A 72,089-nucleotide genomic window follows, 5' to 3' on the forward strand; every position below is an offset into this window, starting at 1 on the left:
TGTGAAATTTAATAGAAGTTTTAAGAAGCGTCCAGACCAAATTTAAAAAATCGCCTATCCACGTCCTCCTGGAGAAGCTGTCTGACCCGCTGAGTTTCTCCAACACTTTGTATTTTCCTTTGAAAAGAAGGTTAAGGCTGGTATTTTTTTCACTTTTCAGGACTTGGACTTCGCTGGCATTTGATTGCCCTCGATAGGAACTCATTTGATTGCCCTCGATAGATGCCCTCACGTGGAACCACTGCAAACTATCTGGTGAAGGTAGATGCGGAGGCGAGCATAAAGACCGGCTCATTGATGGACTCGGGGCGAATGGACATCTGCCTCGCGGTCTATACTATGCAGAACGACCAAAGAATGACTTATTGCAATTAAACGTTGCCACTCCCATCTTGGACAGAGGCTGGTTTCTTTGCACAACTTACCCCCGGATCACTCATTTGAGTATTTCAAGTGGTTTTTATTCAAGAGAAAGCGCATCTTCCCAGGTGCCTGGTCTTTTCGAAGAAACCGGCACAGGGTAGTGGGGTTTCGTGCACAGCAAGAGGAAGAAGAATGGACATGCTTTCAGGCACTTGATCTCATGACACAGTCTCGCATTTCCTTTCTTTGATCTGCCTCTCTCTCTCTCTCTCTCTCTCTCTCTCTCTTCCTGTTCTTTCAGTAGCAGCCGGGGTGTCAATGAATTGCGAGGGCTGAACCTGTGATGCGTTGGGAATTAAGTGCAACTAGTACAGGAAGCCCCTGTCACTTGCCGGCTGAGGGGAGGAGGAAGATGCACACTTTTGCGCTTCAGTGAGTCGAGTCGCAGATCAAGAGAGGGAAGAGAGAAGAGAGGGAAGGAGCACAGTCCCGGGGCCGGGACCATGTTCATGTCCAAGGCTGTCAGCCGGCTCAGCCGCAAGCGGCCGCCTTCAGGTAGGTGCCAGTCTCCGGGCGCTGCAGCCGCCGCTGCTTCTTTGCTTCAGCTGCCGGCGCCCCGTTCGGCTCCGGGGCTCCTGTCAGCCGGCGGGTGGGCGGGCGGCTGATGCGCCCCTGCCCGGGACACACGCGGGAGCGCGCCTCCCCCTCACCCCTGCCCGGGACACACGCGGGAGCGCGCCTCCCCCCCCTCACTCCCCGGGACACGCGCGCTCCCGCCCTCACTAACTCCCCGGGACACGCGCGCTCCCTCACCTCCACCCTGCAACCCCCCTTCCCTTCCCCCTCCCCGCGGTGCTCGGGGCAGCCAGAGTCTCTCCTCCGGGCATCTGGACCGGACCGGGCACCAAAGCACACAAGCAGCGAGAGAAGAAGCTCCAGTGAAGAGCAGCCGCTGCCAACCAAAGATACTAGAGGAGCTCCTCTATAATCTTTGCTGCCAACTTCCTCCCAACACTTGACGGGCTCCAGCCGTTTAACTTTATGTGCTGACTCCCCCGCCTCGTCTTGTGCACGGAGCCAGCGAGCTTGCTAACTGACTCCCGATAGAGAAAGAAAGCATTTACTTAAACATAGGGGCACAAAATAAAACGGACTGTTACTGGCATGGGAAGAGTTTGCTATCACTTGTTTTAAAAGTAATCTTTGTAACAAATACTTTTTTCCCCAAAACAATACAGTTTGGGGAGACAAAACGCATTCCTATGCACAGTTAATCCCCAGCAGTTTTGTGTTGCTTTTTTTGTGAGATCACAGCTAGACCTGTCTCACCATGTGGACAGGCACACTGAGCGAACAGCCATTTTAAACTGACTTGACTGATTGACTCACGCACAGCAACTAACTGTGATGAAAGTGGTTCCTTCAAAAAAACTTGGGCTCTGGGCAACTCGTTCTTTGGGAACCAAATGTGCAGCTGTCGCATCAAAGTCACAGAGTGAAAAGGGCAACCAGTCTGTTTTGCATTAGCAGGCTCCTTAATGAGTACGCCAAACACCAGCCCTTAGTTAACGGTTATACTTTTTACTGATGAAGATTATTTGATTAATACATCGCTTCATCCTGAATTGCTGAAGCACCATAGACTGGATTGAGTGAATGTGTTGCCATCACTCAAGTATGGAAAGAGTAACCATGTATTTCCAAATTTCATGCCTGTTTTCACCAGTTGTAGCATAAACCATGCCCCTCGAATTTATAGGTTTTTGGGTGTCACATTTTATTGAATAATAAAATATGTAGATTTAGTTCGGGTTGATCATTTGCATCCAGTTTATGTATGATTATAAAGTAACGTTGCTCAGCATTTAAGCTTGAGGAATCACTCTTGTATGTAGCTCTGTGATGGTACAAAAGACAGCGTACATACATGGAACTGTAGTTGCCGGTTATTTAAAAAAGGACACAAAGCGCGGGGGTAACTCAGCCTGTCAGGCAGAATCTCTGGATAACGTGGACAGATAATGTTTTCGGTTGGAACCCGTCAGATTGATTGTAAGGGGGGTGGGGGTGGGGGAGAAGGCTGGAAGAGCGAATGGGGCACGACAAGGCCTGTAGGAAGAAACTGCAGATGATGGTTTACACCGAAGATAGACAGAAAATGCTGGAGTAACTCAGCGGGACAGGCAGCATCTCTGGAGAGAAGATATGGGTGACGTTTTGGGTCGAGATCCTTCTTCAGACGCTTCTTCTGAAGACCTTTTGAAGAAGGGTCTTGGCCTGTAACGTCACCCATTTCTTCTACCCAGAGAAGCTGCCTGTCCCGCTGAGTTACTCCAGCATTTTGTGTCCATCTGCAGGACAAAGTCTGGCATGTCATAGGTTGATACATGCGAGGGGGATTTTTGATAGGCAGATGGTGGACAAAGGCCAGGGATGAAATGACAGAAGCAAAGATCCTATAGCGGAGCAAGATAGGCTACTCCTGCGAAATGCAATGGACTGACGTGTAGTACGCTATGGAGGGGATCATGGGCATTTTTCCACGCCCATTTTAGTAACCTGAGCCTGACCCGACCCGACTCGCAGTGTAATCAATGTTGTGGGGCAACAGTTTGTGTGGGTTAGATTCATAAATCTGTCAGTTCATACTTCTTGTCAACAATAAAATTTGATTCTGGTAATTGTCTTTTTTAATGTTTTTTAAATTATTTATTTTTAAATGGTTCACAAGCAGTGTTTGAGTTGATTTTGTAGTAACCGGAACCGACCCGACTCGCAGGGTGATTGACATTGCGGGGGAAGTTTGTGTGCGTGATATATAGGGTTAGATTCATAATTCTGTTAGTTCATAATTCTGTTAATTTTTGTTAAAGAATAAAATGTTTATAAACACACATACATGAAAATTATATAAATGTATATAATCATATAACACACACAGAAGGTGTGACACAAGAGGATTGAAGAGTTTCTAATTGTGAAGGAATGTGGGTGGAAGGGGAGGGTGGGGGCGGATAGGGGCAAGTCCAGATGGGGCACAGCGGAGGCGGGGGGGTTGTTAAAGAGGTTAGTTAAAGAGAACATGCTGTTTCATTTTGCTCTCCATTCAATAAACCATAGAGTTGAGTTTGAAATCAAATGTTATAATTCAAGATAGTGCAAAATAAAAATATTGAACGTTTTATTGAAACCTAAATTCTGTTTCAAATACTAAATTATAATTTTCTTTGGGATAGTGTTATTTCATCATATTACTACATCATTGTACATTCAGGAAAGATGAATTGAAGTTCCCTCTTTTGATGCAATTTGTTTTTTGTAAATTAGCACACACTATATAAAAAAAAGGAGAAAATCCAAAGCCATTAGCCTTCTGTTGTTAAAGCTAAAGCCCTACTTAAATTTCAGGATGCACTCCAAAAATTGCTGAATTGCCAACAAGTCAGATACAATTGCAGTAAAGTAATATTTGTTTTGGTTTTAATAATTGTATTAGATTTCTTGAATCAATAGAAAGTGAAGCCAGAGCTTAGTAATGCCCAGAGACCCCAGGAGAAGAAATGTTCTTGACCTTTCTATTGACCCTTTAAATATGCCTAGCAAAATATACTGGAGTTTTTTTTTTGAGGATGTTACTAATATAATATAATGGGAGAACTAGTGGAAGAAGAAGAGTGCAAACAGGCCCTTCAACCCACAATGTCTATGCTGAACATGATGCCAAGTTTAACAAATTTCCTCTGCCTGCATGTGATCCAGATCCCAAGATCCTTGAATATCCGCATGTCTATCTAAAAGTTTCGGCAAATGTGCTTCCACCACCACCCCTGAGAGCGTTCCAGATACCCTCCACTCTGTGAAAAAAATGCTGCCCTACACATTTCCTTTAAACTTTGTTCCTCTAATCTTAAAGTTACCCCCTCTAGTCTTCGACATTTCCATACTGGTGAAGGTGTTCTGACTGTCAATTCTTATCAATGCCTCTCCTAATTTAATATACTTCTATCAGGTCTTCCCACAACTTCTGACATTCCAGAGAAAACAATCCAAGTTTGTTCAGCCTCCTTATAGCTAATACCCTCTAATACAGGCAGCATACTGGTAAACTTCTCAGTAACCTGGGATAGATCCCATGTTGTTCTAGGAATATATCTATCTTAATGCTTTAAGAGACCCATCACCACCTCATCCTTGATGTCAGACTGCCATGATATATTAGTATACCCCACACCAATCTCACTATGTTCTATGTCCTTCTCCTTGTAGAATACATATTCAAATACCCATTTAGTACTTTGCCTACATCTTCTACCTCCAGGTATAGATTTCCTCCTTTATCCTTGAATGGTTCAATTTATTTCCGAGTTACTCTCTAATTTTTTGCGTACGCAACAAAAGCTTTGGGATTTTCTTTAATCAAGATTGTTTTATTGTCATATGTACTAAAGCAGAGCAATATAATTCTTTCTTGTAGCAGAACAACAGATATGTGAATATAATACTCTGTAAACACCATAATAAACAACAAAAAGAAGTTGAGTGTATAAAAAAACAAACAAACAATAATAGTGCAAAGATAAATAAAACAATGTTTACAAAGTCTATGTAGCCTAGTTGTAGGCTGTAGTGTTTAATAGCCCCGATGGTTGTTGGGAAGGCGTTACAGTTTTCAGGCTCCTGTACTTTCTTCCCACTGGCAGAGGTGAAATGAGTGCATTGCCAGGGTATTGTGGGTCCCTGATCATGCTGGCTCCCCATTTGAGGCAGCAACTCCTGTAGATCCCTTCAATGGTGAGGAGGTCAGTACCCGTGATTGTCGAGGCAGTGTTCACTACTTTTTTTTTATTTTCTTCGTTCCTGGGCCGAATCAGGTCGTGATGCAATCAGTCAATATGGTCTCGACTGTACCCAATAGACAATAGACAATAGGTGCAGGAGTAGGCCAGTCGGCCCTTCGAGCCAGCAGCACCATTCAATGTGATCATGGCTGATCATCCCCAATCAGTACCCCGTTCCTGCCTTCTCCTCATATTCCCTGACTCCGCTATCTTTAAGAGCCCTATCTAGCTTAGAAGTTCAAGACATGCCAAATATCCTGAATCTTCTAAGGAAGTAGAGGCATTGTTGGGCTTTCATTATGATTGCATCAATGTTCTGGGCCCATGACAGATCTTCAGAGATATACACACTCAGGAATTTGAAGTTTTTGACTCTCTCCACCACCGTCCCATCGAAGACAGTTTGGTGGATCTTTGGCCTTTCTCTACTAAAGTCAACAATCAGTTCCTTGGATATACTGACGTTGGGAGCAACATTGTTGTTCTGGCACCGTTCAGTCACTCAATTGATCTCCCCCCCCCCCCCCAATACTCTGACTATTCATCATGCGTAATCCGTCCAATAACAGTGGTGTTGTTGGAGAATTTGAAGAATGAGCTGGAACTGTGTCGTGCTACCCAGCCTTGGGTATGGAGTGAATAGAGCTGGGGACTGACCACATGGCCTTGAGGTGCTCTTGTGCTGATGGCTATCGAACAGGAAGTGTTGCTGACAATTCGTACAGATTGTGTTCTGTTGATGAGGAAGTTGAGAAATTCAACTTGCCAATGACCCTTCATGTGCCTTCTTTATGTTGCTCAAAGGGCCTGTCTAATTTCATCTTCCTTAAATCTTACATTTCCTTTTTGACCAAATTTAGAACCTTCCTGATCGTCCAGAGTTCCCTTGTCCAACCCCGACTCGAATTTAATAATTCACCCGTTCTTATAGAGGCTTGATATTGTAGAGTTCACAATTTAAGCAGTGTCTTTATCAGATATTAAATAGCTAGCCAGTCAAGACCAAATTACACAAAACATGTTGTTTTACTGTGACTAAACATAATACAATCAACTGATCACTTTGAACAGAGCCAGCTTTAAATTGCAACCAGATTCTTACATACATATTTGAAACAAAGGCTGAATATTTATTTAAGACTTTTGTGTTACTCACTTTCTGAAGTCAGTTAAGTCATGCTGTTTCGAATGTTTAAATTGTCTAATGCCATATTTCAATTTTTTAAGGATTTTTTTTTTTTATAACGGAATAAAACTGCAACGGTTGGATGTTATGAATCCAATTATTTTTCAGGAGAGCAAAACCAAAGTTTTAGAATTTGTAATCTTACTAATTAGTCCTTGATCATGTCATGCTTTCATTCCAATGGGATTTGCATTCAAACATAGTTGTTATTTTGCAGTTAATTGTACATTTTGATTCTCAATACTATTGTTTGTATCACTTTTTAATGTTAATTCAAAGGTCCAAGCACGTTTGAGTTTTTTTAACTATAGTTTGGCGAAACATCTTCTACATATTTTAACATAATTTTCCATTATTAATGTTTGATGTGCTTAATGAACAGAGTAGAGTAACATAATATCAAATTGAAATGAGCAAGTGTATAATCTGAATACCAGATTTACTTGATAAATAATGACCCTGGTTTACCTCTGAATGTATTGAGGTTACAGCTACAATAATTGGATGGTGGCAAATTAAAATTCATAGTATCATAAAATAATTATCAGACATAATACCCAAATTTATTAGAACACTTTCAATTTCAATTTTATCTTTGGTACATATTGTTTATAAATAATCCAGTTTTACGCTTTGCAAGACTAATTCCAATGTGGCAAGCATGGACTGAGTAATATTTTTACAAAAATCTCCTAAACTGATCAAATCTTAAGCAGAATTTTTGAAAAGTGGGATACTTCTCACATTTGGTTTCAACAGTGCTCATTTCAAAGAATAAAGCCTTAATCCTCTTAAATGTAATTATTTTCCATTGTAACCGATTATCATTCAGAATGCAATATTCATAAGGAATATATGTCAGTCAAGATTTCAGAAACAATAAGTAGTAAAGGGTTGAAGAAAGATGAACCAACGGTACCAGTACAGAGAAAATAAACGTAACTGATGAAAAACAGTAGCATTTGTGGAATGTTGCCATGCACACTACTAAGTGCCTTCTTGTAGAGAGGGTAACGATTCTCTGGAATTATCTACCCTGGAGGTGTGGAGGCTGGATCATTGGGGGTATCTAAATGGAAGTAGATACATTCTTGAAGCATCAGAGTGTTGAGTGCTATGGGAAATGGCACAGAAAGATGAGGCCTGGCACAGAGCAGCCATTATCACTTTGAACAATGGGAAGGTGTGAGGTGAACAGTGGCCCACTCCTGATTCCTGGTCCCATTTTCTTATGTTCTTTAGCATCTTCTATTGCTAACTTAGACATTACTTATTACCTTATATATTAGGCCTGTTAATTTTTATAACCACATTCTGAGAGTTGTAACTTTTTCCTATTATTTTTCTCAAAGTACGATTTTTATGAGGTAGCCTTTGTAAATTAGCTATTTTGAGAGACATCCCATTTTAAAAGACACCCCATTTTATGAGGGTTTATATGAAGGAAAACTCAACACCAACATCTGTAATTAGGGCATTCACTTTAGTGCTATCTACATTCACTGAAATGTTTTATTATATTCATTCATAGATATGGACATGTTGCATGGGAGCAACAATTATTGTCCACTCCTACTTACTGTCAACTGAGGAGATGATTAAGAAAATTGATGGGTCTACAGTGACATAAAATACCAGGAAAGAATGACAGATTTCCTTGACAGAAATTTAAATTTGAAATTAAGATGAAATACAACAATTACACTCCAAATTGAATTGTTCCCAACATAGTCCTGAGACTAATCAGATTCATTAGACAGTAATGCCTTAATATTTATATATTATATATTTCTTTAATTGAACTTAATTTGTTATACTTTTACTTTCAGATTACTCCTTGTCCCTTCACATTTTGCACATTGTGTTACAAGAGTTTAAACATGTTCTACTTGGCATAATAAGATATAATTGCAGTGTTGAAAGGGAGTCACTAAATTGACACTGGTTCATTACCAATTTTATAGAAAGTCTTACATAGAAACATAGAAACATAGAAATTAGGTGCAGGAGTAGGCCATTCGGCCCTTCGAGCCTGCACCGCCATTCAATATGATCATGGCTGATCATCCAACTCAGTATCCCGTACCTGCCTTCTCTCCATACCCTCTGATCCCCTTAGCCACAAGGGCCACATCTAACTCCCTCTTAAATATAGCCAATGAACTGGCCTCGACTACCCTCTGTGGCAGAGAGTTCCAGAGATTCATCACTCTCTGTGTGAAAAAAGTTCTTCTCATCTCGGTTTTAAAGGATTTCCCCCTTATCCTTAAGCTGTGACCCCTTGTCCTGGACTTCCCCAACATCGGGAGCAATCTTCCTGCATCTAGCCTGTCCAACCCCTTAAGAATTTTGTAAGTTTCTATAAGATCCCCTCTCAATCTCCTAAATTCTAGAGAGTATAAACCAAGTCTATCCAGTCTTTCTTCATAAGACAGTCCTGACATCCCAGGAATCAGTCTGGTGAACCTTCTCTGCACTCCCTCTATGGCAATAATGTCCTTCCTCAGATTTGATGACTTGATGAAATTGTGCTAGGATGGCAACAGCAAAAGAAAACTTTGAATGCATAATAACCAACACGTGTAACTATGAACATAACATAATTGCAACATTCACGTCGAAAAACGTGCTCTCCAGAATAAGCTGAACTTCTGATCAAGCTGTTCATGTACAGTTACAACACTGGCATCCATCTGACATGCTGGAAAATTGCCCAGGTATGTCCCGTTCACAAAAAGCAGGTCACTCCGATTAATTATTGCCCAATCAATCAATTCTCTCATCAGCAAGCGACGGAAGGAATAATGACAGTGCTGTTACACAGAATCTATCGATAATTTGTTCAGCGGTACCCAGTTTAGCAAGATCTATTCTGCTCCAGACGTTATCACAGTCCTGGCCCAAACTTGGACCAAAGAACTGTTTCCAAAGATAAAGTGACAGTGAATGCTCTTGACATCAAGCCAGTCTTTGATTAAGTGTTGCATCACGGAACCCTATTAAAATTAAGTTATCAGGCATCAGGGAAAAAAACTCCAGTGGTTAGAGTTATTACCTAAGAGAGAAGTTATGGTTATTGGAGGTTTATTATTCCAGCTCCAGGATACCACTGCAGAGGTTATTCAGGGTAGTGTCCTGGGCCTGACCATCTCTGCCTATTTTTTTAAATGACCTTTCATCCATTGCGGCATAGGATGGCACACTGGTGCAGCTGGTAGAGTTGCTGCCTCACCCGTGTTCGATCTTGAGCTTGGGTGCTGTCAATGTGGAGTTTGCATGTTCTCCCCGTGACCGCATGGGTTTCCTCCAGGTGCTCCGGTTTCCTCCCACCTCCCAAAGATGAGTGAGTAAATGTAGGTGAATTGGCCATCTGAAAGTTGCCCCTAGTGTGTAGGGAGTGGATGGAAAGTGGGATAACATAGTGTCACAGTGAATGGGTGATCAATACTTGGCATGGAATCCATGGGCCAAAAATAAGATCATTATCTTTTGCAGAGAGATGTTGAATTGTAGAGGGGATGTGTAGCTTTGATATGTTTGCTGACAGTTACAGAATGTTTAATTCCATTCCCAACTCAGCGAACAAAGCAGCTCATCTTTACACACAGCAAGACCCAGACTACATTGAAGTATGGGGTGATGAATGGCAAGTACCATAGGCAATGCAGTGGTTTGTGCAGCTGCAGCACATTCCTGTGGCCTGTTGCCCCGTGTGTGTGGAGCTTACACTGTGTAGGTTTCCTTTGGGTTTTCTCCAAATCTCCCAAATGTCCCACAAGGTTAATTGACTACTGTAAATTACCCCTAGTGTGGGTGGGTGCCAAGAGAATTGATAAGAGGAATAGATTACTGGGAAATAAGTGGGGAATTGGGACTGATTGAAATAAAAGAGCTGGCATAGACTAACTAGGATAATGTTGTTAAAATAATATGGGAATGCATTTACACCACAAAGGTGCCAGGCAATGATCACTTCCAACAGTAAAGTTTCTAGGTACCTACCCTGCCATTCAATGGCTTGACATTCAATGACATTCATTGCTGAATCCCTCACCATCAACATCCTAGGTGCCATCACTGATCAGAAGCTCCTCTGGACCAGCTATGTAAATACTAAAGCACCAACTGCTGTCAAGCTGTACAGAGGTGGTGAGTGCAGCTCCAACAACTCTCGATAAGTTCTGCATATCCAGGACAACGCAATCAGTTTCAAAGTTGCTCTAAATCCTGGAACCTTGACTTAATAGCAGTATGGGAGTGTCATCTTCAGACAGACTGCAGCAATTTCAAAATATGACACATCATGACCTTATTATGAGCAAGATGGTGTGCGGTATAAATGCAGGGCTTACCATTGACATCCAGACCCAGATAAAAACAAATCAGTTATATGTTGAGAAGATGTTAATAAGTAGGATGCTTTTTTTCGTTCCGATTTCACAGTGGGGTAAATGTGTCTTTATCTGTAATTAATCATTTGATGTGGCTTTTTGTAAATTGGATGTATTGAGGGAAATAGTAATAAATACTTGAGAACATCTTTCCTTTAAATTAATTTAAGCAACACAAATTAGGCCTTTACATTTAATTTCCTATTCAAAAAAGAGAAGGCTATTAAAATGAGGAAAGCATACTATTGACTTCTATGGTGCCATTTCAAAAGCAAACAAAATCCAAATCAGTGCTAAAATGCTATAAATAGAATAACAACTTAGAATGTGTTAAAAGATTCATTGTTAAGAATATCACCATTGCTTGCTGCATATGATCTGCACCTCTGACAGCAGGTATTACTTTGACCTGTTTTTTTGCGTTTTGCAATTTTTATGTTAGTTGATATAAATTGGATACTAAAATCAACTTAAATTTTTCATATAGTAAACAAAAGGATCGGTGTCTTTCTAATCTGGATCATTATCTTTTGCAGAGAGATGTTGAATTGTAGAGGGGAGATGTAGCTTTGGTATTACATACCTGTGAAGCCCCTCGCTGAATTGGTGGGGTTTGGGCATCTGGTTGTGAAATGGTCATACAGCATAAACCTTTAGTAACATAGTATCGGTGTAACTCTGAAGCCAGATATTTGGCTTCTGTAGCTAGTGCAAGACTAGTTTAAACCAATGCCATTCCTTAGCCCTTGCCCTGTAGCTCATCAATTCTTTTTGGACCCCAAACAATTGTTCAGGTTAGGAGTGTCAATTTGTATTTGCAACATATTAGAACATATCGAGATGCTTCATAATTTGAGAAGCACGCAAAAGTTATATAATAGTATCCTTTAAAAAAAACCCACCAGCAGCCAGAGGCAGGTATTCATTCTTTATTTGTGTTTTAGACTACCAATATGAGTCTAAATTTTCATTGAGTTACAAGGAAATAATAAGGTTGCTGCTTGCATTTGCAATACTGTGAAGTTGCACTGACTCTGCTGCTTGGCCTAAATAAAGACAACTTGGTTAGGATATCATTTATTAATTCCTATGATTCATGTCCCAATTACCACTATAACTCACTCAACTGATGCAAAATTGCTGTATATTGTTTGTGCTGCCAAAATGTTTCACAGTGTATGGTGTATTTACAGTTTTACAAAATTGACATAAAAATAGCGTATTTGAAAAAATCTTAGATACAGAGAAAATAGGTGCAGGAGTGGGTCATTTGACCCTTCCAGCCAGCGCTGCCATTCAATGTGATCATGGCTGATCATCCAAAATCAATACCTCTTTCCTGTTTTCTCCGCATATCCCTTGATTCCGCAGAATCCTTGATTCTCTTATTTGTGAGTTGAAATATTCTCCAAGTTTTTAAAGTTGCCCAGGACTTTTTAAATTATTTCTGCCTCAAGTAGACAGTAGATGATGTTCAGGTCCAACTCTAGCGACGTTAGGATAAAATTCTCGATTAACAATCCAACGTGTTACTGAAGGAGTGCTGCATTGTCAGTCTTTTGTCACATCAGCTATTAAACTGAAGCCTTGTTTGATTTCTCGTGCATATGCTAACAAATGTGTAACATATTTTGAAAGCAAGTTAACCAACATCACTCAATTTTATCATAAGTCTGTTGTTTGGGAGTTCCTGTGCATGTTAGCAGTTGGATTTAGCATATTACAATGGCGACTACATCTTAAAAGTATTTAAAAGATAGACATAAAATTCCGAAGTAACTCAGTGGGTCAGGCAGCATTCCTGGAACGTCATAGAGCCAGAGAGCAGTAGGAATCACAGAGGGGGAGCAGTGAGAGAAGGTCTCAAAGAGCTCCCTTCAGAGAGAGGAGAACTTCTTCAAAATAGGCGTACCCTGAAGAAATTTTCCAGTGGAACAGTTAAAATGTAATAATAAGGAACTGCAGATGCTGGTTTATATCGAAGATAGACACAAAATGCTGGAGCAACTCTGCGGAACTCCCTGAAGTTTATTTGATTAAAAGTATTTTAAAGGCTGCATTACAGTTTTATACATTCTGCAATTAGGGAGAGCATTGCACATATGCAATTGCCAAAGTGACAAATGTGTTGATTAGTTCCAGTTTGCTCTGCCCTTTTGTTACATCTATTCACTTTTTTAAAGGGCTTTGCATTGGATTATCAAATAAGCACAGCTACATGACATCGAAGAACTGTGTACACAGGTACAGCAATTATGCCACGGTGTGCAGGTTGTGCAGTGCACCAGTGCAGAAAAAGGTGTACATGCAAGTGGAGAGATAATGGAGGAGGCAGAGGCAGACACACAGAGAGAGTGACAGGCTCAAGGGGTGGAGGTGGTGTGGCTAACAATTATGATCTCAGTATGTCTGGAGATGGTGGAGATTATTAGATTATTCTAAGTATGTCTGGAGATGGTGGAGATGGCGCAAGTAAGATGAAACTAATGGAGTAGGAAGCAGCAGAAGGGAAGAGAGTTCTCTCCTCAGATACTGGTTCCTCTTTTTCTAAGTCTGTTGCCATCACTGGTCTCAAAGAATTAATTTTTGCCTCTTCCATCCATCCAAGCGACCTGTCTCCAGACTGTGTTTTCTATCCAAAGTTCTTAAATGTGTTCTATCCTCCAATTTAGCTGCATTCTTACTTGGAACAATTCTGTCTTGCTACACAAGCAGCGCAAACCTAAATCACAAATTATGTCCTATGTGATTGTGATTGTGTGCTTGCTTGTCATTATTAATTACTTTGCAGCCTTAGACAAGATTGACCACTCCACCGTGCTGCTATATTTTACAGCAACTTACTGTTCATCTGGATGGGACTGCACTGACATGATTGTATTCAATCTTATTGTTGTAGCAAGAGTATTGTCAGCAATGACACTACTTCAAGTATCCACAGTGTTCCACCTGGTGTTCCACAGGGATCTAAATTTGATGCCTTCCTATTGCTAATCTACATGCTCGCTTCATGGCCCATTAAAAAAACACGTCTTTTTTTTGCATGTGCAGCAATGTTACCTCACCACCACTTCTTTTCACCCCAATACCGACCAAGATGCCCCATCTAAGATAGTCCCATTTGCCTGTGTTTGGCCATTATTCCTCAGAACCTTTTATGTACCATTATGTACCTGTCCAATTGTCTTTTAAATGTTGCTATAGTACCTGCCTCAACTACCTCATCTGGCAGCTCAGTCCATATACCCAGCACCCTCTGTGTGAAAAAGTTGTTATTAAATTATTCCTATTAAATCTTTTCCCTCTCAATTTATACCTATGTACGTGATTCCCCTACCCTGGGAAAATACCATGTGCATTTATTCTATCTAGTTCTATCTATTAACGGTGTAATTCTTTGGCTGACATTCAGAACTATATGAGCGGAGATTTCCTCCAGTTAGATTGGGAAGACGGAGGCTGTCATCTTAGTCCCCCACTCTATTTGCCAATGGCTAACATCATCCCTCTCCCTGGCATAGTATGAAACTTAAGCAGACTCTTCACAGACTTGTGGACACGTTTGGCCCTGGTTCAGTTTTGGACATTGTAGCTGTGCTGTTTCTACAACTATATAGTTCTCTAGCCACTATGAAATCACCAAGTTCAGTCCTTGCCTTTACAGCATGAGCTGCCAATATACCTCAGTCACGTAATGGGTTTTTTTCCGGACTAGAGTATTCTGATCCTGGCTTGCCTCCCTGCTACACATTCCATGCAATTGAGGCCCTCTAAAACGCTGTTACCATGTCATGACTCATAAAGAGTCTCATTCACCCAACAACCATTCTTGCTGACCTAACATACTCCCTCAAAAGCAATGCCCTGATTTTAAAACAACTGCCATTTTGCAGATTTTAACTGTAAGCTATTTTATTTTTATTTTATTTTTATTTTTTTTGCTGCAGCAGCAGCAGCAGCAAAAAAATGTTTAGTTGTCAGAAGTATTAGCAGGCATAAAATGTTTATGTAGCTGTTTCACCTCCAAGAATCACATATGCCTACTGCCTTCAACAAATTACTTCAATTAATAGAAAATCATCATCCATTTTCTGTAATTTAGCCTGAGTACACCACAGTTTTTTTAACGTTAATCTTGCACTTTAGCTGGAGCTTATTTAAACTTTGTACATTCTCTAATGCACATTATTTACAGAAAATATTTTAACTTATTCATGAAAATCAGCTTTTGCCTGGTGAGATTTCTTGAAGAAAGCACTTTGCATTTGTAAAATAAGAATCCTTGTATAATACAGTATTATCGGATAATTTTCAATGTGCTGTTCGTTATTGGAATGCAGGTGGTGTTTCAGTTTTGAAGCAAATAGCTTGCCATACTACAAACAGGAAATGCTGTAGATACTCAGCAGCTCAGGCAGCATCTGTGGGAAGAGAAACAGAATTCAAGTTTGTCAAAGACCCTTCATCAGGACTGACGATGGAGCTCTGATGAAGGGCCTTTGACATGAAACATTAACTCTGTTTCTCATCCAACAATGATGGCTGGGCCTTCTCAGTATCCCCAGCATTGTCTGATTTTTCTTTAGATTTCTAGAATCTGCAGTGATTTTTTATTTTCACAGCCCTCCTGAATGTACCAGAGTTTGAAACAATACTGAATATTTAATAACGACAGATGGAAAATGTATGTAGCGGCAAGGAACTGGAGATGCTGCTTTACACAAAAGACACCGTGACACCAAGTAACTAATTTGTCACTATCTCTGCATACGTTATAGGAGCAGAATTAGGCCGTTCAGCCCATTTAGTTGAGACGACAGATGGCACAATGGGCTAAGTGTTCGGCTGGCGACCGGAAGGTAGCCGGTTCGAATCCCGCTTGGAGTCCATACTGTCGTTGTGTCCTTGGGCAAGACACTTCACCCACCTTTGCCTGTGTGTGAATGTGTGTGAATGTGTGTGAGTGATTGGTGGTGGTCGGAGGGGCCGTAGGCGCAGAATGGCAGCCACGCTTCCGTCAGTCTGCCCCAGGGCAGCTGTGGCTACAGAAGTAGCTTACCACCACCGAGTGTGACTGAGGAGTGAATTAATAATTGTATTAGAAGTATTAGAAAGGCGCTATATAAATCCCATCCATTATTATTATTATCTAGTCTACTCTGCCATTCAATCATGGCTGAACTATCTTTCCCTCTCAACCCCGCCTGCCTTCTCCCCATAACTCCTGACACTTAATAATTGAGAATCTGTCAATCTCCGCATAAAAATATCCATTGACTTGGCCTTCACAGCCATCTGTGGCAATGAATTCCACAGATTCACCACCCTCTGACTAAAATAACTCCTCCTCAACTTTCTAAAGGTACATCCTTTATTCTGAAGTTATGCCCTCTGGTTCTAGAGTCTCCCACTAGTGGAAACATCCTCTCCACATCCACTCTATCCATGCCTTTCATTTATAATGAGGTCCCTCATGCAGAACGTGAACAGTTGACATTTCTGGTTGGGACCCTACTTTAGACTGAAATTTATAAGAATTGCTTTATAAATATTTGGCTGATGTATTATTAGGCTGATCGATTGAGGACAGAACATTCACTGAAGTTCTCCATCTGTCAATAGACACGGAGTGATTGACTTGTGCACCATTAACTATCTACTAAGAGCGGGACAGTAATATTCAGCTGTTCATGTTTCATTTACTTCATATAAACCCATGACTATGTTTGTGTGTTTGGATCGAGGAGTACAGGTGCATGGTTCCTTGAAGGTCGAGTCGCAGGTACATAAGATGGTCAAAAAGGCTTTTGGCACTTTGGCCTTCATCAGTCAGAGTATTGAGTATAGAAGTTGGGAGGTCATGTTGCAGTTGTATAAGACGTTGGTGAGACCGCATATAGAATATTGTGTTCAGTTCTGGGCACCATGTTATAGGAAAGATATTGTCAAGCTTGAAAGGGTTCAGAAAAGATTTACGGGGATGTTACCAGGACTACAGGGTGTGAGTTATAGTGAGAGGTTGAGTAGGCTGGGTCTCTATTCCATGATGCGCAGGAGGATGAGGAGGGATCTTATACAAAATCATGAGAGGAATAGATTGGGTAGATGCACAGAGTCTTTTACCCAGAATTGGGGAATTGAGGACCAGAGGACGTAGGATCAAGGTGAAGGGGAAAAGATTTAATAGGAATCCGAGGGGTAACCTTTTCACACAGGGTGTATGGAACAAGCTGCCAGAGGAGGTAGTTGAGGCTGGGACTATCCCATCGTTTAAGAAACAGTTGGACAGGTTCATGGATATGACAGGTTTGGAGGGTTATGGACCAAGCGCAGGCAAGTGGGACTAGGTTAGCTGGGACATTGTTGGCCAGTGTGGGCGTGTTGGGCCGAAGGGCCTGTTTCCACACTGTATCACTTTATGACTCTATGAATGTGGAGTGCTGCCAGTTTGGAGTGGTCAATTTAGAATTCTCAAGCGAGCATAATGGAACTCTGAAATAATTTCAGCAAAGCAGAATGATAATTTTTGACAACTTAATTGATAGATTATGTTAAAACAGGCAAGACACTATATTATACATTTGTTGATCTAGTTACATTGAGGAAATATGCCTGCCATTTTTTCTGCGTTTGATGTAAAAGCAACCAGAAAATAAGGGTGAATTTAACACAACATATTTGACATATTTACAGGTTTACAGTTTATAAATGAAAATAGATAGCATTTGACCATCTTAAGGTCACTCAATCTTTTTTTTTCTAAAAATAATTTTCTGAAACATGATTTTAATATTGTTTTGAAGTTAAACCCTCACGTCAACTTTATCTGTTATATAATATAAATATTTTAATTTTCATTCATTTCAGTTTATCCTCTTTACTCTTCCCTGAGGCATGCACTTTCAGCCAGGAACAACAAAAAGAAGCAGCAAATTACACTATGCATAAGTTTCCTTTTATTTGCACTGGTCTGGAAGGAGTTGCAAAGATTAGGGGGCTCAGTCAAAGTTAATCAAGAAGTCACAATGTATTGTCACTAGGAAATGTTTAAGCAAAATAGGTGTTGTGTTAATGCCCAGGGTAAAAAAAAAACGGAGTTAGATTTGGGACAGTGCTTTGAGCCTTGATTTCGACATAGCCAAGATGCGGAAAGGAAAATGCCGACATGTTTGCGATTTAAGTAGAAATAACATAAAAGTGGTGGCCGCAGTACGAACAGTTAAATATAAAGCCGTCAAAGATTCTGTGCCCACAAAGTCCTCCTTTGAAGTGGCAGTACATTAGTTTTGACAAGCATGAGGAAGGATAGTTTAATGTGGTTGCACTCGGATAGAAGGTGGCAGTTTTGTGAGCTGTTTTTTATGGTTAAAAAATGGCCTCCCTTCCTCTTTTGAGAATGCTGACTCGTTGTGTAGATTGATAGGCTGTGTCTAGAAATCAGGTGCTAGCAAGCCATATTCTGGGTTGGAAAGAAATCTGAAGCCTGAATGTTTTTGCATTGTCCCTTATATACAGTTTGCATTTATTTATTTATTATTTTTTTTGGTTTATTTTATTAGAAGTTAATACAATACAAAACAATACAGTGGCACCTAATTTTAGGTGCCAACTATGTCATACCGTAATCCATTCCATGTACAACCTCTGGGTTTATGTTATGAGAAGGAAGTAAGCAAGACAAGAAAAAGAAAACAATAGAAAGGGGAAAGAGTGGAAAAATAGATGGTAGAGAGTAGAAAAATGTGAAGTGTGTATATAAAAAAAAAATAAATAAAAATAAAAGAAAAAAGAAAAGGTGGAAAGTAGAAATAGAAGAGAAGGCCCCTTAAAAGAGAATTTTTCAAATCTATATTCGGAGATGTAGATCTATCCACGTCATGAACTGAAATCAGCAATCCTTATGGTACCGCTGCATCACATGATTCCAAAAAGTCGATGAAAGGAGACCAACTCCTTAAGAATTGGTCATATTTATCTATTAGTCGGAGTCTCATTTCTTCAAGGCGTGCTATGTCCATCATATTCCTAACCCACATTTTAACAGTTGGTATGGCTGTATTTTTCCAAAATTTAAGTATCAATTTCTTTCCAATTATTAACCCATAATTAAAAAAAACATTTTGGTCTTTATTTAAATTGGTATCTTCTCCTATTATTCCAAATATAATCCATTCCATTTTGGGTTCTATTCTTGACTTGAAGAGCTTTGTAAATATATCAAATATATCACTCCAAAATTTATTCAACTTTGTACATCCTACAAATGAATGTGTTATATTAGCGTTTTGAAACAAACATTTATCGCATCTGGGAGAGACGTTTGGATAAAATTTATTCAACCTCGTTTTTGAATAATATAGTCTATGTAATAATTTGAATTGAATTAAATTATGTTTTGTATTAATAGAACAGTTATGTGTGTTCATCAAATACTTTTCCCATCTATCCTTCGAGATCTTTATCATTAGCTCCTGTTCCCAATCTTCCCTTAGTGCTTCTGTTGAGGGTGATTCTCTATATAATATATTATTATAAAAGTATGATATTAATTTTTGTGAATCAGCCTTAATATTCATTGCTTCTTCTAAAGGGTCTAAAAATATAGTTTGAAATCTATGTGTATATTTCTTCATAAAGTCACATACCTGCATATATTTAAAATATTGATTATCCTTCAATTAAAATTTTAATTTTAATTGTTGAAATGATAACAGTTTACCCAATTCATACATATCCCCTACTTTCCTAATCCCCAGTCTATCCCATTGTTGATATGTGTTGTCGATGAGAGAAGGTTTGAATGCGGTATTGTTCACTAGTGGAGTTAGTACTGATAGATTATTTAATTTCAAGGATACTTTTATTTGTTTCCAAATTCTTATTATATTGTGAATAATTGGGTTCTTCTTATATATTATACTATTCAATTTTATCGGTGAGAGCAGGATCGTTCCTATATCGTGCGGATAGCACTCCTCTTTCTCCATTCTTATCCACTCCAACTGCTGAGTGGAACTATCCAGCCAGTACATTATGTTCTTAATATGCACTGCCCAGTAGTAATACATAAAATTAGGTAATGATAAACCCCCAACTTCTTTAGATTTGCACAAATGCTTTCGTTGAATTCTATGTGTTCTGTAATCCCATATAAAATTAGTGATAGTGGAATCTAGTTTTTTGAAAAAATATTTTGGAATATATATTGGGATCGCTTGAAACAAATATATTAATTGTGGTAAGAAAGTCATTTTTATAGCGTTAATTCTACCTATCAATGAGAGCGGAAGTGTTTTCCAAAATTTAATCATATCATTCAGTTTATTTAATAGTGGTATAAAATTGGCACTAAATAATGATTTGTGTCTTCTCGTAATTTGAATACCCAGATACTTGAATTTTTCTGTTGCAATTTTGAAGGGGAATTTTAGTAAATGTCTCGAATCCTGTGGTTTTAAAGACATAATTTCGCTTTTATTCCAATTTATTCTATATCCTGAAAAAGAGCCGAATTCCTCAATTAGTGTTAATAAGGTGGGTATACTCGTGTGTATTAGTAATATATAGAAGAATATCATCAGCATATAGTGAAATTTTATTCTTTGAATCCTTAGTGTTATATCCGTGAATATTCGGGTGATTTCTAATCCTTTCGGCCAACGGTTCTATCATAAGGGCAAATAGCAATGGTGATAAGGCACACCCTTGCCTATTACCCCTTGATAAGTAAAATTTTGGAGATAGCGTATTGTTAGTTAATATTCTTGCCGTAGGTCTATCGTAAAGTAGTTTAACCCATCTAATAAAATTCTCTCCCATATTGAATTTTTGGAGTACCTTGTATAAATACTGCCATTCTACTTGATCAAATGCCTACTCTGCATCCAGCGTGACAACTGAAATATCTTCATTGTCCTCATTATGAGAGTACATTATATTGAAAAGCCTTCTCAAATTATTAAATGATTGTCTTTTGGGTATAAATCCCGTTTGATCCGTATTTATTCAATTGTTAATATAATTATTTAGCCTTCTAGCTAGAATCTTTGCTAAAATTTTCTGATCCGTATTTAGTAGTGAAATAGCTCTATAAAAACCCGGTTCATCTAAATCTTTATCTTTTTTTGGTATAAGTGTTATTGTTGCTTCTGCTAGGGTTTCTGGTAGTTTATTTTCGGTATAAGCCTGCGTGTATAAATTGAATAATCTTGGTATAATTAACTCCTGAAATCTTTTATAAAATTCATTACTAAAACCGTCTGGTCCTGGGGTCTTCCCATTTTTCAGTGAGTTTATTATTTGTTTTATTTCTTCACTAGTAATCCGTGCTCCTAATTGCTCTTGTTCTAAACTATCCAATTTTGGGAGCTTGCAATTATCTAAAAAATTTGTAATTTTACTTACATCTGTATTTATTTTAGATGTATATAAATTGTGATAAAATTGGGCAAACCTCTTATTAATATCCTTAGGCAGTGTTAAAAACTCACCCTTATCCGATTTAATTTTAGTAATAGTTTTTTCCTTTTCTCGTTGCCTCAGTTGCCTCGCAAGTAGTTTATGTGGCTTATCCCCAAATTCGAAGTGTGCTTGTTTTGTAATTTGGAATAATCTTATTACTCTAGCCGATAGTTTGCATTTATATAACATGTTTTGTCAAGGCACTTTGAAGGCCTGACATCTAGCAAAATTTGAGAACAAATATTAAATATTCGGACAGACAACTAAATCTAATTAGGAAGATAGGTTTTGAGGAGTTCCTTAAATGAAGAGAGAGGGGCCGAGAGGTTTTGGGTGGAGACATGAAGCCTGGAAACTAGGCAACTGTAGATATGTGTAGAATTGCTAGAAAATGAAACTCAGAAATGTGCCAAACAAGAATTGGAGCAGTACAAACATCTAGGAAAATAATTTGAATGGAGGAGAAATACTGACGAGGAAGGGTGAGATCATAAAGGTATTTGAAAGCAAGGAAGGAAGCTTTTAAATTCCAAGTGTTACTGAACCAGGAGCCAGTGATAGTGAAGTGATAACAGGTGATCTTCTGGTTGTGACTGGATGGATGTGAATAGAACAAGGCAATGGCACTCAGCTGGATAATTGCAGAGGATGAAGAGGATGTTGACGCCTACAGATGGATTCAAAAGTGTGGGGGAAAAGAGTTTCCTGTAAATTTAATAATAGCCACTACAACGCTGAGACACTGTTGAGGCAGAGTTGGAAATCTGACTACTAAATATTGACTTTCATGAACGATTTGCAATAGGTCACATGTGGAAAAAAATCAGGGCAGAAAGGACGTTTGACAAGTGGGGTTTATTCATAAGAATTGAGAGATTGCATTTTGGAGGAAGGGTGCACATTTGCAGGAGGGCAGGTAGCTGAGCAGGGATAAGAAGGGTAATAGAAAGGCCAGTAGTTTGGTCGGAAAGGACAGGAAGTGGATTTTATAAATAATACCGTTCAGATAGGCAACAAAGCTAGATAGAGGAACATGGAAAGATGCGAGCTCAGTGCTGGGCTTATGGGAAAGAACCTTTGAGGGGTGCATGGTCTGATGGATTAACGGAGGAGACAGACACAAAATGCTGAAGTAACTCAGCGAGACAGATAGCATCTCTGGAGAGAAGGAATGGGAGATCTTAAACCAGCATCTGCAGCTCCTTCCTACATGAGCTGGTGAAGAAGAAGAAGGAAATAAACGAGGCAGCTGAACCAGGTGTAATTCTTAGTGACAAAGTGTTGATATGCTCATTGGGAAAGGCAGTGCGTAGTTTCAGCGAAAGCTTTTGTGTTTGAAAGAAAAGGCTGTATTAGGAGAGCCTTTCACTGTTGTTCTTTTGGAAGCATGTGAAATTGAAGCCCTGAGCTATTCTTCAAAGGGCATGAGATTTCTATTTGTGTTCTGACCAACATATTCTTTTTTACCAACACCAAAACAGAGCTATTTCACTATTTGTATAATTGTTGGACAATGTTGTACATGTGTTAACTTCCACATTTGCTAACACTCAAATGTATTTCAGTGGCAGTGAATCAATCTACAACATCCTGAGGAGGTTGGAGACATGTAACCACAAGTTCAAATAGCATATATTTTCTTTATGTGAAAAAGCCTTGAAAATGTTAAATAAATGCCAACTCTAAAGTAGTAAATCTGTCCCATCCCACATACAATGGACTTTAATTAAATTTGACCTTTCTATGGATATGGCACAATTATTCGCAATTAAATATATTTGCTCTTTAAATTCTATGCTTCTGAACAGTTGAAAGATATTCTGATCTGCCTTTTTGATCTTTCAGGAACTGTATAACGTTGCAGACATGATTTGTAAACTCACTTTTTTGTAAAGATTCTAGTCATTGGACTGCCACTGGATATTAAGGTGTTGTGGGGTTGGATAATGACCAGGAAGAGTTGTTTAGGAATACTAAACTGTAAGCGGATACTGGCTTACACTGAAGAGACACAAAATGGTGGAGTAATTCAGCGGGACAGGCCGCAACTCTGGGAATAGTAGTTGTTCAGACTGAACTGTTCCAAGCACAGGATTGTTCAGGCCATTTGTAGTCTCACACACTGGTCTGTCGGCTCAATACAGACGAGTGACTGAAATGAAATCTCTCTGGTTTGTCAGTCAGTACCTTGAGCACAATAAACTTTGCTACAATGGTCCCACAAGGAGCTCCACCACTATTGATCAAATACCACCTACCATATACTGTCTTGCATTCCAGATTCTTTCCCTCATCTAGATTCATCTCCCTTCAGTCAGACAGTGAAGGGCCTGTTGCGTAAGGGCCTTGCGCAATTTTTTTCGGCGACTTGCCGGCACCCGTCATAGTCGCAGCAGGTCTCCGAAAATGTTCAACATGTTGAAAATCCAGCGGCGACCAGAATAAGGTACGACTCTTTGGGCGACTACTCACGACCATACAGGCTTCACCCCGCGACATGACGGATGCCGACAGTCGCCGAAAATGGCGTGTAAGTGGGACAGGCCCATCAGTGATTATGCTGCTGGTTTCCTGGGTGGGGATTCTCAGATATGGAAGCTGGTGTAATCTCCTGCCAAGTTCTATGCCCCAGCAGATCGTCTCCCCCCCCCCCCCCCCCTGTACCAACACACAAAAATTCCTTCGCACTTCTTGATGAGAATATCGGGTCCCCCATGTGACTGCCATAATGTACATTGCTGCTATATGGTTGCCATGGGGATTGTGGTTCTAAGGCCTGATGTACTTCTCAGACTAGTGCACAGTTACAGTAAAAGTTATAAGCTGCATTTAATTGGGCCTGCGTCCATCAGGTGATTTGGGGTACAACCTACCATTTTAGGATGATTGGTTTACTCTTACAACTATGTTTCCATAAGATTTTGATCCCGTTTCACAATTTTTTGCAGGGGATCTGACCGGGTGTTGCCACTATGTGCAGCACAGGTTTAGCATATCTAAAAAAAAGGCGGTCAAAACTCCAGGCATTTATGCCATGGTAATATTCATTGTTAAGCTTTGTGTCTTTTTGTTTTACAGAAATACATGATAATGTTGTGCGTGCCTGCTCTAGCCAGCCGAATACATCAGGATTCTCAAAGTGGGCCATTTCACTAGAAAATCTCCTTGAAGATCCAGAAGGAGTAAAGCTTTTCAGGGTCTGTCTGTTTTTAATTTACTAAATTGATTTGTTAGCACTTTTAATATCTGTAGTGAAAAATTTCAGATAAATTTCAATCAACTGGTAGTCTTGATAGGATTAAATTCAACACAAAAAATATTTATCTTATGTTCTTATGCTTTCTGTCTCACCTTTTTTCCTTTATTCTCCTGTTTTACAGTGTCTTCCTCTCCCTTGTTTTACTTTCTTCCCTTCCATTTCATGGTTTGCAGGTATTTCAGAACGACCAAACACTTGGATTGGAAGTTTAAGTTTAACGTGACCATAGACACATTTCCGTTCTTTCTAGTGGACTTATGACAAGAACATAGAATGTTCTGGTGATCCATCATTAATGGAGATGTGTTTTTTTTAACTGTACAAAATAGCAGCACTAGCATAGTTACAAATGGTATTATGTAAGTGGTCACATGCCATACTCCACAAATCTTGAATATCTGATCTGAGAAAAAAAAAATCCCAACTTCTATTTTTATTTTTAAGCCTTTATTGAAAATCCCCTCTTTGTTAAAGTTGTTAACCTTCAAAGGGTAGAGCTTAGAGATACAGCCTGGAAGCAGGGCCTTCGGCGACCATCTATCGCCCGTACACTGGTTCCACGCTATCCCATCCTACACACTAGGGGCAATTTACAGAAGACAATTAACCTACAAACCTGAAAATAGACACAAAATGCTGGATTAACCCAGCGGGACCGGCAGCATCTCTGGAGATAAGGAATGGGTGACGATCTGGGGTCGAGACCCTTCTTCAGACTGGAGAATGGTCTCGACCTGAAACATCATTCATTTCTTCTCTCCAGAGATGCTGCCAGTCTCGCTGGGTTAATCCAGCATTTTGTGTCTATCTTCGGTTTAAACCAACATCTGCAGTTCCTTCCGATACAACCTACAAACCTGCACGTCTTTGGAATATGGGAGGAAACTGGAGCACCTAGAGAAAACCCATGCGATCACAAGGAGAATGCACAAACTGCGCGCAGGCATCACCCGTAGTTAGGATTAAGCCCAAAACTCTGGCGCTGTGAGACGGCAGCTCTACCACTGTGCTACTCTGCCGTAATTAAGGGATTTTATGGACTGGAGTCATAAATGAATTGTACTAGATAAGAGAAGCAAGTTTATTTTCCAAAATGGCATGATTTGAATCAGTTGGAATTTTATGGTGATTTGGCAGCTAATTGAGATCAGCGGTCTCCATTGGATTACATTTTCGGATGAATTTAAAAGTCTTAAACTGCAGTAGGATTGATGTGTATATTCTAGTGGATTATTAGTTCAGGTATCGGTACAAATTGTTGGAGTAACTCAGCGGGTCTGACAACATCTCTGGAGGACAGATACACAATATTTCGGGTCACGTACCTTCATAATTTTGCTCTATGCAAGATTCCAGAATCTGCAGTTACCTGTGTCTATATTAGTTCAGGCATCTAGTTTATTAATCTTAAAGGATTATTACAGTTCAGGACCATTGATATCATTGAGGAGTTGTGTTCAGGAAGTGTCATCTAGAAGGATGATGAAGTATTTGAAATTTGACATTTTTCATAGAAATAAGTAGGTGACGTGATGGACAAGTTGCATGAGTGAGCTAAACTCTAGCTCTGAATGTTATATCTCATTTGATGCCGTTTTCATCTCTGGGTTGGATGATTATTGTACCATTATGATGACTTGAGCACAGAAATTACTGATATCTTAATGAAGTACTGAGGAAGTGTGACACTGGTGTTCACTGGCACTTTTGATTAGACTTTAAGTTGATGTCCTCTCTGCTCTCTCAGGAAGACCATAGGTACGTCATTTAAGAGCTGTTTGCAAAGGCACTGTATGTCATGTTGTCACTTGCGAGTGGAGCACCAAGCCAAATTCCTTGTATGTGAACATACTTGGCCAATAAACTTATTCATTCATTCATTCATTCATTCATTCATTCATTCATTCACATGGATAAACAGGAATGGAGGGATATGGATCATGTGCAGACAAATAAGAGTTCAAGAGTCAAGAGTGTTTTATTGTCATATGTCCCAGATAGAACAATGAAATTCTTACTTGCTGCAGCACAACAGAATATGTAAACATAGTACACTGTGAACAATAAACGAGAGAGAGAGAGAGGAAAAAAAAGTTCATTGTGTATATATACACATATTCACAATATATGTATATATATATATATATATATACACACACACACATACTCAAAAAACAAACAATAACAGTGCAATAATAATAATAGTCTATTATAGTTCAGAGCTTATATGAGGTTGTGTTTAATAGCCTGATGGCTGTAGGGAAGAAGCTGTTCCTGAACCCGGACATTACAGTTTTCAGGCTCCTGTACCTTTTTCCCGATGGCAGTGGTGAAATGAGTGTGTGGCCAGGATGGTGTGGGTCTTTGTTGATGCTGGCTGCCTTTTTGAGGCAGCAACTCCGATAAATCCCTTCGATGGAGGGGAGGTCAAAGCCGGTGATGGACTGGGCAGTGTTCACAACATTTTGCAGTCTTTTCCGCTCCTGGACATTCAAGTTGTCGAACCATGCCATGATGCAACAAGTCAGTATGCTCTCCACTGTGCACCTGTAGAAGTTCAAGAGAATCCGAGCATCATGCTCAGCACAGACATTGTGGGCCGTGGGGCCAGTTCCTGTGCTGCACTATTCTATGTTCTACTTCCCCGCACATTTTCAAAGAAGCAAGTAGGAATTCAGTGTTCTACTGCACATTTGTCCTTCATTTAACATCATAAGCAAGCAGAGTAATTGATCATTATCACATTGTTATTCACAAGAGTTTGCTGGGCTGGTGCAGTGGCTGCTGCATTTTCTACATAGCATTAGTGACGACATATCCAGAATACCGAATTTGGTTCAATGACCTGAGGTATCAGAGATATTATGCACATGCAAGTCTTTATTTTTCAACATTATTTTTTTGCTTATTAATTGCTTGCCCACTATGTTTATACGGGTGCATTTTTCTTTAACGTTAGGCCCAGACTTTTCCCTAGAACATGTAATTTCCTTTTATTTTTCAAGCTATGCTATAAATAGAGCCCTTATTGTGGCTGTTCTTTGGAATAGTGTGCAATTCCTGAGGGCAGTGATTTTGAAAACTGCTGGCAGAAAACACATTTTCTCAGATTCTAAAATATCTGCCTTGAAAGCGTTACGGATTAATGCTGAATAGTTAATTAGTGTCTGGCTATATATGGATAATCCTTTCAATTGTTATGGGTTGATCTGATAAGTGGGGATTTTGATTAATGGATTTTAATTCGATAAGGAGTATTTCTTTTCACTTGGATTGAGAAGCCTAAACATTGACTATGAACTGGGCATGTTTGAAGTCGCGGAAGCTTGTGGTGAGTGAGGTGGCATGACCAAACTTTCTCAAGTCAACCACTCCCTACACTCACTTCTTTCTATATCCTGTTGATGAGACAGCTAGTGCACAAAAATAAACTCTGCAAGTCATACAAAAGAAAACGACTGCTCAGCTCCAGCCAAGCAAATATAAGAACATGAACAGAATGAACTATATCCATGGGACAATGACAGTACCAAAAGCAGCTTCATCTTTTTAGTTCTTCATTGGGTCCAGCTGTAACTGCTCACTTTCTGCAGTCATTTAGAAATCAACTAGATGGTATAAATTATTGTGGTATTGTTATATTTTCATGTTTCTTTTTCATTCCCAAGGTGTAAATGCACCCATTTTACTTCATCTCTTGTTTGTTCCTATGTTAGCTATAAAATGGTATATAATTCTGTGTGGGTGTGAGGAGTGGTTTTATTCATCTGTAGTTAAATTATCTGGTTTGAGAGAGTCAAGAGTGTTTTACTGTCACAAGTCCCAAAATGGAACAACGAAATTCTTACTGACAAATCATAAGAGGCCATTGAAAAATATGCTTTATAAAGACTCAAAGTGCTGGAGTAACTCAGCAGGTCAGGCAGCATCATTGGAGAACATAAATAGGTGACGTTTCGGTTTGGGACCTTTATTCAGACTGACTGTTAGGTTTAGTATGTTGAGTCTTGATTTTTACCATTTGGAGCTGGGGAGGTTTGGAGATCAAATTGCAAAGTGCATGAAGTGAGATCCTAACCTATTGTACAAGTGCTTGCTGTGGTTTTCATAGCACCCGATATCTTGGCAACATTATGTAAAACTCATGTAGGATCAGTGAGTTCTCATCACAAAAGGCAAGAAACCCGACAATGAAAAGCCTGGCTGGAGCTGACAGCTCCACAAGATAATTCCTTTTTCAGCACTCTTTGTGAGTCAGGAGGGTTAAACGTTTTCACTCAGACTTTTCACAGAAACATTTGCAGTCTCGAATCCACCCTATCAATCATGGTCAGCAGTGGCCTTATTCTACAGGCCTCTGCAACCTGGATGGGAAATTAATTAAAAAATGTTCTGGAGACTGCAAGTTCATTCAACCATTTTATCCTTGTGTATTAGAGCTAAACTTCCCTCATTCACTCTGGTTTCTCTGATTATTCTCAGCTAGATTGCTGAAGCTCTCCATACAGAGTCTCAGGGAAATTAGACTTCATTAGAAATTAGAAATTTAAATACTTTAAATCATTCCTCTTTTTCAATATGGATTGAGTACAACTGATGAAAACAATTGCTCCAATCATAGGTTAACTTTTATCTGTGAAGGTGAAATGAAAGAAGAGGTCAAAATGAGACTTGATTTTGTAAGGAACTTTTCAAAATAAAATTACAACCAGATTAGATTATTATTGAAGTAAGGCATATTTGAAAATTGTTTCTTTTAGCACTTTTTAGCAGTGGGCCTGTATTCGCTGGAGTTTAGAAGAATGAGGGGGGGACCTCATTGAAATGTACAGAATAGTGAATTGCTTGGATAGCGTGGATGTGGAGAGGATGTTTCCACTAGCTGGAGATACTAGGACTAGTGGTCATAGCCTCAGAATTAAAGGTCGTTTTTTTAGGAAGGAGGTGAGGAGGAATTTCTTTAGTCAGAGGGTGGTGCATCAATGGAATTCTTTGCCACAAAGGGCTGTGGAGGCCAAGTCAGTGGATATTTTTAAGGCAGAGATAGATAGATTCTTGATTAGTATGGGTGTCAGAGGTTATGGGTAGAAGGCAGGAGAGTGGGGTTAGGAGGGAGGGAGAGATAGATCAGCCATGATTGAATGGCGGAGTAGACTTGATGGGCCTATTTCTGCTCCTATCACATGATCTTATGATCTTAAAGCAATTGAACAAACATTACAATTATACTGCAGATGAATGGGATTTTGCATAGGTGAATAAGGAGGTTGCCAGGATACTGAATGAGATTTCAAAAATAAAGTACTAGAAAGGCTGGTGGTAGTTAAAGTGAATAATTTTCCTGGCACAGATGCAATGTGACCTCATTTGCTGAGGCTTATAAAACAGGAGATTGTGGAAATTCTGGCCATAATCTTTCAATTACCCATCTTGGTAGAAGTGGTGCCAAAGGATCGGAGGGCTATCAATATTGTATGCTTGTACAAATAAGATAAACCTGCTAATTCCAGACGACTCCATTTAATGTCAGTTCATGGATATTCAGTGTCTCTATGTTACAGTATTGCATTATTACCATGTCAGCAAAATTGGAGTCTGTGGAATAAAAAGGGAAGCGGGAACATAGATATAAAAGAGGCTGAGTAATAGAAAACATCATTGTACAAGTTCTGTTTTTTAGGGAGTGTTCAGTCAAGCTCCTGAGACTTGGTTTACATTTGATCAAGTACTTAGATTTGAGGGCTAAAGGGCATGTTTTTAAACTTACAGGCTACACATAACTTGAAAAAAAAACACAAAGTACTGGAGGAACTCAGTGGGTTATTTTTTATTTTTATTTAACCTTTATTTAACCAGGAGAAGTCTCATTGAGATTAAAAATCTATTTTACAAGAGAGTCCTGGCCAAGACAGGCAGCAGCACAGTTCCACAGTTACAGACAATAATTTAAAAAAAACAACAGAGAACATATAAATAGAGTCACAGTCAGAACATCATCAAACAAAGCATGTACAGACAGAAGAGCCTGCTTCAACATCATTAAGAAGGGATTTAAATCTGTTTATAGAAACCAGCTCCTTAAGTTTCAGTTCATTCTGCAGCTGGTTCCATGCGAAGGGAGCAGCATAACTAAATGCCCTTTTCCCCAGTTCAGTACGGACTTTAGGTACAGTTAGTAAGAACAAGTCCTCAGAGCGGAGCTGATAAGTTCCTGTGCTTTTTCGAATTACATACTTCTGCATGTATGAAGGAAGAACACCGAGGATAGTCTTATAAATAAGGATATGCCAATGATGGAGTCTGCGGGTGGACAGGGCAAACCATCCAACTTGAGCATACAAAGTGCAGTGGTGCGTGAGGATTTTAAAATTAGTAACAAATCTCAGTGCTCCGTGATAGACCGTGTCCAAAGACTGTAGGCATTTTGAAGATGCATTCATATATAAAACATCACCATAGTCCAACACAGACATAAACGTTGCAGCAACAAGTCTTTTTTTGGCTTCAAAAGAAAAACAAGATTTGTTTCTAAAGTAAAAACCTAATTTTATCTTTAGTTTTTTCATAAGTTGCTGGATATGAGGTTTAAAAGAGAGAGAATCGTCAATTATAATTCCCAGATATTTATATTGAGACACAGATTCAACCACAGAGCCCTGCAAAGTGGTGATAGGAGGGAGGTCCGAGGGCTTTGATTTAGCTTTAGTGAACAGCATGAGCTTTGTCTTGTCAGCATTTAAAACAAGTTTTAAATCACACAGGTTACGTTGCACAGTGTTAAAAGCAGTTTGGAGCAGACAGAGAGCCTGATTTGGGGTAGACGCAGAGCAATATATCACTGTGTCGTCAGCATAAAAGTGAAAATTTGCGTTCGGAGCTTTATGATCTAGACTATTAATATAAATAGTAAATAATAAAGGTCCTAGAACCGATCCCTGTGGCACACCCTTGGATACATTAAGAGAGCTAGAAGTAATACCTTCTGCTCGCACACACTGGGATCTGCCTGATAGATAGTTTTTAGTTAAGCAGCATCAGTGCAAGGAATGGACAGTCAATATTTTGGATCTGCACCCTATCATCAGACATAACTTGAAAATGTAGTCTTCTTACAATAAAACCCCTTTAGGATTGCTTCCACTCTGTCCTCCGGGCTCTGAGGTGACTGATGAAAGAAGTGTGGGGATTGCAGACTGTTTCACAGATGGAACAGGAAGTGCGCAATGGGACAGGCTGATGGGTATTGTGAGGCGGTACACTCCTTGCATCATTTATGTTCGGCTTCCTTTGCTCCTGACACATGGACAAAGTTTAATGTCATCCTGAATATTCCTTCTCCATTTTGAACTGTACTGGCCCAGGGATTCCCAAGAGTCGAGGGATTGTTGGGAATATTCTTGAATCTTTTTCTCCCTCCGCCTGATAATCTCTTCCTGTGACAGAGCTTGGCATCCATTTTGGAAATCTGATGTCATACATGGAGCCAACTGAGTGTAATTAGCTGCTTGATGCGAGAGGTTTTGGTGTGAGAGAGGACCCTAAGGGTTTCGGGTGTTATGGGGAGAAAGCAGGAGTATGGGGTTAAGAAGGAAAGATAGATCAGCCATGATTGAATGGTGGAGTAGACTTGATGGGCTGAATGGCCTATTTCTGCTATTATAAGTTATGAACTAACATTAGTTCATATATTCTTCCAGTTGATTGCGAGGATTTTGCAAAAGCAGCATTGGAAGTATCTTTCCAGTGCCCTGAGGTGCTTGCAATAGACAATCCACGTGTCAGAAGCCAAGAGACACAGATCACTGTTGCCTGGTAGTCCATGATTTTGTGCCAGGTGTGAGGTTTGACTTTGAAACATTTTTTATCAAGTAGCCAATGCCAGCATTGTGATGATTATGGTAAATCCACCAACAATGTCTGCCTTTGCTGAGAGGTGGATCCAGAGATAGTCCTATTGAAATACAGCACAGAAACAGGCCAATTGACTGTTGAGAAACAGGACTAGTATGGTTAAGTACCTGATGACTGGCATGGATATGATGGGCTGAATGGCTGTTTCTGTGGTGGGTGGCTTTATGACCAAAAATAAAAATTACGTTGTACCATTTTAAAGCAATTCACAAAGAAAGAGTTCAGGAGACACAAGAGACTGCAGATGCTAGAACCTGGAATATAACACAAAATGCGAGATTAACTCAGCAGGCCAGGCAGTGTCTGTGGAGGGAATGGACAGCCAACCTTTTGGGTTGACACCCTTCTTCAGACTGAACGATGGGTCCCCTGTTATATGGAGAGTCCAGGGATGCTTGTGCACATAATTCTGGAGATAGTAGGGCAAGCTGATTAAGTAAGACAGATGCAGGGTTTTATGATTAGAGGCATGTCAAATGCCAGGAAGTTGTATTAAACCAGTGTAAAGCTCTGATCCTACCCTAGCTTGAACATTGGACCAATGCAAGATCTACAGAGAACCCGTTGCCTATCTGCCTCCAACGTTCAACACATTTTCAACCTCCACATATGCATGCTGCTGCTCTGAAACCAAAAATGTGCTGGAAGTTAGATTCTGACACAGTCCCAGTGTGGTTCCAGGTATACTGGGTTGAGGGGATGAATTCATTCATTCATACATTTATTCATTGAATGCATCAGGCCCTTCAAAAAGCAGTGAACAGGTTGCTGACCTTAAAGTCTGTAAATATCAGAGAAACATTTAAGAAGTATGTGGCAAACTATCAAAGGGCTTCAGGACAGTGCTGGAGGCAAACTGGAGTCCTGGGTTCCAGCCCCAGAGGACTGGCTCCCATTCACAGCCCTCTCCAAGTCATGGACAGGCTGTGGCCTCCTGTATAATATTTCCCACAGGGCGGTGGAAAAATAATGACACTCAAGAGATCACCCAGGGGCGAGCATGAAACTGGGGACAAGCCAAGGAAATCTGACCCATTCTGCCCAATTATAGACACTGCACTTAAGAAAGGACACAGAGGCTTTGGAATAGATACAGAATGTTCGAGGAATAAAAGATTACAGATTCTTGGAGAAAATGCTGTTTTCTCCTTTTAGCAGAGAAGGCTGAGGAGAGGTTTGACCTCGTCAAAGGGCCTCAAAAGTTAGGGGGAGAAGGCAGGAGATTGGGCTGGAGAGGGAAAAATAGATCAGCCATGATCAATAGTGGAGTAGACTCGATGGGCCAAATGGCCTAATTCTGCTCCTTTATATCACAATCTTATAATCTTATTCATGGCAATGTTTAGAAACATTAACGCTTTAGATATAGTTTGTAAAACATGTTTCTGATGGCATTGTCAGAGGGCACAGCTTAAAAAAAAAACAGAGACGACACGAGGAACTACCTTTTCTTTATGCAATTTGTGGTTGGAATGATGGGAGTTGGAAACAGATTCAACAATAGCCTAAGTGAGCAGGCTCTTAATCTTAACCCTGATGTATCTGTGAATAACGTGAGAGTTATTTTTCTTCTTCTTTCCATAGGATTTTCTAAAACGTGAATTTAGTGAAGAGAATGTCTTGTTCTGGTTAGAATGTGAAGAATTCAAGAAAATTCAAGATGAAAACCTGGTAGGTGTTTTGTCCTTGGTTGTAGTATTGAATTGAATTGAATTGAATACTTTATTGTCACAAGTGACAAGTCACAGTGACGTTCTTTGCTTGCATACCCAAGCTTTGCAAATGTTTAAGAAAGAACTGCAGCTGCTGGGAAAATCGAAGGTAGACAAAAATGCTGGAGAAACCCAGCGGGTGAGGCAGCATCTATGGAGCGAAGTGACATTTCTCCAGATGCAAATAGTCACCAAATTAGTAGATTATCTTTTTGATGTTTTATTGATCTGCAATTGCACAATTTCTGAAGTACAGTTCTGTTATAACAATGCTATTCAAGATCACCTTTGACTGAAGGAAAGTATGAAATTAAAAATGGAACCAGTGATGGCAAATATATGGACATGACCTGTAATTTGTATTTCCAGAATAAAATTGATCATTAACAAAATTTGATAAATTACATGGCTACAGGAATTGTAATGCAATAAATCTCATTTCCATCAAAAATCGCTCTTGAATATGATTTGCAAGGCAATGCATATTCATTTAATCCCAGGAACCTTTCCTATGATCAAGCAAAATCTGTATGAGATGTGACATGCCTTGATTAAAGATAGGAGGCTACCAATTTCAGTGGATGTAACTTAAAGCTGCTTGACAACACTGGTAATATAACGCTGCTGGGAATCCAACACTTGTAATATAAATATAATATTTATTGATTCAATCACTGACTCCACAGATATGCTTGGATGAGAGCTAGTAAAATTTACACTCCCCTTCTTGCCCATATTGTGCTTAGGGTAGGATTGGGAACCATTATAGAAGGAGAATAACAATGGCCCTTAGTGTGTGTATGGCTACACATTGCCAAATTTGAGAATATTTAATGATGATACTGACAAAAGATGAAGCAAGTCACTTCTTCACACTGACAGCTCACACTTTATATGTACAAAAATGAACATGTAGTTACAAAATCAAACTGTTTTATAAGGCCAGACAGATGGTTGTAATATTCTATTGTTTCAAATAATACGTTGAGATTGGGAATGGAAGGTGATCTTTTACTATACCATTTATTTCTGGATTTAATCATCAGGATTTGAAATTATCTCTGAAATAATTCCAATATGCACTTTTACTCTCCCTCCCAACAGCCCAGGTTATGAGATAATACTAACAAACTTTATGACATTTTGCATTTTACTAGTCCTATCCGCATCCTTGTGTGCTATTCCTGAATCAACCTGCATTTCTGCAACTTAAAGACAGACACAAAATGCTGGAGTAACTCAGCAGGACAAGAAGGATCTCGACCCAAAACATCACCCATTCCTTCTCTCCAGAGATGCTGCCAGTCTCTGAGTTACTCCAGCATTTTGTGTCTATCTTCAGCATCAAGTTAAGTTGCTTATAGGCATTCTCTGGCCATTACCTTGATACATGTCACAACTTTCCATCTGTGAGTTATCTGAATTGCACTGGCTCAAAAATGCATTGTCCCTTTTTATTTTACCAATATTAAAGTTTATTAAACACCAGTTATTATGTTATAAGTTAAAATTCCAAATGTTTATTTGGCTATTCCAACTTTGCATTTGGATGCTTGTAGATGTCTTTAAAATAATCGATATTGGGGGTTTGCACTCAGTTGATGTGCTAAATGTGTGTATGTGGAGGAAGTGACTGGATCAATAAGTATTATATTACCAGTGTTGTATTCACATTGGGATTTGATACTCCAGCTGTGAATGACGGGTCCGATGACATGCCCTTCTTATTGCCAGCCTAGCCTGGTGCTTATGAGTTCTGTTTTCTCTGGAGCATCGGAGGTTGAGGGGAGACCTGAGGGAAGTACATAAAATTATGATATGTATAGTTAGGGTGGATGGTCAGAACCTTTTCCAAGGGTTGAAATATCAAAGAACAGAGAGCATAGCTTTAAGGGGAGAGAGGCAGCATTTAAAGGAGACGTGTGGGGAAAGCTTTTTACACTAAGAGTGGTGAGTGCCTGGAAAGTGCTGCCAGGCAGATACAATAGTGGCATTTAAGAGGCGTTTAAATAGGCACAAAAACAGGCAGTGAATGGAGGAATATGGATCACACGCAGGCAGAGGAGATCAATTTAATAGAGTCATAGAGAGATACAGTGTGGAAACAGGCCCTTTGGCACAACTTGCCCACACCGGCCAACAATGTCCCAGCTACACTAGTCCCACTTGCCTATGCTTGGTTTGTATCTCTCCAAACCTGTCCTATCCATGTACCTGCCTTACTGTTTCTTAAATGATGAGATAGCCCCAGCCTCAACTACCTCTTCGGGCAGCTTGTTCCATACACCCACCATCCTTTATGTGAAATAGTTACCCCGAATGTGGCATCATGTTCAACATGGACGTTGTGAGACATGGGCATGGACATGGACATTGTGGGCCGAAGGGCCTGATCTTGCGTTGTATTGTTCTGATAAGGCATTCTGCCAAATATATTTGACAGTCTGCTCGGGTACACAGCATGCACTAAAGTGGGATGTCAGCAAATCCAGTTCAGATTTCTATTCATAGATTGTAGCTACCAAGTTGCTGTTATGCTGAATACTGGGAAGTGCTTAACAAATTCACTTCTGGTAAGACATTGAACAGTCACAGAGAGCATAGTGATACAGGTGAACGGACACATGTTCTTCAATGTGTCAGGCCTTTGCATCTCGTTGTGTGTGATGTGAATGGTCACAACACAGAAACAGGCCCTTCGGCCCACCACACCCATGCAGACCTTTTTGCTCATCTATATTAATCCTATTTGTCTGCATTAGGTGTATGTCCTTCTATCATGTGTCTATTTGTGCCTGTCGCAATGCCTCTTGAACATCGTGGTTGTTTTTTATTCCATCTAACAGCAGTAGACCCAGTAGAGAGTAGTTGACAACCCAGTTGTCAACTACTCTCTGTGTCCCCCCCCAGATCCCCTTTCCAATTATTTCCTCAAACCTCAAACCAATATTTTTGACTATCTGCACTGTTCACGCCTTTCATAATTTTATATCACTGCTCAGCCTCCTTCACGCCAGAGAAACCAAGCCCAGTTTATCCAGTCTCTCACCACAACTGAAATCCTATTGTCCAAGTAGCATCTGGGTGAATTTCCTCTGCACTCTCTCCAGAACAATCACAACCTTCCTGCAGTGTGGTGACCACAATTACACACAAAATTCCAGGTGTGGTCCAACCAAGTTGCAATGTAACTTCTCAACCTTTACATTTCTTTGCATGTCTGAAGAAGGGTCTCAACCCGAAACGTCGCCCATTCCTTCTCTCCAGAGATGCTGCCTCACCCTCTGAGTTACTTCAGCATTTTGTGTCCACTTTCCCAATGGTTACTCATCAACTAAGGAGCAAGCATTAGCATTGGCTAATGTAAGAAAAAGTATTTCAAGTACATTCAGCAGATAAAAACTCATATTTCTAGATATTCATACTTTCACACAATTATTTTCTCAGGGTGTCTTCTTACACAAAATTCACCTAGCAATTCTAAAATAATTGTTGGGTACCATTGGTTCAAGAACTAGTGAATCTCATAAGGACACAAAGTGCTAGGGTAAACCAACAGGTCAGGCAGCATCACTGGAGAACATGGATAAGTGCCTTTCAGGTAGGGATCCTTCATCAGACTGATCATAAAGCACATGGCAGACTTGCTTTCATAAGTCAGTCTGAAGAAGGGTCCCACCCCCAAAATGTCACCTATTCATGTTCTCCAGAGATGCTGCCTAACCTGCTGAGTTATCCTGACACTAGGAAAACTCATGAAGCTTATATATTTCAGTGGTTTCAGATTAGGTTATTGCATTTGATGCACTGACATATATTTGGGAAGCTTATACACAACTAAAACAAAAGGATGCGTGCTATGTTTCAATTGTCATAAAAATCTTATCAAGCACTAACACAGCTAATATTTATAATGATTAGAATTCAATATAATTTAAATTTAAAACAATCAATTTAGTTCCAACCTGATATAAGATTTATAATTTAGTTCATGTGTAATATTTATTAATGATTTGTTCAAATTCTCTTCTTTTGAATGAAGCTTCATGGCAAGGCACAGCAGATATACAAGACCTACCTGTGCAGTAAGGCAGCAACGCAGGTGAATGTGGAGGGACAGTCTCGTCTCACTGAGAAGATGCTTGCCCATCCACACCCCTTCATGTTTCAGAAACTGCAAGAGCAGGTAACCCTCTATGTTGATATTTCTGCATGGCTGATTGCATAAAAGATATATTTTGGAGAGCAATGTACTCAAACATTTTGTTTCCGAGATGCGTTAGAAATAAAGATTTGATTGTTTGCTACCTTGGATATTTCATGTTGCAGAGAATTTGCAGATCAGAATTGAGCCATTCAGGTCAATCTGTCACTTGAAGTGGATCACTCAAGTAGCAAAGTAAACACTTCTAAATTTGATAAATGACAATAATTAATGGTTAGAATTACTGCAAAGGTAATTTGTCAGTTCCATGTCTCACTGAATGTCAGTTGTAACTCATGCAGGGTTCCAAGCATAACCCTTTCCATCACACAAGTAAGTCTTATTCTCAAACCTCATATTATCACATTTTTTTGTGGAAATATATTTTTTTAATTGCCCCATGTTCAGCATTCTGAATAAATCTTATTTCCTCTTGTGTGTGAGCTCTGCCGAATGATACTTTCAAAGAGTAGAAATCTTGTTTAGTTATAAGGACAGCACAGCAATCATTATTGGCATCAAACTGTTTCATCCAAATGTTCCATTTTAATCAGTTGCTCCTATTTAGCAAATGTTAGGGATTGCATTAGTTCCTGCCAGTAACCCTTTATTCTGTGTATATTGGTGCATCTTTTTGAATGTGCTGGATGCTCAGCAAATTGTTTGCTAGCCCCATTTTAAAGTTTATCTTTGGGATTTGGGATAGTTTGTTGGAAACTAATCTAGACACGGTTCTGTTATTTCAAATAGACTGTCTGAGCTTTTTCCAAAATAACTTTGGAAGAATTGTGGGAATGAAAAAAATACCAATAGATCCTGCAAGCCAATTACTTATCTAAATGTTCAACTTTACATAACACCAGTCAGTCTGAAAAAGGGTCTTGACCCAAAAAGTCACCTGAGTTTAGTTTATTGTCACGTGTACCGAGGTACAGTGAAAAGCTTTTGTCACGTGCTAACCAGTCAGCGGAAAGACAACACATGATTACAACGAGCCATCCACAGTTTACAGATACACGATAAAGGGAATAAAGTGAATAAAGTCTAGTGCAAGATAACGCCAGTAAGGTCCGATCAAAGATAGTCCGAGGATCCCCAATGAGGTAGATAGTAGTTCAGGACTGCTCTCTAGTTGTTGGTAGGATGGTTCAGTTGCCTGATAATTGCTGGGAAGAAACTGTCCCCGAAAATTACCTATCCGTTATCTATCCATTTATACCTACCCGTGTTTTCAGGTTTGTTGTCTGACCCACTGAGTTACTCCAGCACTTTTATCTGTTTTTACAGTACATCATATGACTGATTGACATCCATATAGAGTCATAGAGTTCATAGTACATGGATATGGGCTTTCAGCCCAACTCATTCATACTGACCAAGTTGCTTTTCAGAGATAGTCACAACTTGCCTGTGCCTGGCCCATACTCCACCAAACTTGTCCTATACATGCAACTGTCTGGATGGTCTTTGAAATGTCAATTGTACCTGCCTCTATCGCTTCCTCTGGCAGCTCATTCCATATATGCACCATTCTCTGTGTGAATTTAAATTTAAAGATTCAAATTTGTACTTCTGAAATCTAAGTTATTTTCCTTGCTATCTGGTAGTTCTGTCTGTATTGGTTTTGATCAATTTTGTTTAGTTAGCTTTTTAAACATAAAATGGATTTCAATGTTCGCATTTTAGATCTAAATTTACTGCAAGTATATGATGTTTTTTTATATATGCGTCTACATTTTGTTCCCATGCTTTATTTATATATTTCTATAGTTATGATTTGATGATTTGTAGAATTATGCACATTTTACATTCACTTCTCTTTTGCTATGCATACTGCTGACAAATACATATATCTTGATTCAATGCAAACAGTGCAATAACTTTGTTGAATGTCCACGCCTGCTCTTGTAGCTTTGATTCTGTAAAGATTTATATTTCTCAGTGACCATCTCCAAAATGAGGTAAAAAAAAATGGATACATATATTCTTGTAATTCCATTTTACTTTATGATTTTGTGACGGCAAACATTTTCCTTGCTATGGGATTGTAGGAGGCTACAAAACAAGCAAAGAAGAAAGGCTGGAATACTCAGCAAGCCAGGCAGCATCTGTGGAGAGAGAGGGAAAATAAACCTGAAATAACATTTTAGGTCATTAGGGATCAACCTGTTTACTCTATTTCTTGTATTTTTTTCTCCTCTTCCCACGGATGCTGATTGACTGGTTGAGTATTTTCCAGCATTTTTCTGTTTTTTATTTGATTTCCAGCATTTGCAATTTTTTAGTGCTTTTTAATTTCCTAAATATATTAATCTACTAAAAGCAGTATTAAAGTTAGGTTTCCAAATCTCCACTGGATCTCATCAAGTACTTGAGGAGCAGGATGCAGATTTGGTTTGTCTGCTTTCCTCCTGAGCTCTCTGTAAGGTATTATCCTTCATTCACAGTCTGTTAGAGGCATTCCATTTAAGAGACCAATGTGGGAAATTCAATTGATGCCCCATCTCAATTTTGCTGATAAGAATCAAGAACATTACTGTGCATTTATTGGCGACCTATTCACTTAGTAGCAGTCTGAACAGACTTGTCTGTTTCTTCAGTCATGGTTCAATGGTTCAGTTGTTCAATGGCCCGTTATTGTGGGCGGCGCGACCGACGTCGCAGCGGCCTCTGCAGTCTGTTTGTCTTTTTTTTTTTTTTTTGTCCCGTTGAGGGTATAGTTTGTAGTGGGCTTTTAAATGTGTATGTGTGGGGGGCGGGGGAAACTTTTAAATCTCTTCCCTGCACGGGGACCCGACCTTTTCCCTGTCGGGTCTCCGTTGTCGTTGGGGCCTAGCGCCGTGGAGCGGCCTCCAAACGGAACGACCTGGGGGCTCAAGTCACGGAGCCGGCGGAGCTGCGGACCTACCATCGTGGAGCTGGCCAGCTTTGGAGCGTGGAGAGTTCGGAGCGTGGAGAGCTGCGGTGGCGCGCGGCTGCGACCCGACTCCGGTGGATGGTGACACCGGGAGCTCGCGGGTCCCCGGTGGGAGACTGCTTTGCCGGGCACCGGCAACGGCGACTTCTCCCGCCCAAATTGCGGGGTTGAAAGTGACCTGGAGCGGGGCCTTACATCGCCCAGCGCGGCTTTAAATGGCCGCGGACTTGCTAGCGCCCGCCGGGGGCTTTGACTTTGACATCAGGAGAAGAATGGAGAGCAGGGGAGAGACAAGACTTTGCCTTCCATCACAGTGAGGAGGAGATTCACTGTGATGGATGTTTGTGTAAATTGGTGTGTGTCTTGGTTCTTTTCTTGTACGACTGCAGAAACCAAATTTCGTTTGAACCTCATGTACAAACGCACAGTGAAATGCTTTTCTTACAAACAATCCAGTGGAGTATCACCATACTACCCCCGAGTAGCAGTTGTACAGAGATAGCCATGTTTGGCACCATTTTCCACGTCCAGACCACGCTCCAGTTGTTAAGATTCAGGCAAGCCCGAGACTGCTGCGTGCCTCAACTGATGTCCTCTCCTTGCCCATCCACCTTTGTTCCCCAAACTGAGCTTCCCGCAGCCGTCCTTGACTGCCATACCCCGGTTCTCTCTCCTCCACCGCTGGCCTCCCTCTTCTCCAGTTGCGTCCGTCATCATCGCCGGCTCCATCCTCCCAGTCTCTGGTCTTCAGGGGATGAGCAGCGGCGGTTCATGAAATGAAGTGTAGCACACGAGGAGCCATCGTGATGAGACAAAATCATTATATAACTATGGCAAAAAAAAACCCCAAAGTTATCATGATTCAAAATAGCGTCCCGGGGGCACCAATAAAATTGAACTCATTGACTTGCAATATTCCACGTGCATTCAGAAGATCAGGTCTAGTCTTAAATCCTTGGAAACTTTTTTAACTCCTATTTTTTTTTTAGCCTCTATTTAATTCATTATCCTGGGTTTAGTGTTGAAGGCTTCTCTCTATTATGTACAATATGGCCTTTTTGAACAAGGATCTGTAAAGACTATTTAGACATCAGAATTGAACTAATTTAAAGCATAAAATCAAGTTATAGCTTCCTTAAAATACATTTATTCAGTTTACAAATTCTTTCAATGGTTCTTTGTCCTTTTAATACCATCTTTTCAATCAGCACTGATACGAGACAACTGTTGAAATACTATTGAAATTTCTTACATTAAAAGATGAAAACATATTGAGAACAGCAGATCTGGTTTCAGATTGTAGTATTTTGGATCGTGTGGCTATACTCTGAGATAAATTTAAACTTAAATGAAAATAAATTAAAGACAGAAAACTCACAGCATAGTTTCTTTTTTGAAAATACGTCTTCTATTGCAAAGGGATTGGAGTTTAAAAATAGGGAGGCTTTGTTAAATGCTACAGAGTGCTGATGAGTTTTATGGTCAGTGTAGAGCTCTATGGCTAGTTTTGATTCCCTGACTGATAAAACATAGAAACATAGAAAAATAGAAAAATAGGTGTAGGAGTCAGCTATTCAGCCCTTCGAGCCAACACTGCCATTCAATATGATCATGGCTGATCATCTAAAATCAGTACCCCGTTCCTGCTTTTTCCCCATAACCCTTGATTCCTTTAGCCCTAAGAGCTAAATCTAACGCTCTCTTGAGATTTAAAAACAACTTGATAACATTGGAGGCAGATAAGCTGAATTTACCACACAATTTCCCTGGTTTGAGAGTGGCTAAATAGTCTGAATCTGCATCTTTTGCATGTTTGAAGAATGCAAGGAGACCTTATTGATACACAGAAGATCATGAAGGGACTTCGTAAGGGTGATATTGAAATGTTTTCATTGTGGGAGAGTCTCGAACCAGGGGGACATAGTGACAAGATAGGGGGCTCAACCGGTGTTGTACTTCCGGTGGCGCTGGCGTCAGCTGCCTCCACCTACAGCCCGGTATCTTTTTGTTTTTTTGTTTATTTAGTTATGTAAAAGTGTGTTTTTTTGTGTTTTTTTTGTGTTTTGATGTGGGGGAAGAGGGCACGGTGCGGGGGATACCGTCCTTCAGCCGCTTCCTGGTGAAGACGCAACTTTTATTCGAGTCGCGTCCTCGCCCCCCCCCCCCCCACCACCAGCGGCCTACCTACTGGATTGGCGTGGACTTTCCTGCGACCAGAGCTCCAGCAGCGGCGGGACAGCGCTGATACATCGCGAGGCTGGCGATGCCTTACCGGGGATCGCCGTCTGGAGCCCGGAGTGCTGGACCTGCTGCACCGACATCATGGAGCTGCGGTTTGCGGAGCTCCCAACGCGGGCGGCGCTGATGGACAGCGCGGGGTCCTGCGACTCTGCCCGGCTCGGGAGCTGCGGACTCGGGAGCTGCGGACTCCGGCTGTGGGAGGCGGCTGATCGGGAGGTCCGGGCCGCTGAGGAGGAGGATGTTCACCGTCGGGGTTCGGCGTCGGCGTTCCACCAGCCCGGCGTGAGGGCCTGAACATCGGGCCGCCCGGGGCGGCGACTGCGGGTGCTAGGAAGGCCTCGACCACGAGTGAAAATCTGGGAAGAACGGAGGGGAGGCTGGCTGGACTATGGTGCCTTCCTCACCTTGGTGCCACTGTGTTATGTTGTGTCGTGGACTTTCAGTGTTTGTGCTTTTTTTTTAATTCTATTTTATTTTTAATATGTTTTATTATTTATTATTATTATTTATTTATTTTTATTTTTATGATACTGCCTGTAAGGGAAATTCATTTCGTTGTCTCTAACTGAGACAATGACAATAAATTTGAATACAATACAATACAATACAATATAACTATGATAGTGCATTAAAGATATAGAGATTTCATTTTTACAAAGGGTGGAGAATTTTTGGAATGCTCCACATCAGAGTGTAGTGGAATCCAGATCATTCAAAGTATTTAACGAGGAAGTAGATAAATTGGTTCAAAGATTGCGGAAATGAGGGCCGTGGAGAACAGGAACCAACACAGAGCTGAGGCCAGCCTAGGTTTGCTGCGAATGGCAGAGCAGACTTGAGGGTTTCAGGTGGCCTCTGCCTGCTCCTATTAACTAGTGTCCAATGAAGCCAACATCACTCAATGGAGTAGTACATCATTGTGTAAGCACAAACCCATGGTTGATGACCTTCTGAAGCAGTGTCCATTCTACATGGATCTTTTTGAATTTCCTAATTACAGGAATAATAATTTCTTGATTGACTGCCATTAATATTACTCTTACCCCTGTCAGAAGATTGTAAGTTCACACCCCCACCGGAGGTGTGAGCATATATTAAGTTCATCCCCCATCACAAAACCGAGGGCATTCTTCACTAATGGCTGTGCTGTCTTTTTGATGAGATATTAATCTGAAACCTCTGCTCTCTCAGATGGATTACGGGTTCGCAACCATAACCAAATTGTTCTCCTGGTGTGTTGGCTAATATTTATTCCTCTCTTAACCTTATGAGAAAAACAGATCACCTGGCCCTTCTTGCGTTGTTATCTGCAGGACCTCACTGTGCATTAATTGATTCCTGCATTCCTAGCATTTATCAGTTTCGATACATACATTAAAACTTGTTTTGCTGCAAGTTAGTGTGAGAGACCCATGAGATAGATACTCATTAAGCACAGCATATACATTATATCTAAGCTGCTTTTTTAAGCCATACACTGTATTTATATGTTATGCATCCAAAACTGCTAAATATAAACATGGCAACGTAACTGGAGACAAAGCCAAGTCAAGTCAAGTCAAGTCAAGTCAAGTTTATTTGTCACATACACATACGAGATGTGCAGTGAAATGAAAGTGGCAATGCTCGCGGACTTTTGTGCAAAAGACAAACAACCAAACAACCAAACAAACTATAAACACAATCATAACACACATATTCTTTTACATAATAAATAATGGAAGGAAAAACGTTCAGTAGAGTTAGTCCCTGGTGAGATAGGCGTTTACAGTCCGAATGGCCTCTGGGAAGAAACTCCTTCTCAACCTCTCCGTTCTCACCGCATGGCAACGGAGGCGTTTGCCTGACCGTAGCAGCTGGAACAGTCCGTTGCAGGGGTGGAAGGGGTCGCTCATGATAATGTTGGCTCTGGAGTTGCACCTCCTGATGTATAGTTCCTGCAGGGGGGCAAGTGAAGTTCCCATAGTGCGTTCGGCCGAACGCACTACTCTCTGCAGAGCCTTCTTGTCCTTGGCAGAGCAATTCCCAAACCAGATGGTAATGTTCTCGGACAAGATGCTTTCCACCGCCGCTGCGTAGAAGCACTGGAGGATCCTCGGAGACACTCTGAATTTCCTCAATTGCCTGAGGTGGTAAAGGCGCTGCCTTGCCCTACTCACGAGTGCTGAGGCGTGTGATGCCCATGTCACACCCTCGGAGATGTGGACTCCCAGATATTCAAAACAGTTCACGTTTGGAACTTAAAACATATTAATTATTACCTTGCAAATACCTGAATCATGATTTTCAGTCAGCTTCACCACTGCTGCAGAATGGTCAGACCCTGAAATTATTGGGGTTTCTTGGTTTTTTAATTGATCTGAACACCAAGTAAACAACCCTACTTGGCAAAATAGTTTTAATGTATCGATTTAACTTTTGTGCTGACAGAACTTCGCAACCGTGCAAAATGGAACTTTTAGAATGCAGCACGTGACTTTGAAAATGTCCATTTGGCCGCTGACTTTTGTCTGTGAATGTGGTCTGGTGGATGTGAAGGGAGAAATAAAACTGTTAACACCACGAGTGGAAGTGGAGCAAAAGCCCATTACTGTGCATTATTACATTAAAAAGAAAATGATTATATTATAATCCAAGATTTCTGCCTTTGATTTACTCCAGTCACCCTGGGCTGCGGGTAATAATCGGGCTACAGTTGGGTTCTGCACCTTTCTTTAATCATGGACAATCACAGTAGCAAGTAACGGAACAATCTGTCTCCACGTGTGCTCCAGAGCACTTTTTGGCGCTACTCAAAATGAGTCCCCACTACAACAATTGCCAGTAAGAAACAAAATTAATGTGGGGCGACCAAAATTAATGACAAACCAAAATGCCACACAATAATAATAACAATACAATTACGGTTAGATAATAATAACTATAGCAATAAAATATTGTATAGTATTACTATAAACCTTTCAAAAATAAATGCTATATAACAAACTAAGATTACAATATTATATCAATGGTCTGACGGTTTTGCTCCAGAGTGTGTGCCAGGCAGATGTGAACAGTCCTGTATATCTTTAACCAAGGAGCTAGCAGACTTTGTAAGAGAAAATGTATGGGATATTGTGGATTATTTTCAGTGCTATCTTCATTTCCCGTCAAGCTGCAGAGTAGGCTGTCTTCAACTCCTATGTGTGTTTGAGTAAACTACCAGAAACAAAGTTAAGCCCGACCTGTACGACACCATGTAAAATATGTGGCAGGGGGCCCACATATGAATTCCTTTAACAGCATGGTAAGAAAATGGAAATCAAGCACAAAAAAACTTGCACATGCTGGGAATCTGAAATAAAAACAGAGAATCCTAAAAACAGTGAGTGTGTCAGGCAGCAACTGTGGAAAGAGAAATGATTAATACAGTACCTCAGTTCCAGAGCTCTTTATTGGGATATGTGAGAGACAAAAGGGCCTGTCCCACTTAGGCGATTTTTTAGGCGACTGCCGGAACTAGGTTGTCGCCACACGGTCGTCAGGGTGCCGCCTGTATTGTCGTGAGTGGTCTCCTCAGTCGCCCAAGGAGTCGTAGCGTTTTTCTGGTCGCCGCTGGATTTTGAAATGTTCAAAATCTTTCGGTGACAGTTGGCGACCGTGGGCTTATCGTAGTTTGTCTCCTCCTGACGTAGATGATGTCGTAGGTTGTCCTAGGTTGTCCTAGGTTGTCACCAGGATGATGTAGGTTGGCGCCGCTGCTGACTTCTGGTGAATTCCATTGCCGTAGTCGCCGGCAGTCGCCTAAAAAATCTCCTAAGTGGGACAGGCCCATTAGTCCCGTCACCATTTTTTCAGCTACCTGCTACAACTATGACAGTCGGCGGCAGTCACCTTAAAAATCGCCTAGTGGGACAGACCCTAAAGGATCTTAAAACATTAAATGTTTCTCTTTCCATCTGATCTACTGAGTGTTTTCATCATTTTTTATTTATATTTAAGTGAATCCCGAGTCATGAACCAGCTTCATTATGGAGATCGCAGATCCAATGCACAAATCATATTGGATGAGCCCACGACAGCTATCACTTTGATTTTGTTATATTATAGAGACCAATAGGCAATGCATCTTTTTTACTTTAAAAAAAAGAGAATCAATTTGCCAACATTAATATGAAAATTGAACAAAGCAAAATAAATCCCAAAGGAGTATGTGTAGGAAGGAACTGCAGATGCCGGTTTAAACCGAAGATAGATACAAAAGGCTGGAGTAACTCAGCGGGACAGGCAGCTCTGCTGGAGAGAACGAATGGGTGACGTTTCGGGGCAAGACCTGTCTGAAGAAGGGTCTTGACCCAAAACATCACCCATTCCTTCTCTCCAGAGATGCTGCCTGTCCTGCTGAGTTACTCCAGTCTTTTTGTGTCTAAATCCCAAAGGATTCAGGTCCTGAACATGCTGGGATGGCGCATAAGCTTTGAGTATTTGCATTACACCTTCCTGCTTTGGCTATCCTGGAACAAAATCACTAAGTGGATGTTGATGTTTTGCTCTTTTCACCATGATTATTTAAGAACTAGAGATCTACATGTCTAAATATGAGAAAGAAAAAGTAATATATGATCATTCTCCTGTAGTTTGCCTTTGTTTATGGTGCTAATAAAGGAATCACTGTATTAATCTTCCCCATGCTTTCTGCTTATCCAGAAAATTATTTGAATATATTCACTTTTATTTGTTATCTGTCCACATTTGTCCAGTGTTGAGGATGTTAGAAGCACATATGATGTGAAATTTTAACAGTTGATTTAGAAGTAACCAATGTTTGGTGTTATTATCAGGAGGATTTGGGAACAACTGTTGCTTTCTAATTTAGATTGAGTTTATAAACAGCTCTGTCCTTAACGATATAATTTCTAGTTTAACTCAGTCGATCAGGCAGCATCTTTGGAGAAAATGGGTAAGAGGCATCATCCATCCATTTTCTCCAGAGATGATGCCTGAGCTGCTGTTACCCCAGCATTTTATGTCTCTCTTTGGTATAAACCAGCATCTGCAGCTCATTTTTATGACATTATTAATTTCTAGTTTATATAGCTTTCATTTTAGTGAGATAAAAAACTCCACAGGTGAGAGAGAGATGGCCTGTTTGTGATCACATTGTTTGATGGACTGTATGTTTTATCGTTTAGATATTCACGCTCATGAAGTACGACAGTTACAATCGTTTCCTGAAATCTGATGTATGCCAACAAATCAAGCAGCTGGAAGAAAGAGCAAAGAACTCTTCAGAGACAGACGAATCTGTCCCAAAAAGGGCATCCAGGATCTATAATCGATAGCGGGGGATCCAGAGTAGCTTGATGGCAACTGTGTGCTTTCTTTGCTTTATTTGCTAATGGATCGTAACGATGGCCATTTGGCTTAAAGATGACTGTGCTGAAGAAAAGGATGCCTTTACTCTGTTTCTGATGATGCTGACTATTCTTAGCCAGAATGCATGTCAACACAACTGCAGAACTGGAGCTGTTGACAATGACATTCACAGTTCAGTATCAGGATGGGTGAGCAGACATTTCTCTCAACCCCTCTGAAGTGAAAATCCACCTCTTGTGATTTTAATATGCTGGCTACTAGGTTATGTTTGCCACCTGTCTTACACTGCTATTCTAATCTATTGCTGTAATCCATTTAAGCTTGAGTTTTACAAATGAAGACAATGATTTCAGTCATTGCTTTGGTCAACCACACGATTTTGAATTGAGAATTGCTTTTTTTTTAATTTGTCAAAGAACAAGTGGTAATTCCCAACTGTACTGTTTGCAGTTTGCTCATTTTCACCAAGGGGCCGCCCAGTAGACTGTCAGCCAAACCCTTGATGTGAAATGTAAATGCATACACTACTGGTATCTTTCTGTCTAATGATGTTTAGCACTTCAAATGGAAACATGCCATACCTTTATTTCAATACCTGTGATATGTATGCATTATAATAAGATGTATGCTGTTTTCTGTTTCTATATAAAAAAAAGCATAGCCTTAAAACAATGGGACTGGAGTAGGTTTATGATCGAAAGATTTACCTGAAAGTTGAGCTTTCCAACGAGTGCAGGCAATATTTCACTTTAATCAATGTAAAGATTACATTTAGTATCCCTACATGTCAAACCAAGTTGTTGTGAAGGACAATGTTGTGAAGAACTTCTTCTTTTGTGTCCAACTTCCATGTTTCAAATGTTGACATCGCTGTCATCGTCCGTCCTGAAAAGGACGCAAGCTTCCGGCGACAATCAGTGGGAGCCATCACTTGTTGCAATAGATGATGGTGGCAGCAGAATTAGCTCGGGATACTTCCAGTTTCCAGCCCCGCGACGTGGACACTTCTGCGGTAGGGCCTGTGAAGAACTGAAGTTCCTTGGAGAAATCTGTTAAAGCTTCACTGAAGAAACAGGCCAAGCAATTTAATGTGAATTCTGGGTGTCCACATTCACATGGTTATTTTGCAACTTTTTCACACATTTTTAATAATTCTCATAAACGAGAACAGGAGAGACAGAGAATGGTTTATTCAGTCGTCTGTAAGCAAATAAAGTGTATCAGTGACCCAGTGAACTCATGGCTAGTCTCATTTTGAAGTTGTTTTATAAATAATAAGATTTTCTAAGAGTAGTAACTACATCAAAGATCAATGAAAAGTTATATGGTTGTAAATTTGCATCTGCTTGTGCTGCGTGATTGTGCCTTCATTAAGCCCTGCAACACTATATTTTATTGCTCTGTAATATGCTGCTAAAAATTAGGAATGCTGAGCACTTAAACCTTCAAATCTGCAACAAGGTGAATTGATGTATAAACTAAAGATACACTCAACAATGACAACATTTCATATTTGGATGAATGTTTTGAGAGATCTGTTTCCATCACCCGTTTTATATCTGCCTTTGATGTTAATGCTTGAATGAAGTAGCCTTTGCAAATGCTAGTAAAATCAACAAAAGCACTATTGAGTATAATAATAATAATAATAATAAATTTTATTTAATGGGCGCCTTTCAGACATCTCAAGGACACCTTACATAGTAATCGGAATAAAAACATATAATCGGAATAGAACAAGTAAAAAGGACATCACAGAGACACAAATTAAAAACAGAATTCAATCCAAAAACAGAATATCAAAAACACAGTGTGAAGAGTATGAGGTGCTGACATGGCTTCATGGTCTCAATGTCCTCTCCCTGTGCAGCACCACGCAATGATTTGGAGCTGTTTCTCCCCCCTACTACAATCAGTCTGAAGAAGGGCCCCGACCCGAAACGTCGCCTATCCATGTCCTCCAGATATGTTACCAGACCATCTGAGTTACTACAGCACATTGTATCTCCTTTTGTAAACCAACATCTGCAGTTCCTTGTTTCACAGGTAAAATAATGGAAAGAAAAGATTCATAATCATGGGTTTGAATATTTAAATTAAATGCAGAAAAACAATATTAACTACTGATATGATGGCCATTTTTCACTAATCTCAATGGAAAAAAAAATCTCAGGTCCCATTTATATTTGCGTTTTCCAATAATGATTTTAGCAAGGCCGAGTGTTCTTTGGAAAATCATTGCATTTACATCATTGATAATCGTCAGTGTTAGGTTGAGTTTTCACATGAGCCTTTATTGTTTATTTTGTGTTGCACTGCATTCCTTTGTGCAAGGCAACTAGAACAACCAGTGGTAATGTCATTCACCGACATGCCAGTTAACACAATTTGCTTTAGCTTATCTCTGAACTATTAATTTAATCTTGTTCATTTTAACGAGCTAGGTAATATCTATATTTCAACCTGAACTATGGTAATATGGATTAGGAATACACCTGTGCCGTTTTTCACTTAAAATATTTAATGTATCATTTCAAAATTTGTAGTGCAAAGAGGTAGAAGTATTTATTGTGGAACTGTCCTCAGATGTTTACGTTACTTGGTGAATTCAGTCTGGTTTAAGTCGTCGTCAGCATTGCTTCAATACTAGTTATATTTGCCTCTGCCGGAACCTGGGTGTAGAGTATCTTGTTTTGGTATTCAATATTCACAAGCTGCAGAGAAACTGTTCATGTCGTCTCGTGAATACTTCGAAGTTATTTCTGTGTCAAATTCACAACTGTGAGAACTTGAAGAGCTTTCAAGAATCCCCAATAATGACGAATATAACAATTGCGGCAGATTTACATTTAACCATTCCAGAAATACAGACCTATAACATCCTGAAGCCGCGGTTTGCGGAGCTTCTACCCGCGGGCACGGTGTGGACTTACCATCCAGAGCCTGGGATCCCTCGCCGGGGATAACCAGAGAAGAGCTTCGACCGCCGGCCTGCGGCCTACAACATCCTGAAGCCGCGGTCTCCGGTAAAAAAGTGCCGATTCGGGACCTCCAAGCCGCGGAGTGTGTTTGACCATCCCGACGAGAGGGCCTGTACATCCGGCCGTCCGTAGCAGCGACTGCGGAGGGTTTTATGGTCTTGACCACGGGTGAACAAGGAGGAGGACTGACTGAACTTTGTGCCTTCCACCACAGTGAAGAATGCTGTGGTGGATCTTTGTGTTAAATCTTATTGTGTATTGTGTGTTTTTTTTTTATTGTACCGCTGCTGGCAAATTCATTTCACTGCACCTTCGGGTGTATGTGACAAATAAAATTGACTTGACTATTGAGATCGATGGTGTACTGCCTAATATATGGTACAATGGTACGTGGCAGATATGGAACTTTTTTCACACTCTGTAAAATCTAACATTAAAGTTGACGTTGATATTGATACAGACAAACAGGAATATATGGAATAAAAGCTCATTTATTCTGTGAAAATCCGACTGCCAATTTTAAATGGAGGTTAAGATGTGCACATGTTACTAATTTGTTTTAGATGTCATTACGGTGAAATCTAACTTTTGCCAATTACTGCACTCTCAATCATCAGTATATTGAGGAAAGATGTTGTCCTCAGAACTATCAAGCAACCTGCTCACCAGCACCCTGTTTAGATTTTGCCATAATCATTCAGGCCGCAGAGCTGAATTCCAGTTGAGAGTGACTGCCCTTAACATGAAAGCAGCATGAGACAGATGGCGGCATCAAGGAACTCTGATGAAACTGGAGGAAAGTGATCCATGTGTGGAATCATTTATACCTCAAAGGAAGATTGGATTTGGTTGTTGGAAGTTCCTTTTGTCCTAAACTCAACCAGTTTTCCGTCGCTTCATTAAGATCCCTCCTAACTTCAAAGTTTGGCTTGTTTCAAAGATTAATTCTATTTGCAAATTTACATGAAATTAAGCACTGCTTGTTTGCATGCAACAAACGCTAGGCAACATTTAAGCATGGGCAAATAATATTAATACATCTCCAGTGCTTCTTTTTTGTAGATAAAAAGGTGCCATCATACACATCTCACGTGGCCAGAAAATAAAACAATGACATTAAACTTTTTGGATGTGCCAGCACGCCATATTGGTGTGTACCATCACAAGAATAACACTAGTCATCTCCAATGAGAGATCCAGTTACTTACCCCCAACATTCAACAACATCACTCTCTGTGTTCCCTGCCATCCACATCCTGGGAATAACCATTGACTAGAAATGCACCTGGTCTAACCATAGTCATGCTGTAGCTACGAAGGCAAGCCAGAGACTCTTTACTCTGAAGTGGGTGACTTATTTTCTCATACCACAAAGTCTTTCCACAATTTACAAGCTGTTCCTCAATGAATGGACGAGCACATTTCAACAACACCAAAAAAAACCTCAAAACCATTCAAGACAGAACAATTTGTGGCCTTGAATCTCATCAAACACTCTAAATTTGTTTTACATTGCTGAAGATTATATAAAATGTAAAATTGTCCCCAGTGTGTGTTGGATAGTGTTAGTGTGCTGGGATTGCTGGTCAGTGAAGACTCAATGGGCCGAAGGGCCTGTTTCTATGCTGTATTTCTAAAAAATAAAAAATAAATTACAGAGACTGATGTGTAAGATCAGGGCTGCCAACTCTCACGCTTTGAGCGTGAGACTTACGCCCTCAAGCAAATTCTCACGCCCTCACGCTCATCAGAGAGGGGGGAGAGAGAGGGGGGGGCAAGAGAGAGGGGGGGGGGGGGGAGAGAGAGGGGGGGGGAGAGAGAGGGGGGGAGGGAGAGGGGGGGGAGCGAGAGTGGGGGGAGAGAGAGGGGGGGAGAGAGAGGGGGGGGGAGAGAGAGGGGGGGGGGAGAGAGAGGGGGGGGGGGAGAGAGGGGGGGGGGAGAGAGAGGGGGGGGGAGAGAGAAGAGAGGGAAGGGGAGAGATAGAGGGGGAGAGAGAGAGGGGGGTTGAGAGGAGAGAGAGCGGAAGAGAGGGGGGAGAGAGAGAGAGTCTCTGTGCCGAATTCGCCCAGGTGGCCGGCATGGATCAGGCTGCGGCTCGGTGCATCCTGGAGGACAACCAGTGGCTGCTGGAAGTAAGTACCAAGCACTGGGTAGAAACGGTGGAAGGTAGTGGACTTCAAATGGGGGTGGTTGGTGAAAGCATCCTGCTTGCCTGCTAGATTTTCACTTACTGTAACTGCAGTAAAAATGTTCCCGATGTTGGGGGCGTTCAGAACCATGGGTCACAGTTTAAGAATAAGGGGGGGGGGGGGGGCAGTTAGGACTGAGATGAGAACAAACTTTCTTCACATAGAGAGTTGTGAATCTGTGGAATTCTCTGCCACAGAAGGCAGTTCAGGCCAATTCACTGGATGTTTTCAAGAGAGAGTTACATTTAGTTCTTGGGGCTAATGACATCAAGGGATATGGGGAAAAAACAGGAAAGAGGTACTGATTTTAGATGAATAGCCATGATCATATTGAATGGCAGTGCTGGCTCGAAGGGCCGAATGGCCTATTCCTGCACCTATTTTCTATGTTTCTATGCTTGAGTATATGGCAATAAAACTCGATCACTTGATTTTGAAGCATTCATGCATGGTGGAGGTATAATGTAGTCATAGAGTGATACAGTGTGAAAACAGGCCCTTCGGTGCAACTTGCCCACACCCGCCAACATGTCCCAGCTACGCCACCTGCTTTTGGTCCATACCTCCAAACCTGTCCTATCCATGTATCAGTCTAACTTTTTCTTAAATGTTGGGATGGTCCCTGCCTCAACTACCTCCTCTGGCAGCTTGTTCCATACACCCATCACCCTTTGTGTGGATAAAGTTACCCCTTAAAAAGTTACCTCTTAAAAATACTTCATACAAAAAACATTGAAATCATACTTCTACAGTGCACTAAAACATGATTTTAATACATCAAATTTCAAAAGGTTCCTACCCTTCTTCCACACCCTCTCCCCACTCGGTTGCTCCACTCCCTCACTGGGTACCCCCAAGGCCAGTGATCAGTGATCGCACAGCCTCCCCCCTTTCAAAAACGCTCCAATCCAATTTAAAGCATATATATTGCATTCAAGTGTAAGTTATAAGACTTGCTACAGTATGCACCATATTGCACAATTTTAAGCTGAAAAATGCAAATGTTCCGTACCAATGGGAGGGGGCACGCTCCCCCCCGGTTGCTATGCTCCCTCGGGCTTGGTCTCTCGCAAATTTCTCACTCCCAACTCTCACCCAATGTTGGCAGCCCTGGTAAGATGCCACGGAATTTTGACCTTATTTGACTGCTTCTGATCACTCCAGTTGCCCTGAATGCTGGCTGCAATGTTAGGAATCGCTCTTGAGGAAAGGGTAAAGCCTGAGCTGGAGAATAGACCACTGGGACAGGGAAGAAAGGGTAAAGCTCTCAGCATGAGGCTCTATTCACAAGCTGTTCAGGAAACATTTTCCCAACAGATCCTGAAGCAGGACTTGTGTATGAAACGTGTGCCCTTCAGTAAGGATACTCTCATTGAAATCTTCCATGTTCTCCAGCCACAGTGCATGTTCGAGAAGGTTACGGACTCCATTGCCAGTGACTGTCATATTCCCTGTGATAATTAACGTTTATATGCAGGTCTTTACTGATTGAAGCTGGAAACAAACGTTCAGTTTATCATTTACTGTTGTGAGAGGAGGCCAGTAATGACTCAGAGCAAGTAATGGCACAGATAAACAGAAATGTTAGATTTCTTCATGGTGCAGGGAGCCGTCCACCAAACGTCCGTAACCCTTTGGGTGCAATGTGTCAATTTTGACATGCATTCCCATTGAATGGGATTCCTTTCTTTCATGTTGTTGCTAGTATGGAACCATGGGCAGTGCATCTTCTTCTTGCGAATGGCGTGCACAGCCTAAAGTTGTAGGACAACTTGTTCTATTTGATCTTATTCGATTGTGCATGCCAGGTTGATTGCATTCAGGGCGGGACGTGAAGGTTGCAATCTCCCACCCCGGGCAGTGCATGATGGAGTGGAGCTCAACATGATTATACAAAATGCACCAGCATCAAACCCAATCACTGCACACCCAAACCCAAGCTGAAGCTGAGGGCCCGTAACACCAGAGGCCATTCTTATCCAGGGTATCACTGGGCCACAAATGCAGCACGTTAATTTGACCCAGCACTGAGTGTCCTGGGATCTCGTGTAAGAACATAGCATGTGGCAGAGTATACGGTCTACATCCTGGTTTCTACTTCATCATTCAATAACATTAAAGTTGATCCTTTATCACAGTGTCATTTTTTCAGTGCCTCAATCTCCCATTGTATCTTGCTCTCTGTCTTTGGCTCCATCTGCCCATCATCACATGTTACACCTGTCACCTGTTGATCCATGCTCACCCCTCTGTCTTACCTCTTTACACTGGCTTTCTCCCCTCTTGCCTTTTCAGTTGTGATGCAGGGTCTCTATCTAAGATTTTGATAATAATTTCCCTTTCTGACTCTAGACTTTAGAGATAGAGCGTGGAAACAGGCCCTTCAGCCGGCTGAGTCCATGCCGACCAGCAATCACCCCATACATTAACGCTATCCTACACACCAGGGACTATTTTACCAAAGCCAATTAACCTATAAACCTGCACGTCTTTAGAGTGCAGTTCACCGAAGTTACGAGGAACCACAGATGATAATTTATACTAAGCGTCAAGTCTGCAGGCTACGCAGCATTTCTGGAGAACATGGACAGCTGACGTTTCAGGTTGAAACCCTTCAATAGGAAGGGTCCCAACTTGAAACCTCACCTGTCCATGTTCTCCAGAGATGTTGCCTGTCCCGTTGATTTGCTCCAGCACTTTGTGTCCCTCACAGAAGTTGCCTGACCTGCACAGTTCCGCCAAACAATTTATTTACTGGTGTTGATTATAGCATCTGCACCCCTTTGTGTTACTAAATGTTCTACAGCCTGTTTCCTCTGTCTCTCTTTTCTTACATTTGTTTCCAACGGATCTGTGTTGACATTCTTGAATATCTGAAAAGATAAAATAGTAAAAAGGAAGAGTGATTCTCTTAAAAAGTAGATTCTAGCTTAACGTGGTTGCACATAATAGTCATATGAAATGTGAGGCAGCGTAAAATCTACCATGCTCCCTGCATTGGAACAGGTTGATTGCGCATCAAGATCTTTAAGCTTCTTGACAAATTATCGAATATAACCCCCGTGGAATTCTGCAAGATTTCTTTGTTGAAGAGGATTAGGCAGTAGAATAATAAAGTTGAGAGCGATATCTTTAACAGTGCAAATTATTTATTTAAAGTAGTCTGATGAAGGGTTAAAATGTCACCTGCCCTTGTTCTCCAGGCATGCTTCCTGACCACTGAGTTACTCCAACATTTTGTGTCTTTCCAAATAATTTATTTTTAACTTTAGAATCTAGGTGCCTATCAAATTACTGAGATGCCTCTAATACTTTTTGTCTTATTCTTCACAAATCTTTATGTTATTTGAATTATTTCTCCAATTGCTCCCGTGTAAATTATTGCAGCTAAGGCTTTACATGATTGATTAAAATCTCCCCATCTTAACTACAAGTCTGTAGACAATGTTAACCATATAACCATATAACCATATAACAATTACAGCACGGAAACAGGCCATCTCGGCCCTACAAGTCCGTGCTGAACAACTTTTTTCCCTTAGTCCCACCTGCCTGCACTCATACTATAACCCTCCATTCCCTTCTCATCCATATGCCTATCCAATTTATTTTTAAATGATACCAACGAACCTGCCGCCACCACTTCCACTGGAAGCTCATTCCACACTGCTACCACTCTCTGAGTAAAGAAGTTCCCCCTTATGTTACCCCTAAACTTCTGTCCCTTAATTGTTGTTTTTACTATTCTTGTTTGGGTCTTTGTCAAGCACCAGGGAAAACTTTCCAACTATGTAGCGGTGGAAGGAGGTTTTGAGTCCAAGCCAGTCTGTCATTCATTGGGGACGTGGAAGAGAATAGACTACTTGGGCCCACTGTGCGTGCTTGCACAGTCCTGCAAAACTTACATCTGAAGCTGAACCTAATTTGCTTAATTAGGTTTTAAATTTTAATTTTTACTGATGTTGCTGATTCCACCACAAGACATTATTAATAGACAACGTTAAAAAATGTAGGCAGCAATTTTGCTCTTTCTTATTTCTTCCCCCATTTGGTAGCATTGGATATTTTATTCATTACAACTTGCAGGGAATTTTAAACACACACTTTGGGAATGTTGCCAGCTTGTCAACTGCTTCATGAAAAGAAACAATGAACCCTGCTCATTAATAAGTAAATTAGGTAGGTGCAATCTGGTTGTAAAATGTAGTAATTGTAACTGATTATACAGTGAATGACAATCCTGATTAAGTAAGTTGATATTATAGGGATATTCTCGTATGGTTATCTACAGCCAAACTAATGCTAAAAAAAGATTTACGTTTATAGAGGCTTTTATAATATAACCTCCATATGTTTCAAAACTCTTAACAGGCAATTAGTTACTTTCAGATAAGATAGTGATTTTGCATTGGCAAATACAGCAGTCATCTGTACAGTGGCGCAGCGGTAGAGTTGCTGCCTTACAGCGCAGGGCTTGGGTACGATCATGATTCTGGTTGCTGTCCGTATAGAGCTTGTGCGTTGTCCCTGTGACTGCGTGGGTTTTCTCCGGGAGTCCCAGTTTCCTCCCACATTCCATGTGTGCAGGTTTGTAGGTTAATTGGTCTCTGGTGGTGTCAGGCAACAACTCTACCGCTGCACCACTGTGCAGTAGAGACCCTGCCTTGGATTACAACAGGACCAAAACTTGAGTTATTTTATGTTATCTGAGTATTTCAAATTATTTGTCAGTATTTTATTACTAGAGCCAGGATTTTGCCATGAATGCCATGTGCCTTTTCTTGCCTTTTTTGATGATTTCACGAGGATAATGCCCTTTTCATGATCGAGTGCCTAAATCAGCCTTTTTTTGCCGTTTTGCTAAAAGTTTGTGCTATTTTCTCTAGTTTTATCATGATCACAATGACGTTTTCTATGTTAACACGTTAATATAAATATTATTATAAACGTGTTAACATAGTATAACTTCATTGAAAATTTCCACCACCTGGGTGAAACCGGGAGCGCCACCATCGGTCGTTCATTCGTTCGTGCCGCTACCCGCTGGTTCAGTCTTCTCCAAGATCTATTTTTGAAAGAACTGCAGATGCTGGAACAATCGAAGGTAGACAAAAAATGCTGGAGAAACTCAGCGGGTGAGGCAGCATCTATGGAGAGAAGGAATAGGCGGTGTTTCGGGTCGAGACCCTTCTTCAGACTGATGTGGGGGGGACGGGAAAAAGAAAGGAAGGCGGAGACAGAGCTGGGAAGGGGAAGGGGGAGGAGGGAGAATACAAGGGGTATCTAAAATTAGAGAAGGCAATGTTGATACCGCTGGGGTGTAGACTACCCAAGCGAAATAGCCAAGCTTGTCTCCTCACTACATTTACTGCTGGCTCCAGTCGCAAATCTGAGTTTTCAAGTGATCTGTGCAAGGCATTCATGGATGCTGGAATTCCACTGTGGAAATTGGAAAACAAATCTCTCAGAGGTTTTTTAGAGAAATACACAGAGGAACATATACCAAGCGTGTCATCATTACGGAAAAATTATGTTGACAGCAACTTCAACATTGTTGTGCAGAAAATTAGAGATGAAGTTGCACGCAACAAAATATGGATCTCAATAGACAAGACAACCGATGCTGTGGGGAGATATGTTGCCAATGTGGTCATCAGTACACTGGAGGCAGGTCAACCATCAAAGGAGTATTTGTTGACATCGGAAGTATTGGTGGTCAAACAGCTCAACTCTTGCTCAGTTGTTTACATCTTCACTTGCTGTACTTTGGCCAGAAGGTATAAAACACGAGAATGTTCTCCTGTTTGTGACTGATGCAGCTCCGTACATGAAAAAAGCTGCTCGTGCTCTTAAAGTTTTATTCCCCAAAATGTTGCATTTGACATGCTTTGCTCAAGGACTTCATAGAATTGTCAAGCACATACGTAGCTTGTTTCCAAATGTTGATCGCTTAGTTTTCAATGTCAAGAAAATCGTCCTCAAAGCACCCTCACGTGTGCAGTTGTTCAAGGAAATGACACTTGAAGTTCCGCTGCCTCCTCAGCCCGTTTTGTCTGGGTGGGGTACATGGCTCTCTGCTGTACTCTACTATGCTGCAAATTTGTATGTTGAGCCACGTCAAAGAAGATTTTCTGTTACGACAGACAATAAAGTTTTCTGAATCTGAATCTGAATCTGAATTTTGAAAAGATTAAAGAAGTCGTCAACTGTTTTGAAGAACAGTGAAATCATGCAGAAAAAGTCCCTCCATCTTGTGTTTATTGCTTCCAATTTTGCAAACTTCCCACAAGCTATCACTTCCCTTGAGAAACGTGGCGAAATATTAGTGAATAACTTGCAGGTTTTCAACAAAGTAACTGACGATATTCGTAAAATTCCTGGCGATGTAGGTAAAGACATACAAAGAAAATGTGAGAGAGTGATTTTAGCTGACATAGATCTTGTAGAAATACAAAACATAGCTAAATGTCTCAAAGGTAGTTGTAATGCACAAGATATTGACATAAATATAGAGTTTGTAGCTTGTTTCGGGTATGCACCAGTGACATCAGCAGAGGTAGAAATAGGTTTTTCACAACTGAAGCATATTCTGTCTGACAGACGGCATAGTTTAACACTAGATAATTTGAAAAAAATGCTAGTAATTATGTGCAACCAGGCAACTTTGGTCATTTAATGTAGTATACCTTTATATTATAATTTTTACCCATATTTTGGTGGTGGAAATACATGCCTTTTTATGCCATTTTTTGTCAATAAATGCTTTTTTCGTACCTTTTTTGTAATTTTATTATGCCTTTTTGCCTGCCTATTTCAGAGTTTTTTAGTGCCTAAACATCCTGGCTCTATTTATTACATTGTTAATAAAAAAGAATACGTTTGAAATGTTGAACGCGAGCACCACGATGTTCAATTCCGCAGGCTCCTGTGGTTGGAGCTCCCGAAGTCGATCCCCGACAAGGATATCAATCTCTACGATGGTAAGTCACGCAGGCTCCCGCGGTTTGAGCTCCTGAAGTCGGGCTCCAACAGAGGCCGCCAACTCTTCGATGTTAGGCCGCAGTGCGGACGGAGATACGATACAGAAAAATAAATTGCATCTCTGTCGAGGTGAGAGATTTAAAAAAAAAGTTTTTCCCACTAGTGGAAACATCCTCTCCACTTCCACTCTATCCAGGCCTTTCACTTTTTGATAAGTTTCAATGAGGGGGCCCCTCATCCTTCCAAACTCCAGCGAGTATAGGCCCAGTGCCGTGAAATGCTCATCATATGTTAACCCACTCACACACTAAATTGATGAGGAAACTGAAAGCCCATTGGATTTGAGGGAAAGATAAATTGGATTTAATTTGGTATGAAAAAGCAAAACAAAGGCTTTCACATAACAATAATAAACCAAAACCAAATACTCCCTGTCACACACACACAAATGTAAGGCCACATTCTGGATCATAGTTTTTGTCCAACTTCAACTCTCCTATTCACTCTGCCCCCACTCCACTTTCACTTATAAAGCAATTTGGTCTCATTAAGGCTGCATTACACACTATCCATCACATGCTACCTTCAATTTATTACTGCCATAAATCATGTCTGTTTGCACACATTCTGCTTACTGAGATCATTTAATGAATTCCTACTGTATAGGTGACAAATTAAGATGAAGAGGATAAAAAAAAACTTTAATAGTGATTGAAAGATGACAAAACGTGGGAAAATCTATTCTTCACAGATCCAAATATATTGTCATACAGAGGTTCTTATGGATATTCGGCCAATAATATCCCTGTTACAAGCACTTTAATGATATATCTATCAAATTGGCCATTGTCAATGTTCCTCATTTTACAGTGATATAAATTTTAAACAATCTTTTTTTCTAATCTCTTGAACTCAACTCCGTGCCATGTAACAGCACATCTTTGTTACTGGTTATTAAATAAATCTGTTTTGCATGTATTAATTTACAGATGTTGAGAGATATGCACGGATACAAGCAAACGCAGCTCATGGTTTGTTAGCATAATCCAAAAATACATTCATATCCTGTCGCACTAAATTGGTTTGAAGTGAGACTCATGCTCTGTCAAGTAATGTGTTCATGTCCTATTGCACCAGATCAGTCTATGACGTGGCTTCATCTTGGCCTGATCGGGCATTCTGAAACATGACTACTGCTCTGTTTCTCGAGGCGGATTAAAACACTGAATATCCCCACAAGCAAATAGAGCAAAGGCTAAAGTAGCTCATGGGACATTGGATTAGGATGGTTAAAAAAATATTTCAATGAGGCATGCTGTCCCAGAGAGAGATTTTTTTAATTTCATTACGACTCCAAGATAAATGACGATATAATGAGATTGTTAACATAAAAACATTCAGGTACCTTTTAAAAAACATTATATCTTTCATAAAAATATAGAAACTTATGGTGTTGAGTACGCCATTTCTTATAGGGAATGAGGCTTTAAGTAATAACACTTTTACATGCGGTGAGGGGTTTCTTCTCATTAGACTTGTAGGCAGTGACACTGAGACTCCCACTACTCACTGAGTGTAGAAAATATTACTTAAACTCCTCTATAAGCTTTGCACTAGCTCACTTAAATCTATATTCCCTGGTTATTGTTCTTTGTGCTCAGGGAAATAGAGTGTTCCTATTAACTGCCAGGAAATCTCATAATGTTATGCATTTATATCAAATCTATTCTTATTCCATTATTGGTGTTGGTTTAATTATTGTCATGTGCAGGGATATAAAGTGAAAAACATTGTTTTGTGCTATGAAGCCAAATCATACTATATGCGCGTACATCAGGGGGTGCAAAAGAGAAAAGTGAACAGTGTAGATGATGGTGCAGCAGCTACAGAGATAGTGCAGGTTAAAACAAGTTGAATGGCTTCAATGAGTTAGATAGGACAATTAGGAATACATCCTTTCAAGAGGTCCATTCGCGATTACAATAAGAAGCTTTTCTTTTATCTATTGGAATGTGATTTCAAGCTTTTGTATGTACGTTGTCTGATAAGAGAGGGGAGAAGAGAGAACGACTGGGGTGTGAATGGTCCATGATTATGTTGGCTGCTTTCTCGCGGCAGTGTGAAGTATAAGTGGAATAGTTGCAGTTGGTGTGGGGTGGATCTGCTTGATGGACTGTGCTGCATGTGCAAGTAAGCAATTTCTAGCGGTTTTGGGCCAAATAGTTGCCATACCAAGCTGCATTGTCTTCAGACGGGAAGCTCTCTGTAGAACATCTGTAGAAATTGTTAATAGTTTAGAGAGATACAGCATGGAAACAGGCCCTTCTGTCCACATTGTCCGCGCCGAACAATGATCACCCGCACCCTAGTTCTATGTCATCCCAGATTTACATCCTACACATTTGGGACCATTTTCGGAGACAACTAACTTACAAACCTGCACATCTTTGGAATGTGGTAGGAAACCGGTGCGCCTGGAGGAAGCCCACATGATCACATGGAGAAAGTACAAACTCCGTTCAGACAGCGTCTGTGTTCAGGAAGGAACACGGGACCCTCACATTTCAGCCACCAATTATCGATGCGCTACTGATCTGCCCACGTTCGGGGGCTCCATCTGGGCCAAATGCTTTTGATGAGTTCACTCTCAGGATGGCCCTAGGCCCTCGGGGTCGGTGATGCCTTTCTGTTGACCTTCTGTCAAAGTCTGTTTCCTCATTGTATCTATAAACTAAAGCAAGCAAGTTCTGAGAGACGTATTGCTCTCTGGCTGAGGAAGGGTTGCAGCTACCCTTAGCTTGTTTGGCCTCCAAGTGACTCTATTCCCTCATTCTTTGTTGCTGAAGTATTCTGTTCTCTCCAGCCCCTATACCACATGAGTTAGGGAGGTGGCTCGTTGCCAGGGAAACTAAACATGGCCGTGTCTGTTGACCATGCCAGACTCTCGTAGCTCAGGAATGAATTTAATGAAGGTGCTTAAATTTGTTTTACGGACTTTGACATGTACCTGATGAGGGTAATCTACTCAAATTCAGGCAATAAGTACATAACCTCCATTTTCCAAAAAGGAAACCTTTAGTAAATAGATTTAATTTTACCAGTAGAGGTTTTGTGCAAGAACCTCAAAAACAAGCTGGTGCTTTGGGATTTCCAAATACCTGTTAAACGTGTTGCTGCACATTGAGGAATGACCTGTAAATTAAACCATTCTTGTAGCTGGCTGACATGTGCTGACGAGTAGTTAAGTTGCATTTTTGCCTAGAGCTGTATGGGTAAGAGATTATTACTATGACAAGCTCTGTGGAATACTGAGATGCTATGAGCCTGAATGCTACACCCAAATTAACCCTGTCAATACAGAAGCTCCTTCACCATTGTCATAAGACATCAATTGTGACCATACAATGTCACAGCTTTGCTATTTAAAAAAAGGATTAATCCAGATTGCTGAATTCAGAATTGAGAAATATTTCATGCCATTACACAACACCAGATACTGTTTCAAATAGATCTGTTTCCCGAAATATGCCTTCCACTAGTTATGTAGAAACAAGGAACTGCAGTTGCTGGTCTCGCAAGGAAAGACACAAAATGCTGGAGTAACTCAGATTGTTGACACTTTGAGTCAGGACCCTCTTCAGTCTGACCTGGAACATCACCTATCCATGTTCTCCAGGGAGGCTGCCTGACCCGCTGAGTTACTCCTGCCTTTTGTATTTTTCCTTCCACTAGTTACATCGTTCCAGCCTGAAAAAGACCCAATTATTCCAACTCTCTCTCTCTTATGTGATAACGGATCTTCAGTCCATGTTCACTCACTACCTCCACATCCATGAGCTTTATCAAATGCATGGTTTCCCTTCTTAATTATTTACATGTTAATCTTCCATGATGGATAGAATGGCCACACAGATCCCTTGAACAGCGTCACTTTTCAAACAGTGAGCATTTAAAAAAAAAATCAACCTCTCTATTTTTGCTACCAAAGTGGATGATTTCACATTATTTTCCACCTGCCACATCCCAGCACATTCATATAGCTTGTCTATGTATTTACATTTCCTTGCAAACTCTCCGTATCCTCCCAACAACTTACATTGTCACCCAGCTCTGTATTATAAACAAACTTGGATATAGTGCACAAGGTTCCCTCATTCAAATCATTGGCAGAGTTAATGAACAGCTCGGGTCCCTATTCTGACCCTTTAGCACCCTCTGCTTCTATCTGTACTTTCAGTGCATAAGGAACGGGTTCAATGGAGATCTGCTTGCGTTCCATGTTTATGAGCCTTTGTGACTTTTTGGTGGTCAACATCTCTTCATAGTTTTGCCATTTCCCAATTCATTCGCAACCCCCTCAACTAATGCACTCGTATCTCTCTTCCTAGCTTGTTGACATAGTACGCAGCCTTCTATGATCACGAGTCACTTCTATATTATAAAGCACTGAACATTCCATGAGTCCTGATATTCCTAATGTCTCCCCAGAACACATTCTCAACTCAGGCCAAAAAATGCCTACAGACACCTTCCTAACTTTCTGCGGTGGTCTGCAGCTGTGTCAATATTTATATTCATATCCTTGTTATAAATCTTCCATCTTGGGATTGCTATTTTTCCTTTCATCGTCACTCATGGTCTATGTAATATTTTGTTTAAAATGTACTCCTCAGTGCGATGCAATTCCCCTTTCTGTGCATTTTTTAACTGCAATCATATCCAATCTGTTGGGAGACTACTCTGCGGCCACTGCTCAGGCTGGCCATTGTTTGTTTAACCCTGCATTGAAACACTCTAAACTCATGCTGAATGATTCCCATTGCAACTGTACAGCTACCTCCTCATGTACTCTATTCATACACATGTGACACCAGACTTTGTGGGAGCCACACCATTGATACTGCTATTGGACTGCACACTGTATTCACACTAGCTCACTGTACTGGCTGAAATTACTTTGTGTTTTTCCAGGACATTTCCGAAGATCTTGTAAGCCCATTCAAGTTTTATATCTCAAGTGTTAAACAACTTGTACTAGTTTGGCTCATTCATTAGCCCACACACGTTGCATCTCAGAGTGCATGATCCAGAAATGCACCAGATTCAAAACCACGACAATTCTTTCACAGCAACTGAATAGTTGGTTCATCATCTCAGCTGACCTTGCGTTGTGTTTATAACCTTCCAGTTGCTAGTGTCCAGCTGTCATCCATTACTTGAGATTACGTGAGGTGACAACACTGGATTTCATGAATGTTAGGCGGTTAAAACAGCATGCGATGGAGCTAGACCATCTCGCAACCAATGGATCAGATTGTAGCACTACTGTCCGAACACATTGTTGTGTTTGATAAATCTCCAGATTCACACAACAGAGTTTGATGCACAAGGTATTTTATTACACTACTAATAAGGCACATAGACTCACGTATCCTCATATATACGCCGAGTACACAGCAGAGCACGCCGCAGGACGTTCCGGTTTGTGATCATCCGGCACAGTTCGCGACACGGTCCAAGGCTGGGGCTCTCTCCCCGAAAGGCCACCCGACACCATCCTTTATAGCATTTCTTATCAGAGCCGACTGCCCCCCCCCCCCCCCCCCGAGCCAATCATAAGCCCCCCTTGTCTGCAATGTTTCTAGAGACAGGGGGCGCAGGTGGTCTACCCTATTATTGCTGTTGTGTTTTGCTCACCAACGCTACGCTTTCCCATAGAATGGCCTGAGAAAAGCTAAGCTCCCAGGCATTGCAAGTTCCCAGGCATGAACAGGTGCAGAAAACATCTCCCACTTGTCTTGGAAACAGCGTGTTTGAATCTTGTTTTCAAATGGGGATGGAATGCTGTGCTGCTAATTTAGCCGATAACTCCATTTTACATTTTAGCTGAAATTGTCTGTTTAACCCTTGCACTACACAGGTATGGTTGTGTTTGATTGTGGATCTACAAAGAGCATCCACATCCCCGTGACACAAGATCCATTACATTAGTGGTAAAGACTTGCTGAAGAATTTGCAAGCACGTCGATCTAGAAGTGTCGCGTGACGATCCATCTCTACTGCCTCCTGAGATCCCCATCATCACTAATGGCTAATTTAATTCATGCCATGTAATCTTACGAAACAGACAAGAGTTGGACACAGCAAAGGACACTGAAAGTCTTGGTGTACTTCTAAACAAACTATTCCTGTACAGTTATATTATTGGCATCTACCCGAGAATGTGGGCACCAACTTGACCTGGAAATATATCACCATTAGTTTGTTGTCTTTACACTTTAGAGATACAGCGTGGAAACAGGCCCTTCAGCCCATCGAATCCGTGCCGACTAGTGATCAACCCATACACTAGCACTATCCTACACACTAGGGACAATTAAACATTTTACAGAAGCCAATCAATCTATAAACCTGCACGTGTTGGAAGAAACCGGAACACCCGGAGAAAACCCACGTGATCACAGTGAGAACGTAGAAACTCCACGCAGACAACACCCATAGTCGGGATTGAACCTGGGTCCTTGGCGCTGTAAGGTAGCAACTCAACTGCTGCACCACTGTGCTTATACCTTGGAACTTCCTCCATAACAGCAATATGAGAGTTTCTTCTTTAGAAGGGCTACGACTTCAAGAAAGCGGCTCACCATCACCTTCTCAAGGAAGTTTAGGGCAGGAAATAAATGGTCTTGCTAACGATGCTCAATCCCAAAAATAAATTATAAAAGGTTTAATGCTTTCTCCACTTCTATCCACCTGTCATGTGTGTTTCCAAGTCTTGTACCGAGAGATGGTACAGTTCATTTATGTCCTTCTTATCTTGGCCCATCTTTTTGCATTATGAGGTTGAAAGGTCTCAGAGTCTGTTGTAGACGTGCTGCCTGTGGTGGTAGTGGAGCACAATATTCTTACCGCCTTGCATCCTGCAATCCACTAAGACTTTCTCTTGTTGCCCAACCTACAACTAAAGTGAGAATCTCACCAATGATAGACACAAACTGCTGGGGTAACTCAGCGGGACAGGCAACATCTTTGGTGAGAAGGAATGAGTGACGTTTCGGGGCAGGACTGAGAGTCAGAGGAGAGGGAGACGTGGACCACCAAAGAGTTGTTGAACTGTACACGTAAGCTGAATTAGCTTTTACCAGTTTTGGTTTTACAATTGAACTAAAACAAAACATAATGCACAGAAACCTACACTTCTGATAAAGGAGAACTATTTTAACAGCAGAAAGGAATGTTTGTGGTTTAACATAATATGTAGGTTTGTCCTTGCAGCTTCAAATTGAATACGACTGAAAAAAAGGGGAAGACAGCCTATTGGTTGCATAACCCTGCAACTCAACAATGCCAGTTTACTGTTGTGGATATCTAGCAAGTCAAGTCAAGTCAAGTCAAGTCAAGTCAGGTCAAGTCAAGTCAAGTTTATTTGTCACATACACATACGAGATGTGCAGTGAAATGAAAGTGGCAATGCTCGCGGACTTTTGTGCAAAAGACAAACAACCAAACAACCAAACAAACTATAAACACAATCATAACACACATATTCTTTTACATAATAAATAATGGAAGGAAAAACGTTCAGTAGAGTTAGTCCCTGGTGAGATAGGCGTTTACAGTCCGAATGGCCTCTGGGAAGAAACTCCTTCTCAACCTCTCCGTTCTCACCGCATGGCAACGGAGGCGTTTGCCTGACCGTAGCAGCTGGAACAGTCAGTTGCAGGGGTGGAAGGGGTCTCTCATGATATTGTTCGCTCTGGAGTTGCACCTCCTGATGTATAGTTCCTGCAGGGGGGCAAGTGAAGTTCCCATAGTGCGTCCGGCCGAACGCACTACTCTCTGCAGAGCCTTCTTGTCCTGGGCAGAGCAATTCCCAAACCAGATGGTAATGTTCCCGGACAAGATGCTTTCCACCGCCGCTGCGTAGAAGCACTGGAGGATCCTCGGAGACACTCTGAATTTCCTCAATTGCCTGAGGTGGTAAAGGCGCTGCCTTGCCCTACTCACGAGTGCTGAGGCGTGTGATGCCCATGTCATATCCTCGGAGATGTGGACTCCCAGATATTTAAAACAGTTCACCCTATCCACAGGATCCCCATTTATCCTCAATGGAGTGTACGTCGTCGGATGATGTGCCCTCCTAAAGTCCATGATCAGCTCCTTTGTTTTTTTGATGTTCAAGAGGAGGCTGTTATCCTGGCACCAGAGTGCTAGACCAGCCACCTCCTCCCGGTAGGCCCTCATCGTTGTCTGAGATCAGGTCCACCACCACAGTGTCATCAGCAAACTTAATTATTGAGTTGGAGCTGAGCCTAGCCACACAGTCATGTGTGTACAGGGAGTACAATAGGGGGCTGAGGACGCAACCCTGGGGCGATCCTGTGCTCAGGGTGAGGGACTTCGATGTATTCCCTCCCATCTTGACTACCTGGGGCCTGGCGGTGAGAAAGTCCAGGACCCAGGCACACAGGGAGGTGTTGATCCCCAATTCCAGTAGCTTCCCGGCCAGTCTGGTGGGGACTATAGTGTTGAAGGCTGAACTGTAGTCTATGAACAGCATCCTCACGTAGCCCCCCTTCTGGCTGTCCAGATGGGAGGGAGCGGTGTGCAAGACCTGGGAGACCGCATTGTCCGTGGATCTGTTCGGACGGTATGCGAACTGCAACGGGTCCATGTTCCGAGGGAGGAAGGCGCAGATGTGTTTCTTCACCAGCCTCTCAAAGCATTTCATGACTACCGAGGTAAGGGCCACCGGACGGTAGTCATTCAGACAGGCTGGGGAGGCATTATTTGGTACCGGTACAATGATAGATTTTTTGAAGCAGGCAGGGACCACGGACTTGTCCAGGGAGAGGTTGAATAATGTAGTGAGCACCGGAGCTAGCTGCATAGCACAGGACTTGAGTACTCGCCTAGCAAAGGTAAATCCAAAGTAATAATAGTTTTGTAAGTAATACCAATAGTAATAACATTATTCACAGACAACTTTAAAATCTCACTACTCCATTCTGAAATACCCACCTGCTTCAAAAAGACCACTATCATCCCGGTGCCAAAGAAAAGTAAGGTAGCATGCCTTAATGACCATTGCGCTGTGGCTCTGACATGACCTATCATGAAGTGCTTCCAGAGACTATGATGACCACATTAACTCCAGCCTCCCAGACAACTTTTGATCCACTGCAGTTTGTTTGCCATTTAAATGGTCCACATAGATGCTATCTCCCTGTCCCTAAACTCATCTTTGGAAGACCTAGACACAAGGACTCCTACGTTAGATCCCCATTTATCGACCGTAACTCAGTCTTCAATCCCATAGACCAGACTTCACACCATTGATGCCATCTACACTTCCTGCTGCCTCAGAACATAAGACTTGTCCCACCCCAGTCATTCCTTTTCCTCCCTCCTCCCATCCTGCAGAAGGTACAGAAACTTGAAAACGAGCACCATCAGTGTCAGGAACAACTTCTTCCCCTCTGTTATCAGGCTTCCAGACGGTCCTTTCATTACCAGGGTTTTGTCAGATTAACCTTTACCCAATTGAGGACATTGGACTTTGTCTATGGAACTGATGCGCTACAATGCAGAGAACTATGTTCTGTACTGTATCTCCCCCTTTGCTCTATCTATTTGACTTGAATTTGACGATTGTATTTATGTATGGGATATCTCATATGCTATGAATGGATAGCATGTAAAACAAAACTTTTCACCGTACCTCAGTACATGTGACAATAATAAAGCTAAATTGAAACCTAATAATACCTAGCAACATTTAATCAACTTAATTATCAAATGATACATAAACTTCATAATTTAGTAATTATATTTGGGTTTGAGTTAGTCAGGCAACATATCAAGTTCCCTTTTCAAGTATTTGAAAACAAATAAATCATTGTTTGGATCTCTATGTTGCTGCCTGGCCAATATTTATTGCCCTCTCACAATTGCTGGTGAGAAGTTATCAGTTAACCTGCCCTCTTGAATCGCTGTAGTCTGTTTGCTACCCAAGTCTAACCACAATCCAGTGAGAGCTTGAGCCTGCAGTTACGGAACTGTTTCCTTTGGTAGCTCATGACCAAATATTTTCTGACGATGCTGTTTAGCAGCATAATTTACTCTCTCCTCTCATCTCACCTCAAGTCTGATAAATTCATAGCCTTCTAACATAAACCCTAGCCTCCATCTGAACACCACTTCTAGGAATTCTCTTGACTAATATTTTGGAATTTTTTGAGGAAGTAACTAGGAAAATGGACAAGGGAGAGCCAGTGGATGTAGGGTACCTGGAGTTTCAGAAAGCATTCAATAAGGTCCCACATAGGAGATTAGTGGGCAAAACTAGGGCACCTAGTATTGGGGGTAGAGTGCTGACATGGATAGAAAAACGGTTGGCAGAAAGGAACAAAGAGTAGGGATTAACGGGTCCCTTTCAGAATGGCAGGCAGTGACTAGTGGGGTACCGCAAGGCTCAGTGCTAGGACTGCAACCATTTACAATATACATTCATGATTTAGATGAAGGAATTACAAGTAACATTAGCAAATTTGTAGATGACGCAAAGCTGAGTGGCAGTGTGAACTGTGAGGAGGATGCTATGAGAATGCAGGGTGACTTGGACAGGTTAGGTGAGTGGGCAGATGCATGGCAGATGCAGTTTAATGTGGATAAATGTGAGGTTATCCACTTTGGTAGCAAAAACAGGAAGGCAGATTATTATCTAAATGGTGTCAAGTTGGGAAAAGGGGAAGTACAACAGGATCTGGGGGTCCTTGTTCATCATTTAATGAAAGTAAGCATGCTGGTACAGCAGGCAGTGAAGAAAGCAAATGGCATGTTGGCCTTCATAACAAGAGGAGTTGAGTATGGGAGCAAAGAGGTCCTTCTGCAGTTGTACATGGTCCTAGTGAGACCACACCTGGAGTATTGTGTGCAGTTTTGGTCTCCAAATTTGAGGAAGGACATTCTTGCTATTGATGGAGTGCCGCGTAGATTCACAAGGTTAATTCCCGGGATGGCGGGACTGTCATATGCTGAGAGAATGGAGCAGCTGAGCTTGTATACTCTGGAATTTAGAAGGATGAGAGGGAATTTTAT

At 40.9% G+C, this 72,089-nt stretch overlaps 1 protein-coding gene across 1 annotated transcript; it reads left to right on the top strand.

Annotated features, from left to right (window-relative positions):
• The first annotated feature begins 587 nt into the window (after positions 1 to 587).
• Positions 588 to 50,078, top strand: rgs10 (regulator of G protein signaling 10). The gene is made up of 5 exons (XM_033033839.1): positions 588 to 918; positions 24,318 to 24,436; positions 33,994 to 34,080; positions 38,164 to 38,307; positions 48,655 to 50,078. The coding sequence occupies exons 1-5, from the start codon at positions 867 to 869 to the stop codon at positions 48,802 to 48,804; spliced, it is 552 nt and encodes a 183-aa protein (XP_032889730.1). The 5' UTR covers positions 588 to 866; the 3' UTR covers positions 48,805 to 50,078.
• The last annotated feature ends 22,011 nt before the right edge of the window (positions 50,079 to 72,089 follow it).

The sequence above is a fragment of the Amblyraja radiata genome, chromosome 15, assembly GCF_010909765.2.
Source record: "Amblyraja radiata isolate CabotCenter1 chromosome 15, sAmbRad1.1.pri, whole genome shotgun sequence".
NCBI classification, from domain to species: domain Eukaryota; kingdom Metazoa; phylum Chordata; class Chondrichthyes; order Rajiformes; family Rajidae; genus Amblyraja; species Amblyraja radiata.

Excerpts from the sequence above, each read along its gene's own strand:
- rgs10 (XM_033033839.1), top strand. The coding sequence starts at position 867 with ATGTTCATGTCCAAGGCTGTCAGCCGGCTCAGCCGCAAGCGGCCGCCT. Across the intron at positions 919-24,317 it reads CCGCAAGCGGCCGCCTTCAG|AAATACATGATAATGTTGTG; the intron begins GTAGGTGCCAGT and ends TTTGTTTTACAG. Across the intron at positions 34,081-38,163 it reads AAATTCAAGATGAAAACCTG|CTTCATGGCAAGGCACAGCA; the intron begins GTAGGTGTTTTG and ends TTTTGAATGAAG.